Raw genomic sequence first — 72,089 nt, 5'->3', positions numbered from 1 at the left:
AGTGGAAACTTGTGGTTCATTGTTGATCGGAAAAGTTTGGAAAGAAATCAATACAAGCATACAAGAGAAGAACACTCTAAGTTGGATATGATAATCTCAAACTTTAAAGATCAAACAGAAAACACTTCAAGTTGGGACGAAAACTAAGTGGGAGAGAAATTGATTCACAAATTCGAGGACGAATTTATTTTAAGTGGGGGAGAATTGTAACACCCCGATTTTATAATTGGGATTTGGGCCAGTTTGTTTCTTTTTGAAGCCCATTAAGAATCAATTATGTGAAACGGCAAAGGTCATGTCGTTTGTATTTGTGGATCATGTATTTCTTCATTTGCCGTCAAAGAGAAACGAAAACATAAACCCTAAAACCAGACCAGCAGCCACCGAGAGTGGGAGAGACAGCTGAGCCACTATGGTTGTTGTTTTTGCTCTGTCGTGGTGTCGTGTTTGAAAGAATCCGAGAACATTGAGAAGCGTGACAAGATTTTTGCCGTCGACACCATCGCCACCGTAAGTTGCCCCAGAGGTTGCAACCATGAGTCACCGGATGACCACCGCTGTTATCGGAGCAGTCGTGGGCCATCAGAGTCAGAGATGTCGTTAAGGGTAAGGAAACCCTATTTTATTATGTAGCTTGCGGAATAAGTTTCTGCTATTGTCTTGATGGATCTGTTGCTTTGTTGTTGTTTGATTGTTGAGAGATGAGGATGTGACCAACCGTGGGCTTGAAGCTTTGTGGATCGGCGTTGCTGATCCGTCACGAGTTGTTGGGTGTAAACGCCGAGTAAGGTAAACGGCGAAACTCTTTCTCGTGTGTGTCGTTGTGTTGTGTTGCATTAATTATTGAACCGAGAAGCTTAACCAACTAAAACAGATGAGTTAAGTCTAGAACCGAAACTTGTTTATGGGACGTGCATGAGTTGATTTGTGGTGTCATGCATGGTTACGTTACGTACGTTGTCGATAACGTTGGTTAATATAAATATTGGTGAATCGTGTATTGTGGCTGGTTTAGGAATTAGTATTGTGGGAGCATGTGATCGTACGTGGACTAAATTGTGGAGTTATGGATTATTAGATTATTGGTTTGATTTAATTATTAAACTACATCTAATTAATTTATTTGAGAATCACCAGCACGATTAAATCAGTTTGGTTACTAGAATAAATCTTTGATCGTCTAATCTACACTATTGCAGTTTGAGATCGGTATTGAATCGAAGTTTTGTTGTTGCTGTCTTTTATCAAGGATGTGATCCAATGGCTAAGGTGAGGGTGGTATTTGCAGATAACAGTAACCTCTTTCCTTATGTACTCTTCGATAGTTGCAGAGTATAGACTCAAGAATTGTTTGTTATTTGAATGTGTTTGTGTGGATTTGTGTGCATGATAAAGTAGGTTGTTAGTAACATGTTATATGTGAAGCACATTTAGCTACATGATATGATGTTATGAGCTAACTTATATATTATATTATAAATATAATTTTGAACATACAAGAGAATGAGAATGTGAAAGGATAAGAAACTTGAGGATGTGGACTGTAATGAACCGACAGGTTCATTGCAGGTCATAAACCGCTGACGAGCAGGGGAAGAATCGAGCTATGGGCCGTGGTCTTCTAAAGAAAGGGGGTTTGGGAGCCATAAAAAGTGTTAATGGCCAAACGTATAAGTAAAGTAAAACTTATTAAGTAATGTAAAGAAATAGAAATATTTGCATGTGGTAGTTGCCACAGAAGTGCATAAAATAAGATGAAAGTTACTGAGGAGAAATAAGTTGTTTGTTAAGTTGTTTGTTTGATAAACATTCTGAATCTATGCTAAGTAATAGTTGTTGATTATATTTGGAACGTGATTATTGTATGTCCAGTGGGCAGAGTTTGATCTCCTCACTGAGTAAACTTGTTTACTCACCCCCCTTTTCCCTTTTTCCCAGGTTAGTAAGTTTAAGAGTTGCAGTTTGAAGTTTGTTCGTTGGTGAATATTAAAGAAAGAAACGTTTTTGGCCAGACCGGATGGATTACATGTTGTTCCGTCTTTTGCGACGGTACGGGTGTTACATGAAGGATCTGTTCACTGAGAGGTTTTCGGGTGGTACAGATCCTACTGTTGCGGATGCGTGGAGGACGAGTGTGGAACGTAACTTCCATATTCTGAGATGTCATGAGGAGTTTTGGGTGGACAAAGGGGTCTACTATTTGAGTGGTGGAGATCAGTGGCTGCTAGGAGAGTGCAGCGAGAGATGACTTGGGCTGACTTCGTCTTATATCATGGTTAAAAACCACAAAAACCATGATATATCAGTCTCACCCAAGATTCGTCACTTCCTCTGGAAATGTATGGCTAATTGTTTGTCAGTTGCAGGTAATCTCTCCCACAGACACCTAACAACTCATTAGCAACGGTACATGGCGTGTTTTGATAAGTTGATACATAAATATAAAAAAAAATTATTTTCCCATATTCTTCCTTCTATTTTTGTGATCCTCCCTCTCTTTTCTCTCTCGATCCAAAAGGCCGATCAGTCGCTGATGAAAACAGGAAAAATCAATCGATTCACGGCCATCGCATTACCTCGATCTTCGCCCAGCTCCATTCTTCTCTATCTCTATTCAGTTGTTTCTCCCGATAACAACCAGCTGAGGAAGAATACGAAGAAGTAGCCGTCGTGGTGGTGATGATGATGAGTTCACTTGGTGGTGGTGGTGGTGGAGGCGGAGGTGGTGGTGTTACTGGTGGTGGTGGAGAGAGATTCGTTACGTATCTGCCGCCTCTTACTGTGCCTCCGTCTGCTTCTCAGTACCTAACTTTTTTGGTGGTGGTCTCCGATCACAGCCTTCTTTTCTCGTTGAGCAAGATAAGTAATTTTACCCAATCTTTGTTTTTCTTCTTCTTCTTCTTAATTTTGTAGTTGAATTGTTTTCTTTTTTGTTCTATCTCTATTCTACTGATTTGGATCTTAAAGTCTTAGGTGTTGTTTGTTTCATGATCTAGACGCAATATCAGGATATTTGGACGCAGTATTTGGACGCAGTATTTGGACGCAGTATCTGGACGCAACATCCAGATACTGTTCATTTGTGTTTTTGGTTCAATTCATCCAGAAAATGTATCTGGAACAAATTATGTTTGTTTTGTTATCTGATATAGATATCTGGATACAATATATGAAATGACCAGTATACCCTTCATTTTGTGGTTTAGTAGTTTTAATGATTTTGGTTATATTTTTAGTTAAATAATTTTCATATTAAATAAAAATAAAAATCTAATAAATATTTAAAAATGAAATCATCTTTTATAATTTAAAAATATTTTCTAAATTTAAATAAACATCTAATAAACATACAAGCATGTATTTTCTAAAATAGCACATGTATTTTCTAAAATAACACAAAACACATTAAGCATGTATTTTGTTTCTAAAATAACACCAAAAATAACTTTAATAACTTTAATAGGATCCAACAAAACCTTATAGTAAATTTGGTTTAATCAACATCTTGAATCTTATAGTAATCCTTCAAAACAAACAAAATTTTGGTCCATCAATTAATTTCGAACAAAAATAAATGTTCACTTCTCTCAAAGTATGATCCTCCTTAAAAAATAATTATTTTAATGATTAAGCAACCTTGATAAGATTTCTCTATTGGATGGATGATTTTGTTTAAAATAGTTAATGGTTACTTTGATTAATTTAATATTAATTATATGATTAATTTAATTTTGAGCAATTTAGATGGGTTCCTCTAGTGGAGATGGTCTAAGTACTACTAGTCCTATTCGAGGAGATATTTTATCTTTTACTATTATTAGTGTAAACAACAACACCAATACTATGTTTTGCTTATTTACAATCCGTGCATGCACCTATTCCACCCTACCCATATCACAAAATACTGTTTATTTTGTTTTATTTTATCGAAACATATTGGTTGAATGTATTCAAAATTACTCGGTACTCTAACAGAAACAATCGCCAATTTAACCAAAATTGTGATATATTAGTGTCAAAATTGAGGAAACTTTCATTGCACTTTATAAACAGCCAATGATTTTCCATATATATAGAAAAACAAAGAAAAAAATAGATGATAGAGAGCGAAGCCACGTTTTGAACCAAAAAAAAGAAGAGAAAGAATGAATTAGCCACTTTATTCTCCAACTTTAAAACAATAATAAATGTAAACAAATGTTTCACTTTCGTTAAAAACTTGAGCATATTATTATTATTTTTTTTCTTTGATAACTCAGGAGTGATGCTAAAGCTTCCTAAACCCAAATACTAATATTTTGGAACCATGAGAAAGCATGTTAAATACCACGTCATGCCACCCATCTCTCAGATTAGTTTTTATTATTCTTCTTTTGAATTGAAAGCCTCAAAACATTTGTTGTCGCATTGCTTCACTATATAATATTCTCACAAACTTTAGTGGTCAATTCGTCGAGCAGCTATATCATAGAAAGTTTCAGAAAGGACACCAAGTAAAATACAACATGTGATCTTCGAATGTCCCCCAGCTAGACAAGTATGGGCTTTGTGGAATATCCCTTCATCACCTATGTTGTTCCCGTCATCGATGATATACAATAATTTTGATTATATATTTTGGCATGGGAAGGACATGGGAGTAAATGAGGAGAGCTTAAGAGTATTTCCATAGATTATATGGTATGTTTGGAAGGCGAGAAATAAAAAAGTCTTCAAAAAAATTTCAGAACCACCAGAAAAGACTCTTGATATCGCTATTCAAGAGGAAGAAGCGTGGAGGCGAGCAAATAGGAGAGAAGATCCCTTAGCAGGGATAGAGCCCAAAGTGGAGTTCATACCAGATTAAATTTACCAAATTCGGGCTGTTAAGACTCTCATCAAGTGGGAAGTTGACATTACCCATTAGGGAAGCCTCAAATTTCATTGTTTTCGCCATCCTTTTTTCTTTTCTGTTGGTCATCACTTTATTGGCATATTTGCCTATAGAATGGAGGATCTAAGGTTTATGAAAAAGAGTAATATGAAAGAACATACACATATGATTATGTGAAATGTTGTCATTTTGGAACTTTGTTTTCCTGTATTTATATTTCACATGATTGTCATTTTCTTACTTTTCATTCTTGTTTTCTTTTGTAAATCATCTAAAAAAAGGACTGAGTCGCATCGAGTTCCAAATTTGGTTGGCAAGGTATCCATAAATAGTCAAGTTTCCTAGTTTCATGCACTAAGCTTACCCATAAAATCAGATAGATCACATGGTTACATCAATCATAAAAACAAAGATAGAGAGAGAGAAGCATGACTGAAGAGAGCCCAGAAGAGGATCATGGGTCTCCTAATATAGACCCAAAACAACAACAACAACATCAACAACATATATATATATATATATATCCTTTCCGTTTTAATTTAAGGGTCCGAATGGTAACAACGGATTTGGTTGTGCGGGATAAATGATTTGATAGTACAGTATGGTTCAACTGTGGTACGTACAGGATAAATATATTTGCGGGACAAGTGCGATTAATGTGGAATAAGCGGTACAAAAGAATATTTGATTGGTGAAAAACTAGTTTTGGTGCAGATTTCATATTATTTTGTTAATAATTAGTATAATTATATTGTTTTATAATAATAAATAAACATTTTTTATGTATTTACAAACTTTAAAATAGCTACATAATAGCAAAATATATATTATAGACGTAAATATAAACAATTATATTATAAATTTAAATATATTATTATTAATTTAAATGTCAATGAACTAACATTTTGATCTATTATATATGAACTTTAAAACCAAAATTTATTTTGAATTAGCCAGGTAAAATTTATTCAGTTAAATAGTAAAGAAATACATCTGACTTATTTTAAAACATTGTTGTAATGAAAACTATAGTTTATTTATAAATTTGTATTGAAAGTTTTTTTATTTTATGTTTTATAAAATAAAATTTCAATCATAAATATATATATTTATTACTAAAAACTTACCAAAAAGAAAGAAACTAAAAAATAATAGTGAGAGAGAGAAATTTGATTTAGGCCCTGAATGTTTTGTAGTTTTTAAATGGTTTTTAGATTTTAGTTTTTGGCTTTTAGTTTTTGGTTTTTTGAGTTTTTTTATTTTTGGTGTAGATTTTAATTTTTGCAAAACTTGAATGGTAACTTGATTAGTTTTTGGGTTTTATATATAATTATTTTTTAAAACGTTTTCTTGAATTTAATATAGTTTTTATTTTAAGAAAAAACAAAAAAGAAAAAAAAGAAAAGAAAAAGTTACGTAATATTTTTCTAAAAACCTACGAAATGTGGTTTTTTAATTCTATTAAGGAGTTGGTAAAATCTACCAAAATCTGGTTTTTCTGATATTTAGGAAATCGATTTTTTAAAAAATCATAAATGGCTGAAAATCATCTGTTTATGCATGAAAAGATGCAAATGCGATGCAACTAAACTCTAATGCATGATTATTCCTAAAGCTACACAATAATGGTGAAAATGGCTAACAAAAGATGCAAAAGATGTGAATAAACTAAGGGAAAACATGGTAAAATATATGAACATCACGAATCTCGCTCCCAAACTCAACCTAATCGTCCAATACTTTGAACCCCAAGCCTTATACATCCGTAGGAATCTGTAGCAACCAATCCCAGCAAGAAAAACATACAAACAAGCAACAAACAAGCCAGAACAAGGAATCAAAGGCTTAGATAAGCCATGGTCATGCACACACCTCCTAAACTGAAAACCAACCGTTAACTATCAAATATCTCCGGTGAAAAGCTATCCCTAGACGTCACAAAGATTCCCACAAAATTTCAGTACGATCAGATCTCAGATGAAACCGCAATCGATCTCGAAACACCCGCTGGTCTCAATCCGCGTCTGAGAAGAAACGCCCCACCAAACTGCCGATATCTTTTACAATCTTAACTCAAATTCACTTCTGTAAAAAGAAGAGTGTACGAAAATCTCTTAGGTACAATCCTACCAAATATCAATACCTTTCAAAACGATTTGAGCAGTCGGATCCTCCGTCTCCCAAACCCTGACGATTATGTTCCTTTTGCTTTGAAAACTCAAGTTTACTCTCCTTTCTCCTCTTTCTCTTTGTTTCCAGCGGCTAGACAACAACAAAACACGACCTAGGTCGTTCTCCTACTTAAATATCATGGTTTAATGGTTCTCCTTAAACCAAACCGACCAAAATCGACGATTAAAAAAATCTGATCGAACCAGATAACATTGGTGTCGACCGACGCCACCTTGGTGTCGATCGACACCCATCCCAGAAAAACCAATTTTTGGTTTGCGGATGTTACAATTCTCCCCACCTACATAGATTCGTCCTCGAATCTCTAACAACCATCAGCCAAGGACTCATGTGCAACCGTCTCCACGGTCCAGACTCCTCCAACCGATCTACAGAAGCTCACCTCTAGGCGATAGACTCACGCTCTAGGCATTATTTGCTCTCGACTTTTTGGACTTTCCTTTACTCATAGGCCTAAACCTTGAGTTTTTATTGGCTCCTCATCAGACCTAAGTCTGCATGCCAAATATTGGCTACTCATTGGGCCTAGTCCCGCATGCCATAATATATAAATATATATATAAGGAAAAATCCAAAACTCGTCTCTCGGGTTACCACCCTACAGCGTGCCCCCGCATCGTAATCCGAAGTTGATATACCAACCATACTCCCAAGCCACAAAGTCTCTGAATATGGCAGTACTAGGAGAACTTAGGTCCTCCAAGAGCCGCGAGAAAAAAATTCTGAACACGTCTGAGTCCTATCCCTATCCAGGTTTCCTTCCTGTGGCTCGCGTAAAACATCTCAATGTCCTACCAACCACATATCCCCTCACTGGAATACATGCCACAAGGGCCGCCGCTAAGGCCAAACAAAATGTCCTAAAGAGGACCGCCACCAAGGCCAAACAAAATGTCCTAAAGAGGACCGCCACCAAGGCCAAACAAATGTCCTAAAGAGGACCGCCACCAAGGCCAAACAAATGTCCTAAAGAGGACCGTCACAAAGACACTCTGGCTAAACAGCCCGTCACAAAGACCGTCTGTCCCGAAGGACCGTCACAAAGACACTCTGGCTAAAAAGTCCTCGACAAAGGCTATCTATCCCGAAGGACCGTCACGAAGACACTCTGGCTAAACAGCCCGCCACAAAGGCCACGCAATTGGCTAAACAGCCCGCCACAAAGGCCATCTGTCCCGAAGGACCGTCACAAAGACACTCTGGCTAAACAGCCCGCCACAAAGGCCACGCAATTGGCTAAACAGCCCGCCACAAAGGCCACACACGGCTAAACAGCCCGCCACAAAGGCCACACAATGTCTAAAAATACCGCCACACACGGGCACACTGACTCGAAAGTCCGCCACTAAGGCCACACACAAGCCCCTCCTAGGCTCTCCACCGCTAAAATGGACAAATTCTAACTCCCGTAAAACTTTCCATAATTAGCACTTTCCATTTTTGGAAACTTTCCACTTTTGGAAAACTCCTATTCCAGGAAACTTTCCTCCAGAAACCCCGCCTCACGGAAACTTTGTACCCCGAGCACCACCTCATCTTGTTACTGAGTCGCACAACCCACCACCCCGAGCGACCGAGTAACAAGAGAGATGGGCTGGAATACTCCATTCCCGCTCCAGCCACAGACTACATATGGAACCAGGCTAAACAAGCTCAAGTTGCGGCTTGCTTCTCATACCACTTCTTGAACCTCGCTTTCATCTTTGCCTCAGGCTTCCATGTTTGCTCCTCAACACCATCACAGTCCCACAGGACTCTCATCAAAGGAATCTTCTTCTTCAGAAATTCCTTGATCCTCCTCTCGAGAACCCTCACTGGTTTCGCCTCCAAAGTCATGTTAGGCTGAAGATCCTCAGGAATCTTAGCCAACACTCCCTTACCCTCACGGAGACACTTCCGCAACATACCTCGGGTAACTCGAGTCTATATGCCACTGGTCCAACCCGCTCAATCACTCTGAATGGACCCATATACCTCGGACTCAACTTAGTCTCTGACAGTGACCTGTTCGGACCCTGCAACATGGCCATCTTGAGGTACACTCTGTCTCCTACCTGAAACTCAAGATCTCTCCTCCTCCTATCGGCATAACTCCTCTGCATATCTTGAGCTTCCTTCATGTTCAGCTAGAGAACCCGAATCTTCTCTGAGGTTCCAGAACAAAACTAGCACCAAACATGCTCCTCTCCCCCACCTGACTCCAGCATAATGGTGTACGACATGGTCTCCCATACAAAGCCTCATAATACTCACCTGATAACCGTTGTTGTAAGCAAACTCTACCAGGTTCAGGTGATCTGCCCAATGGCCACCTTAATCCAATACACACATCCTCAGCAAATCCTCCAGCGTCTGGATCGTCCTCTCAGGCTGTCCATCTGTCTGGGGATGATAAGTTGTACTCATATGCACCTTAGTGCCCATCTCTTCCAGAAATGCCTTTCAGAACACCGAAGTGAAATTAAAATCAATGTCAGACACAATGCTCGCTGGCGCCCCATGCAATCTGACTATCTCCCTCACATACTTCTTAGCCAAGAACGCTGCTCCATCAGTCTTCTTAATGGCCAGAAAATTTGCTGACTTAGTCAACCGGTCCAAAATAGCCCAAATAGCATCAAAGGTCCGTGACACTGGCAATCCTACCATAAAATCCATTGTGATCATATCCCACTTCCACTCTGGAATGGGTGGACTCTTTAGTAATCTGCCTTCACCAGCTGACACACGTCGCACGGCGCGACCCAACTAGCTACAACCTTCTTCATCCCGACCTAATGATAGTACCTCTTGAGATCACGGTACATCTTAGTCACTCCTAGATGAATAGAAAACATGCTCGCATGAGCCTCCCTCAAGATCTCCTATCTCAAATCCTCATCCTTAGGCACACAAATCCGACCGTGCACCAAGATAGTACCATTAGCTGAGACCTGATACTCTGAATCAACATCCTTAGAGAAATTCACCAGCCCCAAATCCTTCTCCTAAGCCAACCACACCCTGCTCAGAAGATCCGTTCTATCAGCCGCCTCCTAGCCCAATGTTTCTCGAGAAACCGCACACAAGCTCAACGCACTGATCTCTCCTACCAGAGAATTCATCTCATGGTCCTGTAGTAACATGCCAAACCAAGGAAACTCCTGATCTCAGTGACATTCTGTAGTCTAGGCTAATCCTTGATAGCCTGAATCTTCTCAGGGGAAAGCAAAAGTCGATCCGCTCAACGCTTTGCTCTCGAGACTCTTTCGCCAACTTCTTGGATCTATAGAAACTCACTCTGTAGAAACAATGTGACCCAGAGAACCCATCTCACGCTGCCAAAAACTACACTTGCTCAACTTAGCAAACAACTTCTGCTCTCGCAGCTTCTCCAGAACTGCCCTCAAATTCACTGCATGCTCCTCAGGACTCTTAGAAAATACCAGGATATCGTCGACGAAAATGATGACAGACACGTCTAGAAACTCCTGAAATACGCTGTTCATCAACCTTATAAACGCTGTTGGCGCGTTTGTCAAACCGAACGACATCGCCACAAACTCATAAACCCATACCCCGTCTTTCTTCTTGACGAACACTGACGCTCCCCACAGTGAAGTGTTAAGCCAAAAGAGTCCCCTGCTCAACCAATCCTCCAGTTGCGTCTCCAACTCTACTAGACAAATAATCAAGTATGCACACAACAACTAACCACCACTCGAATATCAACATCTCTTGTCCATCGAAGAACCTCTAGTAACGTGTCTCTTAGGGAAACTTCCACAATATAGCTTATTCCAGAAATAGCTTTTTCACTCGGCAATTCTCCACAGTAAATCATAAATACGAGCGTAATAAACAAACAATTATCATACGTTCGCATATTCTGATTCACCGCGTCAAATACTTTGCAGGCCGCTAACTCAAACCACTTGACTTTTTCCCTCCAACAAGCTTACCAAAACCTGTACTGGTCCCCCTCTCGGTAACCGTTCTAACAGCACGCCAATAGATTCGCCAAGCGATCATCTCGACCCAGGGCTCCACCTGCTGCAACCCCACATCTGGGTTCCCAGCACCCCTGGCATTCACACCCCTCCTGATACGCTTGCGACCCTCTGACGTACCTCCTCGTGGAACTGTGGACCACACACTCGCTGGCCTCGGGACCCGCTCGACCATGACCACGACCACGTCCCTGTCCACGACCAACAACTCAAACACCTGTAACCACTGCACTTCCAAGAACATAGGCTAACAAGCAATCTTAACATAACACAAAAACACAAAAACATAAACTCACCGTGGAATCACACAGTCGGCTCGAAGAGGATGTTCTAGGACTCCATGCCACACACAATTGACTAACTCACATAATCATTCAAAGCATGCAATCCCAAACATCTACAACAGAAACCTAGTGAACCCAAACCTAGAACCTGAAACGACCGACTTTTTTTTTTTTAATAAATAATAAATAATAAATAAACTACAGCTAGTGGTCCCATACCCACTAGCCACCTAACCACAAACACATTCAATAGCGAGAATAACATACCAATAAATATCCAATAAACCAATAACCAATAACCAATAAAAATAATATCTAGTACTGATTCCAAACAGCATAAATCAAATAACAAGCAGTCCTAACAATGCTCTAAGACTCAACTCTAGCAACCTAACAATGCGAGGTAAACAATCAATCGAGTCCCTACAACATCCTCCTCTTCATTGCCCGGATTCCACGATCACACTTTGCCTTTACCTGCACCACAAACACAAATTGAGATGCGTAAGTATTATCACAAATACTTAGTGAGGCCGTCCTCCCATCTACTGGGTTATACACACAAGCATTTGAGACCCTCATAATCAAGCAACAGGCAAACACACAACAATGCATCAAACTAGGAAAACGAGTCACGGATATAAGCTAGAGTTGACCGATGCTACATCGGTGCCAATCGATGCACCTTGACCTGGTGCCGATCAATGCCACAATATGGCGCCGATCGATACCTCACAAGAAGGTGCCGACCGATGCCACAAGGTGCCGATCGATGCTCCTTATGCAACCACGAACTGCAGACGCGAAAACATCAATCCCGAGTCTAAAACTCCAATTCCATCCCAAACTCGCCCAGATGACATGCAAACCTGTAGGAAACTCAAGAACAACACACCCCAAGCACACAACAATAACAACAAACAAATAACCCAATTACAAGAGATCTCATGCTTAGATCAACCATGGTCAAGCACTCACCTCTTTCCAGGAAGATTTGGACCGAAAGAAACGAAACCCTCACTCCTAGGAAGCTTCTAACTCTTTCCTAGCTCCAAATCTCTCAAGAACAGCAAGGAATCTCCCAAATCTCTTCCTAAAAGCTCAAGAACACTCTCTCTTTGTTTTTCTCTCAAAAACGGCGACTACTGACCAAAAAAACGACCTTGGGTCATTTCCTTCCTTTAAAAATCGATTGTAGGGATTCCCTAAACCAACCACGCAAACCGGACAATTAAAATTGAACCGACGAAACCGGCTGCAATCAGTGTCGATCGATGCCACCTTCGGTGGTGTCGATCGACGCCCTCGCCAAAATACCAAGAAAAGGTTTGCGGGTGTTACAGAACTATAAGGGCTCTGATAACAAAAATGAAATGACCGACCCTTTTTTAATAATAAATAATAAATATATTAATATAACAATTAAACTACAACTAGTGGTCCAATATCCACTAGCCACCTAACCACATTCACAATCAACAGCTGAATAACAATACCAATAATAATAACCAATAATATCCAATAAATAAACCAATACTATAGCATAAGCAATATCCTATAACAAGATAACCAATAATCCAATAACCAATCATCAGAAAAGATGGAACCAGCAACCTAGCAATGTTTCTAATGACTCAACTCTAGTAACCTAGCAATGCCAGACAACATCCAATCGAGTCCCTAGAATATCCTCCTCTTCATTGCCTTGATTTCACGATCACACTTTGCCTTTACCTGCACCACAAACACAAATTGAGATGCATGAGTATTTGATAAATACTCAGTGAGGCAATCCTCCCATCAATGATTCCAATGTTCCAAACAAGCAACAAACAAAACAAACAAACCAGGAAATCAAACATCGTCTCGCTGGAAGGGAGGTGTCGACCGACACCAGCCAAGTGTCGACCGAAACTGGCCTTGGTGTCGACCGACACTACCCCACAGTGTCGATCGATGCCCAATTTGCTGGTGTCGGTTTGCTGGTGTCGACCGACACCAAATGGTGTCGATCAACACTACCTCTGCAAACGCGATCCGATCGAAGCCGAGAGTCGAATCTCGCTCCCACACTCCACCAAATCGTCCAATACTCGAACCCCAGGCCTTATATATCCATAGGAATCTGTGGCAACCAATCCCAGCAAGAAAAATACACAAACAAGCAACAAACAAGCAAGAACAAGGAATCAAAGGCTTAGATAAGCCATGGTCATGCACTCACATCCTAAAATGAAAACCAACCGTTAACTATCAAATCCCTCCGGTGAAAAGCTATCCCTAGACGTCACAAAGCTTCGCACAAAAGTTCAGGACGATCGGATCTCAGATGAAACCGCAATCGAACCCGAAACACCCGCTGGTTTCAATCCGCGTCTGAGAAGAAATGCCCCACCAAACTGCCGATATCTTTTACAATATTAACTCAAATTCACTTCTGTAAAAAGAAGAGTGTACGAAAATCTCTTAGGTACAATCCTACTAAATATCAATACCTTTCAAAACGATTTGAGCAGTCGGATCCTTCTTCTCCTAAACCCTGACGATTCTGTTCCTTTTGCTTTGAACACTCAAGTTAACTCTCCTTTCTCCTCTTTCTCTTTGTTTCCAGCGGCTAGACAACAACAAAACACGACCTAGGTCGTTCTCCTACTTAAATATCACGGTTTAATGGTTCTTCTTAAACCAAACCGACCAAAATCGACGATTAAAACAATCTGATCGAACCAGATAACATTGGTGTTGACCGACACCACCTTGGTGTCGATCGAAACCCATCCCAGAAAAACTAATTTTTGGTTTGCGGATGTTACAGTTACCCATCCTGAAACTACTCCAGCTCAAGCACTGATGTTCATATGTTTTACCATGTTTTCCCTTAGTTTATTCACATATTTTGCCTCTTTTGCTATCCATTTTGACCATTAGAGTTTAGTTGCATTGCATTTGCATCTTTCCATGCATAATCAGGTTATTTTGGAGCTTAAGGAGCATATAAGCAATGCTGAGGAGAAGTGAAGCAATCATGAAGGAAAAGCAAGAGAGTTAAGGCGTAGGAACCAAGGTCCAGAGTCAAACTCGACCCCACACTCGACCAGACACTCGAACGTGTGCAGAAGAGCAGTCGACCAAGTGGAGCAAGCAGAAGAAAATCCAACTCGACCAGCCACTCGACCGAGCACAGGATCGAGTTGACCGAGCTGTTGAATATTTTGTCTTTTAGTATTTTTAGGGCTTCCACCTCCTCTCCTATAAAAAGCCTTGTACTTGCAGCCACCAAAGAGTCCAGCTTTTTAGAATAGTTAGAAACCTAGTTTTTACCCTTTTGGGAATTATTCTTTTTGCACTTTTATTTTTCTTAGATCTTGTACTCTTTTAAGAGAGAAAACATAAGATTCTTGAATTTTGTTGGTTTCATAACTTTCAAGATATTAAGAATTCGTGTTTGATTCCTTCTTGAATGTTATAGATCTTTGTTTTATCTTTCTTTTGATGCAAGTTTCAGTATTTTCTGGGTTTATGACTTTGATGTTCATCATGTGTTCTTGTGAGTAGTAGCTTAGGATCTTGAGGATGGGTTAGGCTAGGCTGTGTTTGAGGTTTGTTTGCTTTGGTCAAGCTTGATTGTGATAGAATCTCTTCTAGGGTAGATGTTCTTAATGCTAATCCTGAACTGAGAAGTTAGGGTTTGATTTCAAGCATCTTAGCATCACACCAATGTTTAAGGAGCATAGATAAGGCTAGATCTAGAGTTTACCATTAGGCTTGCTAAGAGATTAGAGGTCTTGTTTTGTATGAGACATATTGCTTAATGTCTGCTTGTGTAGATTCTTTTCTTTGTGAGAACAAGTCTAGAGATGCATGAGTTTGATTGTTTCTTGCCATGAGAGTGGATTAAACTTGTCTTAGATTTATATGTCTAGAGATTAGCTCAAAGTTTGCTTGAGATTTGTTGACCAAGATAGATAACCTCAATCATTAGTCCAGCCCATGAATCCCTCCGCAAGACCTTCCTTGTTTATTGATTTTTAATTCTTAATCCTGCTGTTTGATTGTTGTTTGATTCGTTCTTGTGTTGCTCTGTTTTTCTTGTATTGCTCTGTTTCACGGAATTGTCCAGCTCGACCCTGCACTCGATCTACACTCGTTCGAGTGCTTGCTCGAGTTCATCCCCATAACTCTTGTTTATGATTTGTAGTTGTCATGTCTTATCTCTAGTCTCAATCTATTTGCATTTCTGTTGCATTTACTTATTTTCCTGTTCATTATTGTTTTGCATTAGTTCATTAGTATAGTTTCTATTTCTGTTCTAGCTTCATTTTAGTGATAATCATTCTGTTCCATTTACATTCAGCATCTAGTTCTAGTAGTTATACTTTCTGCTCTTTACATTTTATTAACAGGATTGTTAGTGACAAACATCCTTTGCATATTTGGCTTAACTTAGGCTCATATACACATCCTGATTGTTCACAACCCTGAGATTGGATTGACACCTCTTGTACTACAGTTGCATAAGGTGAATTGAAACACCCTGCCATCCATTCATTTCATATCTCACCATTTCATACATCCATCAATCCATACCACCAATATATTGTGTTTCAATTTCGCGTCGTTGCCCATTTGAGAGTGTTTTTATGACATTTAGGATCATTATTAGTCTAAGATTAAGTTCGTTTATACACTTGTGAAGTTGCTGAACTCGAATCTTCTTTTGCTTGGCTGTCTTGAGTTTCAGGTACCACTCGACCACCCACTCGAGCACCACTCGACCGAGTAGTGATCGAGCACTTGATCGAGTCAGACAGCGTATCTAAATAGACACCAGTTCCCAGTCGACTCGACCACTCACTCAAGCCTGCGCTCGACCGTGCACCTGTTCGAGTCCGTATCTCAGTCTGTTGATGCTCACAAGGTCCAAGGGGAAAGACAATCTTCAAAGGCCTCTAGACAACATCCACTGGCTGCAAAAGGGTTTGGGAAATCAGAGAAGAAGAGTAGTCCAACAACGGCAAGCAGTTCCAATCATAATGGAGCAACAAGATCTAGTTCAAAGACCAGGGAACATTGGTGCTGGAGATGCACCCAACACACACAACCAGAGAGCTGGCATTGTGCCTCCCACAGTGCCAAACAACAACTTTGAGATCAAGAGTGGATTGATCTCCATGATTCAAGCCAACAAGTTCCATGGATTGCCAATGGAGGATCCTCTAGACCACCTTGATGAATTTGATAGAATCTGTGGTCTTACCAAGATTAATGGAGTGAGTGAGGATGGATTCAAGTTGAGGCTCTTCCCATTTTCACTTGGAGATAAGGCTCACCTTTGCGAGCTGTAACACCCGCAAACCAATTTGAGTGTTTTGGGTGAGGGTGTCGATCGACACCAAGGGGGTGTCGTTCGACACCACTGATTTTCTGGTTCGACCAGATTGAGTTTTTAATCGATTTGGACCGGTTTAGTTTAGGGAAAACCATTAAACCGTGATATTTAAGTGGGAGAACGACCTAGGTCGTGTTTTGTTGTTGCCTAGCCGCTGAAAGCAAAGAGAAAGAGGGGAAGGAAGAGTAAACTTGATTTTGGTGTTCAAGCAAAAAGGAACAGAATCGTCAGGGTTTGGGAGAAGGTGGATCTGTATACTTAAATCGTTTTGAAAGGTATTGAGTTTTGGTAGGGTTGTAGCTAAGAGATTTTCGTACGCTCTCCTTTTTACAGAAGTGAATTTGGGTTAATATTCTAGGAGATATCGACAGTTTCGTGGAGCGTTTCTTCTCAGTCGCGGATTGAGACCAGCGGGAGTTTCGGGATCGATTGCGGTTTCATCTGAGATCTGATCGTGCTGAAATTTTGTGGGAAGCTTCGTGACGCCTAGGAATAGCTTTTCACCGGAGGGATTTGATAGTTAACGGTTCATTTTCATTTTAGAAGGTGAGTGCATGACCATGGCTAATCTAAGCCTTTGATTCCCTTGTTCTTGCTTGTTGTTGCTTGTTTGTGTGTTTTTCTTGATGGGATTGGTTGATACAGGTTCCTAAGGAGGTATAAGGCTTGGGTATTGAGTATTGGGTGTTTTGGAGGAGATTTGGGAGCGAGATTCGACTCTCGACTTCGCGCGGATCGCAGTTGCAGAGGGAGTGTCGATCGATACCGCTTGGTGTCGGTCGACACCAGCAATTTGGCATCGATCGACACTGTAGGGTAGTGTCGGTCGACACCATTGAGCCAGTGTCGGTCGACACTAGGCTGGTGTCGGTCGACACATCCCTTCCAGCGAGACGATGATTGATTTCCTGGTTTGTGTGTTTGTTTGTTGCTTGTTTTGGAACTTTGGAATCATTGTTGCTTGTGTGTATAGCCCAGTAGATGGGAGGATTGCCTCACTGAGTGTTTATCAAATACTCATGCATCTCAATTTGTGTTTGTGGTGCAGGTAAAGGCAAAGTGTGATCGTGGAATCAAGGCAATGAAGAGGAGGATGTTCTTGGGACTCGATTGGATGTTGTCTGGCATTGCTAGGTTGCTAGAGTTGAGTCATTAGAAACATTGCTAGGTTGCTGGTTTCATGTTTCTTGTTGTTTGGTATTGGAATATTGCCTTTGCTATAATATCAGATTGTTATTGGTTATTATTGGTTTATTATTGAATATTGATTTATGTTATTGCGCTGTTGATTGTGAATATGGTTAGGTGGCTAGTGGATATGGGACCACTAGTTGTAGTTTATTTATATATATATATATATATATTATTTATTATTTATTAAAAAAAAAAAGGTCGGTCATTTCATTTTGGTATCAGAGCCCTTACGGTTCTAGGTTTGGGTTCACTAGGTTTCTGTTGTGATGTTTGGGATTGCATGTCTTGATTGATTATGTGAGTTAGTCAATTGTGTGTGGCATGGAGTCCTAGAACATCCTCTTCGAGCCTTCAATGAGATTCCACGGTGAGTTATTGTTATGTTTCTTTGTGTGGTATTGATTTGTTTTCTGCTTGTTAGCCTCTGTTCTTGGAAGATCAGTGGTTAAGGTGTTTGAGTTGTTGGTCGTGGACGGGGACGTGGTCGTGGTCATTGTCGGGCGGGTCCCGAGGCCAGCGAGTGTGTAGTCCAGAGTTCCATGAGGAGGTACGTCAGAGGGTCGCAAGCGTATCAGGAGGGACCAGAGGGGATTAGCCGGTGAGCGTGCCGGGGGTGCTGGGAACCCAGGTGTGGGGTTGCAGCAGGTGGAGCCCAGGGTCGAGATGATCGCTTGGCGGATCTGTTGGCGTGCTGTTGGAGCGGTTACCGAGAGGGGTACCAGTGTAGGCTCCAGTTGTGCCACATGTGGCGGGGTGCAGTCGAGGGCTGCGGATGTTGAGGACTTTCCAACTTACGTTAAGAGGATGGAGCGGTTGTAGATGACCGGTATGAGATTAGTCTCAAGAGGTATCGGGCCTAGAGAGGCGGATATGTGGACATATGCAGTTGGAGCAGATATTTCTCTGCTTGGTGGTTAATACAGTTGGATATTATAAGTTGAGTGGGCAGGTGTAACATTGCAATGTTATACTCGGATCACAGGAGGTAGTTGTGTCGAGAGATGTTTATAGTCGTTAAGGATTGTTGCTCCTGAGGGGATGGTGATTCCCCTGAATACCGATAGCTCGAGGGGCTGAGGGCTCCGAGAGTGGCAGAGGGGATGTTGTTCTCCTGAGGGGATGAGTAGTTCCCCTGATACCGAGATCTTGAGGATTGTGGTCCAAGAGTGAGACGGTATAACTCGAAGACGCTGGTCTGAGAGTGAGATCGGTATGACTCGAAGGTTTCGACCTAAGAGTGGAAGAGTTGGGAGCAAGCAATTCCTAGGACGTGAGTATAAACATAACGATTGAATGTAGACCTCGAGAGATTTACGGTGGTTTAATCTTGGATTTTAGGATTATGTTGGCCGTTGGGCTAGGGTTTTATGAACCAGAGCGGTTATGAATGTGTGGCTGTTTTGCCAGGATTGTGAGGCCAGTGGTGCCGGAGTCCCGGGAAGAGGAGTTACAGCAGGATTGATTCAGGAGAGGCATGTTTGCCAGATACATAAGTTCACGGAAAGCCTTCATGGCAGGATAAACTAATCGTTGCAACGATGTTGGATGAAGTTCATTGGAGATGGACAGGGTTGCTAGATTCAAAGTTTTGGTAAGCTTGTTGGAGGGAATAAGTCAAGTGGCTTGAGTTAGCGGCCTGCAAAGTATTTGAAGCGGTGAATCAGAATATGCGAGCGTATGGTACTTGTTTGTTTTATTACGTTCGTATTGATGATTTGCTGTGGAGAATTGCCAAGCGGAAAGCTATCTTTGGAATAAGCTAACTTGTGGAAGATTCCCTAACTGGCAAGTTACTAGAGGTTTTTGGAGGAACAAGAGGGTTGATATTCAGGTGGGGGCGAGTTGATGTCGGCATACTTGAGTGTTGGTTTAGTTGAGCTGAAGAAGTAACTAGAGGATTTATGGAGCAAGAGATTCATACGTTCTAGTGTATCACCGTGGGGAGCGCCGGTGTTGTTTGTGAAGAAGAAGGATGGGAGTTTCCGGTTGTGTATTGATTATCGGGGTTTGAACCGGGTCACTGTGAAGAACAAGTATCCTCTTCCTAGGATCGATGAGTTGTTGGATCAGTTGAGGGGTGCTACTTGGTTCTCCAAGGTAGATCTGGCGTCGGGTTATCATCAGATACCGATAGATGAGGCAGATGTGAGGAAGACTGCTTTCAGGACGAGATATGGGCACTATGAGTTTGTGGTGATGGCCTTCGGATTGACTAACGCGCCAGCAGCGTTTATGAGATTGATGAACAGTGTGTTTCAGGAGTTTCTGGATGTATCTGTCATCATTTTCATCGACGATATCCTGATCTATTCTAAGAGTCCTGAGGAGCATGCAGTGCATTTGAGGGCAGTTATGGAGAAGCTGCGGGAGCAGAAGTTGTTTGCCAAGTTGAGCAAGTGTAGTTTTTGGCAGCGTGAGATGGGCTTTCTGGGTCACATTGTTTCTGCAGAGGGGGTTTCTGTAGATCCAGAGAAGATTCAGGCTATCAGAGATTGGCCTAGACCGCAGAATGCCACAGAGATCAGGAGCTTCCTTGGATTGGCAGGGTACTACAGGAGATTTGTGCAGGGGTTTGCAAGCAGAGCACGTCCTATGACTAAGTTGACAGGGAAGGATGTTCCTTTTGTCTGGTCAGAAGAGTGTGAGGAAGGCTTTGCAAGCCTGAAGGAGATGTTGACTACTGCGCCAGTGTTGGCTTTGCCTAAGCAGGGAGAACCCTATGTGGTTTATACAGATGCATCTAGAGTTGGGTTGGGTTGTGTTCTGATGCAGCATGGGAAGGTGATTGCTTATGCTTCGCGGCAGTTGCGGGTGCATGAAGGCAACTATCCTACTCATGATTTGGAGATGGGTGCGGTAGTTTTTGCCCTGAAGATTTGGATGTCTTATCTTTATGGTGCAAAGGTACAGGTGTTTACAGATTATAAGAGCCTGAAGTATATATTCACTCCGCCTGAGCTGAATTTGAGACAGAGGCGGTGGATGCAGCTTGTGGCAGATTATGATTTGGAGATAGCCTATCATCCTGGAAAGGCTAACACTGTTGCAGATGCTCTGAGTCGGAAGAGGGTAGCTTCGGCTCAGGAGCAGGAGATGGAGTCTCTGGTAGGGGAGATCAGTGCGTTGAGCTTATGTGCTGTTTCACAGGAACCGTTGGGTTTGGAAGCAGTAGATAGAGCAGATCTTCTGAGTAGAGTGCGGTTGGCTCAGGAGAAGGATTTGGGGCTGGTGAATGCCTCTAAGGATGTGGATTCAGAGTATCAGGTCTCAGATAATGGTACTATCTTGGTGCACGGTCGGGTTTGTGTGCCCAAGGATGAGGAGTTGAGACAGGAGATTCTGAGAGAGGCTCATGCGAGCAAGTTGTCCATTCATCCAGGAGCGACTAAGATGTACCGTGATCTCAAGAGGTACTATCATTGGGTCGAGATGAAGAAGGATGTAGCTAGTTGGGTTTCGAGGTGTGATGTGTGTCAGCTAGTGAAGGCTGAGCATCAGGTTCCTGGCGGGTTACTGAAGAGTTTACCCATTCCTGAGTGGAAGTGGGATATGATCACTATGGATTTTGTGGTGGGATTGCCAGTGTCACGGACCTTTGATGCTATTTGGGTCATTGTGGACCGGTTGACCAAGTCAGCACATTTTCTGGCCATTAAGAAGACTGATGGAGCAGCGGTCTTGGCTAAGAAGTATGTGAGGGAGATAGTCAGGTTGCATGGGTTGCTAGCGAGCATTGTGTCTGATAGGGATTCCAAGTTCACTTCGGTGTTCTGGAAGGCGTTTCAGGCAGAGATGGGCACTAAGGTGCATATGAGTACAGCTTATCATCCCCAGACTGATGGACAGTCAGAGAGGACGATCCAGACGCTGGAGGATTTGCTGAGGATGTGTGTGTTGGATTGGGGTGGCCATTGGGCAGATCACCTGAACCTGGTAGAGTTTGCTTACAACAACAGCTATCAGGCGAGTATTAAGATGACTCCTTATGAGGCTTTGTATGGGAGGCCATGTCGTACACCATTATGCTGGACTCAGGTGGGGGAGAGGAGCATGTTTGGTGCTAGTTTTGTTCAGGAGACCTCAGAGAAGATTCGGGTTTTCAAGCTGAACATGAAGGAGGCTCAGGATAGGCAGAGGAGTTATGCAGATAGGAGGAGGAGAGATCTTGAGTTTCAGGTGGGAGACAGAGTATACCTCAAGATGGCCATGTTGCGGGGTCCGAACAGGTCATTGTCAGAGACTAAGTTGAGTCCGAGGTATATGGGTCCATTCAGGGTGATTGAGCGGGTTGGACCAGTGGCATATAGATTGGAGTTACCTGAGGTGATGCGTGCATTCCATAAGGTTTTCCATGTGTCTATGTTGCGGAAGTGTCTCCGTGAGGGAGAGGAGGTGTTGGCTAAGATTCGTGAGGATCTTCAGCCTAACATGACTTTGGAGGCGAGACCAGTGAGGGTTCTCGAGAGGAGGATCAAGGAACTTCGGAAGAAGAAGATTCCTTTGATGAGAGTCCTGTGGGACTGTGATGGTGTTGAGGAACAGACTTGGGAGCCTGAGGCAAAGATGAAGGCAAGGTTCAAGAAGTGGTATGAGAAGCAAGCCGCGACTTGAGCTTGTTTAGCCTGGTCCCATCTGTAATCCGTGGCTGGAGCGGGAATGGAGTATTCCAGCCCATCTCTCTTGTTACTCGGTCGCTTGGGGTGGTTGGTTGTGCGACTCAGTAACAAGATGAGGTGGTGTTTGGGGTACAAAGTTTCCGTGAGGCAGGGTTGTGAAGAGGAGTTTCCAAAAATGGAAAGTGTTAAATATGGAAAGTTTTGCGGGAGTCAGAATTTTGTCCATTTTAGCGGTGGGAAGCCTTGGGAGGGGCTTTTGTGCCTTTGTGGCGGACTTTTGAGTCAGAGTGCCTGTGTGTGGCGGTATTGTTAGACATTGTATGGCCTTTGTGGCGGGCTTTTAGCCAATTGTGTGGCCTTTGTGGCGGGCTTTTAGCCATTTGTTGGCCTTTGTGGCGGGCTGTTTAGCCAGAGTGTCTTTGTGACGGTCCTTCGGGACAGATGGTCTTTGTGACGGTCCTTCGGGACAGATGGTCTGTGTGACGGTCCTTCGGGACAGATAGTCTTTGTGACGGTCCTTCGGGACAGATGGTCTTTGTGACGGTCCTTCGGGACAGATGGTCTTTGTGACGGTCCTTCGGGACAGATGGTCTTTGTGACGGTCCTTCGGGACAGACGGTCTTTGTGACGGTCCTTTGGGGACGAGTGGCCTTGGTGGCGGTCCTTTTTAGGACATTTTGTTTGGCCTTGGTGGCGGTCCTCGTGAGGACATTTTTGTTGGCCTTTGTGGCGGCCCTTGTGGCGTATATATGATCCTTGTGTGGTCATGAGGTATCCCAGTGAGGGGATATGTGGTTGGTAGGACATTGAGATGTTTTTACGCGAGCCACGGGAAGGAAACCTGGATAGGGATAGGACTCAGACGTGTTCAGAATTGTTTGCTCGCGACTCTTGGGGGACTTAGGTTCTCCTAGTACTGCCATATTCAGAGACTTTGTGGCTCGGGAGTAAGGTTGGTATATCGACTCCGGATGACGATCCGGGGGCGCGCTGTAGGGTGGCAACCCGAGAGACGAGTTGGATTTTCCTTATATCATTTGGCATGCAGACTTAGGTCTGATGAGGAGCCAATAAAAACTCAAGGTTTAGGCCTATGAGTAAAGAAAAGTCCAAAAAGTCAAGAGCAAATGACGCCTGGAGCGTGAGTCTATCGCCTAGAGGTGACCTTCTGTAGATCAGTCGGAGGAGTGCGGGCGGTGGAGACGGTTGCACGGGAGTCCTTGGCTGATGGTTGTTCGAGATTCGTGGACGAATCCAGTTTGGTGGGGGAGAATTGTAACACCCGCAAACCAATTTGAGTGTTTTGGGTGAGGGTGTCGATCGACACCAAGGGGGTGTCGTTCGACACCACTGATTTTCTGGTTCGACCAGATTGAGTTTTTAATCGATTTGGACCGGTTTAGTTTAGGGAAAACCATTAAACCGTGATATTTAAGTGGGAGAACGACCTAGGTCGTGTTTTGTTGTTGCCTAGCCGCTGAAAGCAAAGAGAAAGAGGGGAAGGAAGAGTAAACTTGATTTTGGTGTTCAAGCAAAAAGGAACAGAATCGTCAGGGTTTGGGAGAAGGTGGATCTGTATACTTAAATCGTTTTGAAAGGTATTGAGTTTTGGTAGGGTTGTAGCTAAGAGATTTTCGTACACTCTCCTTTTTACAGAAGTTAATTTGGGTTAATATTCTAGGAGATATCGACAGTTTCGTGGGGCGTTTCTTCTCAGTCGCGGATTGAGACCAGCGGGAGTTTCGGGATCGATTGCGGTTTCATCTGAGATCTGATCGTGCTGAAATTTTGTGGGAAGCTTCGTGACGCCTAGGAATAGCTTTTCACCGGAGGGATTTGATAGTTAACGGTTCATTTTCATTTTAGAAGGTGAGTGCATGACCATGGCTAATCTAAGCCTTTGATTCCCTTGTTCTTGCTTGTTGTTGCTTGTTTGTGTGTTTTTCTTGATGGGATTGGTTGATACAGGTTCCTAAGGAGGTATAAGGCTTGGGTATTGAGTATTGGGTGTTTTGGAGGAGATTTGGGAGCGAGATTCGACTCTCGACTTCGCGCGGATCGTAGTTGCAGAGGGAGTGTCGATCGATACCGCTTGGTGTCGGTCGACACCAGCAATTTGGCATCGATCGACACTGTAGGGTAGTGTCGGTCGACACCATTGAGCCAGTGTCGGTCGACACTAGGCTGGTGTCGGTCGACACATCCCTTCCAGCGAGACGATGATTGATTTCCTGGTTTGTGTGTTTGTTTGTTGCTTGTTTTGGAACTTTGGAATCATTGTTGCTTGTGTGTATAGCCCAGTAGATGGGAGGATTGCCTCACTGAGTGTTTATCAAATACTCATGCATCTCAATTTGTGTTTGTGGTGCAGGTAAAGGCAAAGTGTGATCGTGGAATCAAGGCAATGAAGAGGAGGATGTTCTTGGGACTCGATTGGATGTTGTCTGGCATTGCTAGGTTGCTAGAGTTGAGTCATTAGAAACATTGCTAGGTTGCTGGTTTCATGTTTCTTGTTGTTTGGTATTGGAATATTGCCTTTGCTATAATATCAGATTGTTATTGGTTATTATTGGTTTATTATTGAATATTGATTTATGTTATTGCGCTGTTGATTGTGAATATGGTTAGGTGGCTAGTGGATATGGGACCACTAGTTGTAGTTTATTTATATATATATATATATATATTATTTATTATTTATTAAAAAAAAAAGGTCGGTCATTTCACGAGCAGACTCTTCCAACTGGAGCAATAACAACATGGGATGCTTGCAAGAAGGCTTTCTTGGCAAAATTCTTCTCAAATGCAAGGACTGCTAGATTGAGGAATGAAATTTCTGGGTTTGCTCAAAGAAACAATGAAAGCTTTTGTGAAGCTTAGGAGAGGTTCAAAGGATTTCAGACTCAGTGTCCTCATCATGGCTTCAGCAATGAGTCACTCCTAAGCACCTTATATAGAGGAGTGCTTCCCAAGATCAGGATGCTTCTTGACATAGCCTCTAATGGCAACTTCCTCAACAAGAATGTGGAAGAAAGATGGGAATTAGTTGAGAACCTTGTTCAGTCAGATGGCAACTATAATGAGGACTATGACAGAACCATAAGGTCCACCTCCACTGACCAAGAGCACAAATACAAGAAGGATTTGAAGATGGTCAATGAGAAGCTTGATAAGATCCTCCTTAGCCAACAAAAGTCCATTCACTTCATTGGTGAAGAAGAGGTTCAAGTTCAAGAAGGGGAGAATGAGTATGCTGAGCTCTGTTATGTGCAAAACCAAGGTGGATTCAAAGGCTACAACCAAGGAGGGTTCAAGAACAACAACCTCTCCTATAGAAGCACCAATGTGGCCAATCCACAAGACCAAGTGTATCCACCTCAACAGCCTCAACAGCAACAAAACTATGTCCCCAAACAACAGTGTCAAGTGTTCCAGCCTCAGTTGTGTCCACCACCAGGGTTTCAGACTAACCAAGGCCAAGAACAAGACTTAAGAGCTATGATGCAACAGTTGTTTATTGGGCAAACACAAGGAAAGATTGAGGAAGCCAAACAGTTTGTTGAGTTGAATCAAAGGCTCACATCCAAGTATAATGACCTGAACATGAAGTTTGAAGGTCTCAACTCTAGAGTGAAGTATATGGAGAGCAACATTGCCTCTACTTCTGCTCCTAAACCTAACCAGCTCCCTGGAAAAGCTGTTCAAAATCCAAGGGAGTTCACTGCCAAAACCATCCATATATCTGATGAAGAATTCACTGGGGACAGTGATATTCAAGATGGGGAGGATTGGTCAGTTATTGAAGCTTTGAGTAAAGTTTGTGCAGAGTAATCTGAATCCGCCATGGCACTCGACTAGGTACTCGAGCCAGCACTCGACCGAGTGCCTGATCGAGTGGTCGATCGAGCTGAAGGATCAGGAGCTGTTAAACCTGCTAAGTACATTCCTCCTGCTTACAAACCACCTCTACCATTCCCAGGTCATTTCAAAGCACAGAAAATTAAAGAATTAAGGGAAATCATTGAGAAAAAGGAGATGTTGGCTAAGCAACAAGAGGATGACAAAGCTTTGCATGAAGAAGTTGTGGTTGAGAAACAAGAGGAAGTGATGGCCATACAAGAGATCATAATTGCTTACCAAGAAGAGGAGAGAGGACCTGCCTTGGAACAGTATGAACCATATCCTCTCAATAGAAATTTTTGCTTGATTTGTCAAAGAAGAAGGCTCAAGCTCAAGATGAGAATGATCTTGAGGACCTTGGAGGAGTGATCATCCCAATTAAGCTTAAGGATCCAGGGCCATTCTATCTGCCTTTCACACTTAGCTATCTCCACTACAACCAGTGCCTATGTGACTTGGGAGCATCAATCAGTGTGATGCCATACTCCATAGAACAAAAGCTTGGGCACATTGATTTCAAATCCACCAACCTTCATGTATGCCTAGCTGATGGGTCAAATAGAGATGTGGTTGGCAAGTTGGAGAACATTCCGGTGAAGATAGGGAGAGCTAGGGTTCACACTGATTTTGTGGTTCTAGAGATGGACAAGGAGCCTGAAGATCCTATCATTCTTGGGAGGCCATTCTTAGCCACTGTTGGAGCAGTCATTGATGTCAAGGAAGGTCTTGTGACCTTGAACATTGATGAGGGTATAGCTATGAAGTTCAACATCTATAACCCAACCAACCTTCCTACCATTGATGGTCAGCCTTTTACTATCAAGGACAAAGGTGGTCAAGAAGGTTTAAGTGACAAGGCTATTCCAAAGGCTGAGCCCTCTCTTCAAGAAGATTCTGTGGAAAAGCTTAAGAGGTCAGTTCAAGAGTTGACTGATATGGTTGAGGATCTCCAAGTCAAGCTAAACAAGAGGTCTTTGAGGAAAGCAAGACCAAGGCTCAAAATCAAGAAGAATTATGGTTTGTGTGTTAAGGGTGAGGTGATCAAGGATCAACTTCACAGTGATCAAGAGGTTCCAGGGAGGATTTCATCACCTCCTTGGTATGTAGACCAAGTCTAAGGAAACCAAAGTCAAGCTTAGTGACTTTAAACAAGCTCACTAGGGAGGAAATCCCTAAGGTATCTTTTGTAAATATGGTTTAATTTCCTTGTAGTTTTGATGTGTTTTGTTTTATATTTGTGTTGGACAGGCCTTTTAATAAAAGTGTAGATGGGTAAGGAGAGATTTGTACTTGGAGAAGGAGAAACGCAAGCCCACTCGACCAGCCCACGAGAGGCACTCGACCGAGTTGGCAAAGAAGTAAGGCCCATTTGATCATCATTTCTCTAGCACGATCGAGTGGAGGGATGAACAAGAAGAAAATTTTGAATTTTCAAAATTTGGTCAATGAGCTCGACCGTGTACAGTCGAGTGTGGGGTCGAGTGGCAGCAAAAAGCAGGTCAAAGAATCCCATTTCAAATTTGAATGGTATGGATGCTCCACCCTTGTCTTCTTGTCCCCTTAGCTTCTTTAAATAGGACTTGCATGATCCTATACCTCTCACACTCTCTCATTTGCTCAAAACAACTAAATTCAAGTTTTAAAATCTCTCTCAAAGTTCATCTTTTGCTCAAGCTTAGTTCTTTCAAGTTTTTGGGTCACTAACCTATTAACTTTGAGCTTTGAGTCTATTCCCTTCAGTTCTGTTCGAAAATATCTTCAAGAATGACCAGGAAATCTCAACAAGCGGCTGCAACCTCCATGGAACGTCGTGATGATGACCTTGAATCAAGAGGAAAATCTGGGAGAACCACTCGACACACCACTCGAGCTAGCACTCGACCGAGTGGTGGTCGAGCTGACCGATCGAGCCAGATGCCGTATCCAAGGAGTGATTCAGTTGAGGAAGATCCTGAGAGGAATGAAAGTGAGGAAGAAAGGGAGCCAACCCTTAATGAGTTCATGAGGAGATACAAGGCCAAAGGGAAGAGGCCAGCAGTTGAGGTTGAACAAGAGGAGTTTGAAAGTGAAAGTGAGGAAGAAGATGTGGAACAAGAGCTAGAAGATGATGGAGAAGCAGAATCTTGTGGGTTGACAAAGAGGCAGCTGTATGAAGCCTTCATGAGAATGGATTTCTTGGGGACTAGATATCCTCACAAGGAAACCATGGAGAAGCTTGCCATTTATGAAGATGTGGAGTTTCTTTTTGAAAAGAGTAACTTAACCAAGTTCATGGGGCTTTGCATGGAGGGCTACAAAGAAGAAAGTTGTGAGTTTCTAGCCACTGTCAAGCTGCATACATATGCAAGGAAGGATGCTGAGGCTGGAGCTGGTCACATTTCCTTCACAATCAAGGGGAAGAAGCATGAGCTTTCAATGAGGAAGATAGCCAATGTGTTTGGTTTTGAAGTTGGGAGTAATACAAGCTTGATGATACCAAGAGAGGAGCTTTATTCTGTTTAGGAAACCATTGGGGACAACAAACTCTACTCATCCTCCAATTCCAAGAGTTCAAGGATAAGGAGCCCAGTCCTAAGATACTTCCACAAAGCTCTTGCGAACACCTTCTTTGCAAGGAAGGAAACTGGGAACATCAATGAGGGAGAGCTTAAGATGATTGACATGGCTCTCAATGGGATCATCCTCAAGGCAAGAGATGGAACCATCATCCTTGGGAGCACTGTGGAGACTGATCTTGCAATGGTGCTCATAGACCACATGGTATACTTGAGAAGTTGGGTAGGCAAGTTAGAGAACAAAGGCTCAAGAGGAGCACTAACCATTGTAGGCATCATTACTCAAATTATACAATCTGCCAAGGTCCCACTTAGAGGAGAAAGGGTCTCACCAAGTTGGATTGACTCAAGCTACCTCACCTCTACTCTCATCCTAGCCAAGGAGATGCATCAAGGGAATCATATCTTCAACTTTGAACTCCCAACAGTTGGAAAGAAGCAGCTCATCTTGCCCAACCAAGAGCTCACCACCATTCAAGAAGGAGCCAACATTGACTTTTGGCCAGCTGAAGAGTACTTGTTTGATGGGACCGTTCAAACTAGAGTTGAAGAAGCTGGAAATGCACAAATGGCTGATGGGGAGGAGCATATCTACTTTGAGGATTATGAGCCCAACCCAAGGGATAGTAGAGGAGTGAGGGAGAATAGCAAGAGGTTGACAGTTTTGCAAAAGTGGAGCAAGTGGCATGGGAAGAGGTTTGATAAGCTGAAGAAGAAGGTGACCAACATGGCTAAGTCTATCAAGGGCTTAAAGAAGGAGATTGCTGAGTTGAAGAGTGGGAATTCTTCACCTACACCATCAAGTCCTTTAAGGAGAAGTAGCTCAACTAGAGCACTTTCAAGAGTTGCAAACCCTTTGGAACCAGCTAGAGCTTTAATGTATGAGCCAAATCAGAGGAAGAGGAGCTCAAGTACCCGAGAACAACAGTTTTTGAGGCACTCGAGCGCCCACTCGACCGAGCACCCCCAACGTACTCGACCGAGTTCCAGCCCAGATCACCTTATGGCTTCCCACCTCCAGCTGCTTATCCAGGCTATCCAGGTTACCTTCCCATCCCACCACAGTACTTCATGGATCTAGCTCTCTACCAGCAGTTCTACCAGCAGCAGGCTCAGAATTTTGGAATACGCGGTCCAGCTCGACCCCCCCACTCGAGCACGCACTCGACCGAGTGCCGGTCAATCGCCGTCGTCGAGCTGCCCCAATCTCCATCTCCAAGTGATCAACAAGACCCCAACTACACCTTTGAGAGCATGCAAGAGGATGTCGACAACTTCTTCTCCAATCCTTGAGGTACCACTATCACCTTCCCTTGTAAATACCATAGGATTTGACATTGTGTTTTGTTTTTGGTCATGAATCCTCTTACAAATTTCTTTCACACAGAGGACTGTGTGATTTAAGTTTGGGGGAGGGTTTGAAATAGCATTTGACATTGTGTTTTGCGTTCTTATTTCAAATTTTTAGCATCCTCATATTAGTTTTTGCATAGTATCTAAGGCATAGAAAAACCCTAAAAATTTGAAAATTTTTTGCAGAAATCTTTATAAAAAAGAGTGTTCATGTAGTTTGCATATATTAGGATCTTTTTTAGCATGTTTCATTTAGGATTGTATAATATTTGCATTAGGGATCTATGATGAGTATTTCCTTGTTAGCTTGCTTATTCACTAGACTAGGATCAACGCCCCAGTTAATAGTACTTTGATGCTAGTTGAGTAGTTAGAAGCATAAGATTGAACCAAGCCTTGAATTCATGCATTGTATTTGGTCTATATTGAAGCATGTTGTGATTTGAAGCCATTTCCTATCTATAAGAACCTAATATTGAATTTCAATTATTAATGTGTGCATTGCTTTAAACTCATGGATACCATATACATATTTGGATCATCTTTCTCCTTTTAACCACCCTTGTTGATCCAAGTAGCTGATTAAACCATTGAAATCAGTTCCCCTACCCCTTAACCAACCCTTCTTTCAAGCCATGTTTATTCTTGTGTGTGTGAGGCCTATTTTTTGGGATTGAACTTGGTAGAAAGTGTTAGGTTTGAACTGACAAGAGTAAAGCCTTGTGTAGTTCTAGTTTGCATTCTTCAAACTAGATAGGACTAGGTGGTTCACTTGTTGGGTTTGGGACTTGGCTGTTTTGAAAAGAAAAGAGGAAAAAGAGAAAGAAAAAGGTTAGAGTCTTTAAGAGGAGAATGTGTTTAAGAAAAGTCTAGTGAAAGGATGGGAAGTAAAAATTGTTGAAGATGGTTCTAGTTAAAGAAAAGAAAAGAAAGAAAAGAAAGGTCTAGCAAAAATCTTTTATGTCTTAAGAATAAGAAGAAAAAAGAACCATAGCAAATAAGTAATAATCCCCCATCCCACTAGAAAGATCAAATAAGAAACCTCTCCTAAGACTTGAAAACCAAAAGAGAAAAGGGTGAAAGAGAAAAGAAGAAGTGGGTAGCACTAGGATCATTTTGGTTTAGATTGATAGGATAAACACTTTGGGTGCCTTTGGGTGGACAAGGTTTTGTTCTTCTATGTGTCTAAGTGTTCTTACCTTTAGCATTCTTCTAAAGCTCAATCCATTTTTTATGAGAGAACCTTGATATTGATAAGCCCCACTCTAAAAAGAGACCATCATTGTCTCTAAACCTTTACCTCCAAGCCAAATGAGTTTAAGCATTGCATAGAATTGATTCATGTTCTTGATTAATGAATGTTAAAGGAAATGGTTGATTTGAATGCATGTGGATATCTAAGGCTCAAATCAGTAAAGGTTGTGATATGCTTGTCTAAAATCTTTAAGTACAGCTCATTCAACTTGCATCAAAGTATTAGTAACTTGGACATTGATTCTAGATGGTCTATTTGCAAGCTTTAGGAGCTAAGATCCCACTTTCAAACCTCACCTACCTTCTTATGTCTTGATTATTTGCTTGAGGGCAAGCAAAGACTATGTTTGGGGGTGTTGATGTTCATATATTTTAGCATGTTTTCCCTTAGTTTATTCACATATTTTGCATCTTTTGCTATCCATTTTGACCATTATTACATAGCTTTAGCACTAATCATACACTAGAGTTTAGTTTCATTGCATTTGCATCTTTCCATGCATAATCAGGTGATTTTGGAGGTTAAGCAGCATAGAAGCAATGCTGAGGAGAAGTGAACCAATCATGAAGGCTGAAGAACCAAGGTCCAGAGTCCAACTCGACCCCACACTCGACCAGACAGTCGACCGTGTGCAGAGGAGGATTTGACCGAGTGGAGGAAGCAGAAGAAAAGCCAACTCGACCAGCCACTCGACCGAGCACATGGTCGAGTTGACCGAGCCGTTGACTATTTTGTCTTTTAGTATTTTTAGGGCTTCCACCTCCACTCCTATAAAAAGCCTTGTACCTGCAGTCACCAAAGAGTCCAGCTTTTTAGAATAGTCAGAAACCTAGTTTTTACCCTTCTGGGAATTATTCTTTTTGTACTTTTATTTTTCTTAGATCTTGTACTCTTTAAAGAGAGAAAACATAAGATTCTTGGATTTTGTTGGTTTCATAACTTTCAAGATATTAAGAATTCGTGTTTGATTCCTTCTTGAATGTTATAGATCTTTGTTTTATCTTTCATTTGATGCAAGTTTCAGTATTTTCTGGGTTTATGACTTTGATGTTCATCATGTGTTCTTGTGAGTAGTAGCTTAGGATCTTGAGGATGGGTTAGGCTGGGCTGTGTTTGAGGTTTGTTTGCTTTGGTCAAGCTTGATTGTGGTAGAATCTCTTCTAGGGTAGATGTTCTTAATGCTAATCCTAAACTGAGAAGTTAGGGTTTGATTTCAAGCATCTTAGCATCACACCAATGTTTAAGGAGCATAGATAAGGCTAGATCTAGAGCTTACCATTAGGCTTGCTAAGCGATTAGAGGTCTTGTTTGGTATGAGACATATTGCTTAATGCCTGCTTGTGTAGATTCTTTTCTTTGTGAGAACAAGTCTAGAGATGAATGAGTTTGATTGTTTCTTGCCATGAGAGTGGATTAAACTTGTCTTAGATTTATATGTCTAGAGATTAGCTCAAAGTTTGCTTGAGATTTGCTGACCAAGTTAGATAACTTCAATCATTAGTCCAGCCCATGAATCCCTCCTCAAGGCCTACCTTGTTTATTGATTTCTAAGTCTTAATCCTGTTGTTTGATTGTTGTTTGATTCGTTCTTGTGTTGCTCTGTTTTTCTTGTATTGCTCTGTTTCACGGATTTGTCCAACTCGACCCTGCACTCGATCTACACTCGATCGAGTGCTTGCTCGAGTTCATTCCCAGAACTCTTGTTTATGATTTGTAGTTGTCCTGTCTTATCTCTAGTCTCATTCTATTTGCATTTCTGTTGCATTTTTTTTATTTTCCTGTTCATTATTGTTTTGCATTAGTTCATTAGTATAGTTTCTATTTCTGTTCTAGCTTCATTTTAGTGATAATCATTCTGTTCCATTTACATTTAGCATCTAGTTCTAGTAATTTTACTTTCTGCTCTTTACATTTCATTAATAGGATTGTTAGTGACAAACTTCTTTTGCATATTTGGCTTAACTTAGGCTCATATACACATCCTGATTGTTCACAAGCCTCAGATTGGATTGACACCTCTTGTACTATAATTGCATAAGGGGAATTAAAACACCCTGCCATCCATTCATTTCATATCTCACCATTGCATACATCCATCAATCCATACCACCAACATATTGTGTTTCGACTTATCGCAACTCTGGAGTTCTCTCAGGACCATTGATCGAAAAGATAAGTCCACTTTGGTGACATAGGTGGCCAAAACAATTATTTTAAACCTATCCGCAAACCAGGATGTCACAGTCTCCGAACTCCTATGAATATATCAACAACAATTTATGTTTTTCCAATCTATCTATCTATGTTTGTTGTAAGCTTGTGTTTGATTAACCTACTTGACACATGTCAAAATCTTATTAATGGCTAACTTTCAAAACCCTACTTTATAATATATATATGTATATATATTTGAATAAAATGTAAAAAATTTTCAAAAAAATGTTTTACATCACCATTTGTTCAAACTGTAATTGAAGTTTTAGGGAAACATTAATACATTAAAGTTACAAAACGGAGAAGAATCTTGATGCTAGCCATGTTGCCATTGCAGCTGCGTATTTTCCTTTGCTTTGATTGTAGATATATATATATATATATATATATATATATATACAATCAAAGCAAAGGAAAATACATATATATAATTATAATTATATATATATATAATTATAAACGCTTTCTTTAGCTTCTAAGCTAAGCGATCGATCCTGCCTCCGCTCTTCTTCTTTTTTATCTTCTTCCTCTCCTTTCCATCACTCTTGCCAAATCTCTTATCCTTTTTTTTTTTTTTCCTGGAAATACCGTTTTAATTAACATGGAAGAAAACGATACAACTGAGTTTTTTAGAAAGGTACAAGGTTGGAAGACCCTGAGAGAACTAACTCACAAACAAATAGACAACTCAAGTGACTCGAAAATTTTGAAACCTGATGTCACTATATTTTACCATATTTAAGGCCTTGTTTAGTTCATGTTTTGCATCATATAGAAGTGATTCCTTAGGTTTTATAGCCATTTATGTCCAAATATGCACTTAGGATGTTTAGAAGCATGGATTGCATACATTTGTACATTTGGAGTATTATTAGGTGTTATGGAGCTCTAAAAGGGTAAGGAAAGACTTGGTGTTATTTCTGGAGCTAAACAGGAGGATTGGAAGTATCAGGAAGGGAAAATAAGGCACTCGACCATACCACTCGAGCAGGTACACGGTCGAGTACATGGTCGGATTCATAATGAGCTTCTCAAAGATCGATCCGAATGTAGATTTTCCGTTACGATTCAGCCTCGGCGTCCTTCATGTGAGTTGTAGAAAAATGAGTTAAATTTACAATGCCGGTGGTTGCAAGGCAATCGGAGCTTTCGTTCGAGAATTATACCTGTTTTACTGAACCGATATCATTTCTGATCGAAGACTGGAGTTACTTGACGGACCAACCACTCGACCATGCACTCGACCGAGCATGGTCGAGCACTTGCAGCCAACTCTCTATTTTGTCCTCTAGCTAACTAGGGCTTCCCCCTCTTTACTATATATATGTGCTGGCACTTGTGGCCGAAAGGGGAGACCCTGTAGACACCTCATAACCTAGTTTTTCCCATTTTTAGCTATTTTTACATTATTGCATCATCTCTTATCTTTTCTCTAGATTTTCATAGATTTGTAACATTCATAACTTTGAATCTATTGAGTATTTTCTTTCACTTCTTTGTATTAAACTGTTCATCTCATCATTATCTATCCATCCATGTCTATATCATCATTTTCTAGGTTTGTGTTCTTCATGATGATTTTTAGATCTTATTAGTGGCTTAGGATCTTAGGGATGGATTAGGCTGGGTAATAGTTATGGTTGCTTAAACTGATCAAGCTTGATTTTTTAAATATCTCTTCTAGATTAGATATGCTCTATGCTATTCTTATACTGAGAGGGTAAGAATAGATCTTAAGCTTCTTAGCATCACACCAGTGTTTAAGTTGCTAGATATGGCTAATGCTAGAGATTATCATGAAGCATGCTAAGAGATTAGATGATTTGTTGATTTTTGACTATAATGATTTGAGTTTAATGCCTGCTTTTATATGATATTTGCTAGTGAGAGCTAGATTGAGAGTATCTTAGCTTGATTGTTATTGCTAAGAGATTGGATTAACTTGTATTAGGAGATCATTGTCTAGAGATAGCTCATGTTTGATTGAGGTTTGTTGGCTAGTTTAGATAATCATAGCTTGAGTCCAGCCCATGAATCCATCCTTAGGACCCTATTTATCTATTGATTTACCTGTTTGAATCCTATTTAATCGCTTGCTGTTTGTTTACTTTCGTTCTGCTCTGTTTTGTTTGATGCTTTGTTTCAGTTCAGTTCATTTGCTTGTCAACTCGACCACCCACTCGACCATGCACTCGACCGAGTGCTAGGTCGAGCTCCAGTTTACTTTCTTGTTTATGCATTGTTCTGTTCTTGTTTTCTTCTACTTCTAAGTCAATTCTGCTTAGTATTGTTTATTGCACTTGTTCTACAATTTAATTCAGCATTACTATTGTCTTAATTAGTTGCCTTAGTTCATTGCATTTCATTATTGTCATTAGGTTGTTAGAAACAAATCAAATTGATATTTGGCTTAACTTGAATGCATTGATCACATCTTGACTGCTTACGTATCACACTCTTTATGGTTTGACATCCTTTATGCTACAACATCATAAGGGTAATGAAACACCTTGCATACCATTCATCATCATCTCTGCTTATGTCTATGTTTGCATGTTCTCATACATTCATTGCATAAGTAGACCTTGAAAAAGATCTTGTTTCAATTGGCGCCGTTGCCATTAGGGTGTTTATATGTTCCAGTCGAGATTTCATTGTTTCAAGATTTAGCTATGTTACTTTTTATTCTATTACTCACCTCTTTCTTGTTCTGGTGTTCTGTTTTGATTCTCAGGTACCACTTGACCAGGAACTCGGCCGAGTACCTCAAAGCAAACGGTCGAGTGCTTGTTCGAGCACCTGGTCGAGCACCTGCTCAGAGTCTCAAAAACACGGAAGAAGAGGTGGCAATGGAACTCCCACATGATCAGACTGAACCTCACGGCAGAAGGAAGATTGGTGATAGTGATACTCCCACTACTCATACTCAAAGATTTGGGATTGTGCCTCCTCCTATCCACAACACAACCTTCACAATCAAGACTAGTCTGATCTCAATGGTTTAGAGCAGCAGATTTCATGGCCTGCCTACTGAAGACCCCCTTGCACATCTTGTTGAGTTTGACAGGCTCTGTAGCCTCACCAATATAAATGGAGTTAGTGAGGATGCATTGAAGCTGAGATTGTTTCCTTTTCTTTAGGAGATAAAGCCCATCAATGGGAGAAGACTCTACCTCCTAGAAGAATCACCTCTTGGGTTGAATGTAAGAAGGTATTCCTTGCAAAGTTCATCACTAGCTCAAGGACTTCACATTTGAAGAATGAAATTTCAGGATTTGTCCAAAAGAATGGTGAATCTTTTAGTGAAGCATGGGAGAGGTTCAAAGGCTACCAGAGACAATGCCCTCATCATGGATTCAGCAATGAATATTTGTTGTGTACTTTGTATAGAGGTGTTCTTCCCAAGATCAAGATGCTCCTAGACACAGCCTCTAATGGAAACTTCATGAATAGAGATGTAGATGAAGGTTTGGAGTTAGTGGAGAACCTTGCTCAGTCCAATGGAAATTATTGTGAGGAATATGATAAAAGCTTAAGGAGAGGTGTTTATTCTGAAGAAGGGGATAGAAAGGAACTAAAAGCCTTGAATGAGAAGCTTGAGAAGATAGATAAGCTTTTTCTACACAAAAGAGGTGATTCCCAGCAAAAAAAGGTACATGTTGTTTGTGAAGATGCGCATTTATGGTCCCAGTCTATCCTCAACAACAACCCCAACAAGCTCCTGCTCTAGATCAAGAGATGAAGAGTATGCTTCAGCAAGCCCTACAAGTCCAAGCTAGTGGAGATATGGAAAAAAGTAAGAAGCTCAAAGAGATGAAAAACAAGATGGACTCCACATATGGTGCCCTTAATATCAAGATTGAAGCTTTAACTTGCAGACTGCTTCACCTAGAGAGCAAGAGTGAATCTTCTTCTTCTAGACAACTCCATGGGACATCAATTAACAATCTAAAGGATTTTGCCACTGCCAAAGCTATCTCTCTCAATGAACTACCTTCAAAGCTCCCTGAGGACAGTGACAACCAAGATGGGGAGGATTTTCTTCAACCAGAGGTGCAGAATGAGAAGAAAATTGAGTTTGAGACCCAACTTGACCATACACTCGACCATGCACACGGTCGAGTGCCTGGTCGAGTGCCTGGTCGAGTGCTTGAGCGAGTCATTGCTCAAGAATCTAGCAAGCAGGTTCAGTTCATTCCTCCTCCCTATCAGCCATCTTTGCCATTTCCAGGACGGTTTAAAGAGCAAATGCTGAAAAAGTACAAGGCTTCTATTGATAAGCAAGCATTGATGGTATTGAGTCATGAACCTTTGTTACAAGATGTTGAAATGAATGAGAAGCCACAAGTTAAAGAGCTTGAGCAGAAGAAGCCAACTATTGATGGGCAGACCTTCAGGATTGAAGAGAAAGGTCATGAAACTGAGTCTGGAATCTTTAAGGGTGTGAATGGGGTAGAAACAGAGATTTTAGGTCACTCGGCCTTCCACTCGACCTACCACTCGACCGAGCACCTTAAGTCACTCGACCGAGTGGTACCAAGTCACCCAAAATGTCCAGACTTCATCCCCAAGCTTCACCAACAACAAGAGCCAAGAAACCCCTTCTTTGATGGTTTGTCTGAGCTTCAAACTATCAACATTCTACATGATTCAGTGAGGGAATTAACAACTAAGGATGAGGAGATAAGTGGGCAAATCAAGAAGCTTCATGGAAAAGTTAGATGTTCTTCTCCAAAGAAAGCAAGGCAAGGTCTGAGTATTATCAGCACACACAACTCTTTTAGCATTGACCCAGGAATAAGAGGAGTACTACAATCTTTGGGAACAAAGGGGACTTAAGCACCTCTATATCACCCTTCCAAAGCATAATAAGAATGCAAAGTCAAGCTTAAAGACTTTAAACAAGCTCACTTGGGAGGAAGTCCCAAAGGTATCCATGTACATATTGGTTTAAGTTTCTTGTTATTTTGATCTTGTTTTCTTTTGTGTTATGGTTGATCATGTAGCATGAAGGTCCTTTAGGCACTTGGTGATATTCCAAAAATGAATCCCACCCTCAGCCCATCCCAAGTAATACTCCAACTCTATCTTTGTATATACCATTGCATTTCTTGATTTTGTGTTGCTTCTTGATTCTTGAATCCTCTTTCAAATTTCTCTTACACAGGGGACTGTGTAATTTAAGTTTGGGTGAGGGTTTGAGATAGCATATGACATTGTTTTCTGTTTTCTTATTTCAAATTTTTAGCATAATCATGTTAATACTTGCATTGCATCTTAGGCATAGAAAAACCCTAAAAATTTGAAATTTTTTTGCAAAAATCTTTATAAAAAAAAGAGTGTTCATGTAGTTTGCATTGCATATTAGGATCTTGTTTAGCATGTTTCATATAGGACTGTTTAATATTTGCATTAGGGATCTATGATGAGTTTTGCCTTGTTAGCTTGTTTAAATTCACTAAACTAGGATCAATGCCCAAGTTAATAGTACATTGATGCTAGTTGAGTAGTTAGAAGCATAAGATTGAACCAAGCCTTGAATTCCTGCATTGCATTTGGTCTAAATTGAAGCATGTTGTGATTTGAAGTCATTTCCTACTTATAAGAACCTAATATTGACTTTCAATTATCAATGTGTGCATTGGTTTAAACTCATGGATATCATATACATATTTGGATCATCTTTCTCCTTTTTACCACTCTTTTTGATCCAAGTAGCTGATTTCCTCATTAAGAATCAGTTTCCCTACCCTTAACCAACCTTTTTTTCAAGCCATGTTTATTCTTATGTGTGTGAGGCCTATTTTTGGGATTGAGCTTGGTAGAATGTGTTAGGTTTTAATTGACAAGAGTAAAGCCTTGTGTAGTTCTAGTTTGCATTTTTCAAACTAGATAGGACTAGGTGGTTCACTTGTTGGGTTTGGGACTTGGCTGTTATGAAAAGAAAAGAGGAAAAAGAGAAAGAAAAAGGGTAGAGTCTTTAAGAGGAGAATGTGTTTAAGCAAAGTCTAGTGAAAGGATGGGAAGTAAAAATTTTATTAAAGATGGTTCTAGTTAAAGAAAAGAAAAGAAAGATAAGAAAAGTCTAGCAAAAAGCTTGTATGTCTTAAGAATAAGAAGAAAAGAGAACCATAGCAATAAAAAAGAATCCCCCATTCCACTAGAAAGATCAAATAAGAAACCTCTCCTAAGACTTCAAAATCAAAAGAGAAAAGGGTGAAAGAGAAGTGAAGAAGAAAAAGGGTAGAACTAGGACAATTTGGGTTTAGATTGATAGGATAAATACTTTGGGTGCCTTTGGGTAGACAAGGTCTTGTACTTGTATGTGTCTAAGTGTTCTTACCTTTAGCATTCTTCTAAAGCTCAATCCGTTACGATTCAGCCTCGGCGTCCTTCATGATAGTTGTAGAAAATTGAGTTATATTTCCAATGCCGGTGGTTGCAAGGCAATCGGAGCTTTCGTTCAAGAGTTATACCTGTTTTACTGAACCTATATCATTCCTGATCGAAGACTGGAGTTACTTGACGGACCAACCACTCGACCATGCACCCGACCGAGCATGGTCGAGCACTTGCAGCCAACTCTGTATTTTGTCCTCTAGCTAACTAGGGCTTCCCCCTCTTTACTATATATATGTGCTGGCACTTGTGGCCGAAAGGGGAGACCCTGTAGACACCTCATAACCTAGTTTAATGTTTAAGTTGCTAGATATGGCTAATGCTAGAGATTATCATGAAGCATGCTAAGAGATTAGATGTTTTGTTGATTTTTGACTATAATGATTTGAGTTTAATGCCTGCTTTTATATGATCTTTGCTAGTGAGAGCTAGATTGAGAGTATCTTAGCTTGATTGTTATTGCTAAGAGATTGGATTAACTTGTATTAGGAGATCATTGTCAAGAGATATCTCATGTTTGATTGAGGTTTGTTGGCTAGTTTAGATAATCATAGCTTGAGTCCAGCCCATGAATCCATCCTTAGGACCCTATTTATCTATTGATTTACCTGTTTGAATCCTATTTAATCGCTTGCTGTTTGTTTACTTTCGTTCTGCTCTATTTTGTTTGATGCTTTGTTTCAGTTCAGTTCATTCGCTTGTCAACTCGACCACCCACTCGACCATGCACTCGACCGAGTGCTAGGTCGAGCTCCAGTTTACTTTCTTGTTTATGCATTGTTCTGTTCTTGTTTTCTTCTACTTATTAGTCAATTCTGCTTAGTATTGTTTATTGCACTTGTTCTACAGTTTATTTAATTCAGCATTACTATTGTCTTAATTAGTTGCCTTAGTTCATTGCATTTCATTATTGTCATTAGGTTGTTAGAAACAAATCAAATTGATATTTGGCTTAACTTGAATGCATTGATCACATCTTGACTACTTACATATCACACTCTTTATGGTTTGACATCCTTTATGCTACCTAATGGTATTGAAACACCTTGCATACCATTCATCATCATCTCTGCTTATGTCTATGTTTGCATGTTCTCATACATTCATTGCATAATTAGACCTTGAAAAAGATCTTGTTTCAAAACCATAGGTACAGGAAGGTGTCATGTAGTGTAATTTGAGTGACTGAAGAAGTGTCCAAGTTATCGAGACCAATGAGCCGCCGTCTGAGCAGTAACTGAATATCCTTTTTGATCTTGTCAACAGAAGAAAAAGTTGGAGTGTGGATCCTCGCATTGCGCTCAGTCCATATTGCAAAGAGGAGAGCTTGAAATATCAAATTGCAAATGACATTGAGCTTCCTGCTTTTGGTAGGGGATTTAATCCAATGGAGATATCCTGTAAAAGTCAGAGGTTGCAGTGGAGGATGAAGAGATGCAATGAAATCAAGCCATAGCACCTTCAAGAAAGAGCACTGGAAGAAGAGGTGATCTCGAGACTCCTCCCCTGATAGACAAAGAAGACAATTCGAGGGCACCTGCAAGTTCCAACTTCTCAAACGGTCCCTAGTCGTGAGTCTGTTTAGCATTGTCAACCATGTCATGAAAGCCATTTTCGGGATTCTTTCTTTAAACCAAACCTGGGAGTGCCATGGTACCAAGGGGCCATGCGGATGCAAGTGATTCCAAACTTTTAGAGAGGAGAAGGAACCTTGGTCATGATCTGGGGAGAGTTTCCAAAAGAACCGGTGTTTCCCTACTGTAACTGATGGAGGTGGATGATTATGATATTCTTGATATACCTTAAAAAAATAAAAAATAAAAAGTACTCTTGAGATAAAATAATTTGTGGTACTCAATACAATATTATAATTATTTCTATTTTATTTTATTTTATTTTTTTTCTTAAAATGATCCACACAATCGTACCTTGTTAGTTAAACACATCAGTAAAGTTATGTTTTAATTGTTTACGAGCCATGACTCATGGCCGTCGCTAACTTTTCGAAGGCTACAATCAAAGAAAAATAACGGGCTGAATTTTGTGACTGCATGCAATAATATATATATATATATATTTAAATGTTTATTATTGTAACAGCCGCTTTCTAAAATTGGGATGTAGGGAAAACCGAAGGAAATTGATTTTTGGTTTAATTAAATTATGGTTTAATTTAATTAAACCAAAAAGCCTTATTTCTCCTTCTTTTTGTCGACACTTCCTCCTCTTTTGTGCTTTGGTCGACATTGTCATCAGAGAGAGGGAGATAAAGAGAGTTAAGTGTTGGTTATTTGGTGTAAAGGAGAAAAAGAAGGAGATCAAGCTTTTTCCTTAGAGTTAAGAGAGAAACAGAACTGTCAGGATTTGGGAGAAGGAGAATTCGACTGGTCAAATCGTTTTGAAAGGTACTGATTTTTAGTATGGTTGTAGCTAAGAGTTTTTCGTACACTCTCCTTTTTACAGAAGTGAATTTGGGTTAATATTCTAGGAGATATTGGCAATTTCATGGACCGTTTCTTCTCATTCGCGGATTGAGACCAGCGGATGTTACGGGATCGATTGTGGTTTCATCTGAGATCCGATCGTGCTGAAATTTTGGGCTAAGCTTCTGGACGTATAGACTTTGCATTTCACCAGAGGGATTAGAAAGTTAACTTGTGAGGTTGTTCTTTTCTGTTTTGATTTCGTGGTTTGACTTGTGAGGTTGTTCTTTTCTGTTTTTTTCTGGCAGTTTGTTTTCAATATTTGTTTGTTATTGTGATTGGTTGTAGGAACAAGTTTGGTTGTTCTTGGATATTGGAAAGCATCTCATTTTGTTGTATTTAGTTTTGTGAATCACTTGTTAAGGTAAGTGCAGGACCATGGCTTATCTAAGCTGGAGATTTCTCTAATCTGCTTGTTTATGTGTTGTTTGGCTTGTTTATTGTTGATTGTTTATTGTAGATTGTTGGTTGATGGTTAGAGATGTCCCTATTGCTTGTGTGTATAGCCCAGTAGATGGGAGGATTGCCTTACTGAGTGTTTATTAAATACTCATGCATTGCAATATGTGTTTGTGGTGCAGATAAAGACAAAGTGTGACCGTGGAATCAGGGCAATGAAGAGGAGGATGTTCTAGTGGTTCGTTTGGTTGTCTGGCTTCTGTTAGGTTGCTAGAATGGAGTCCTAGAATGTTGTTTAGGATTGCTGGTTCTTTGGATGTTGTTTGGATCATTAGTTTATGATTGGAATTAATATTGGCTATTTATATTTATTGGATATTGGTAATGTTTTCCGCTGATCATTGTGATTGTGGTTAGGTGGCTAGTGGGTATGGGACCACTAGTTGTAGTTTATTATTATATTATATTATATATTTATTATTTATTATTAAAAAAAAGGTCGGTCTTTTCATTTTGGTATCAGAGCCCTTACGGTTCTAGGTTTGGGTTCACTAGGTTTATGTTCTGATGTTTGGGATTGCATGTCTAGATTGATTATGTGAGTTAGTCAATTGTGTGTGGCATGGAGTCCTAGAACATCCTCTTTGAGCCTTCAATGAGATTCCACGGTGAGCTATTGTTATGTTTCTATGTGTGGTATTGATTTGTTTTCTGCTTCTTAGCCTCTGTTCTTGGAAGATCAGTGGTTAAGGTGTTTGAGTTGTTGGTCGTGGACGGGGACGTGGTCGTGGTAATTGTCAGGCGGGTCCCGAGGCCAGCGAGTGTGTGGTCCAGAGTTCCACGAGGAGGTACGTCAGAGGGTCGCAAGCGTATCAGGAGGGACCAGAGGGGGTTAGCCGGTGAGCATGCCGGGGGTGCTGGGAACCCAGGTGTGGGGTTGCAGCAGGTGGAGCCCAGGGTCGAGATGATCGCTTGGCGGATCTGTTGGCGTGCTGTTGGAGCGGTTACCGAGAGGGGTACCAGTGTAGGCTCTAGTTGTGCCGCATGTGGCGGGGTGCAGCCGAGGGCTATTGATGTTGAGGACTTTCCACCTTATGTTAAGAGGATGGAGCGGTTGTAGATGACCGATATGAGATTATTCTCAAGAGGTATCAGACCTAGAGAGGCGGATAGGTGGACATATGCATGTTTTCAAAACAGATAGAGAGGCGGATAGGTGGACATATGCAGACCGAAATATGCGAACGTATGGTACTTGTTTGTTTTATTACGCTCGTATTGATTATTTGTTGTGGAGAATAGCTATGCGGAAAGCTAATTTTGGATTAATCTATCTTGTGGAAGTTTTCCCTAAGAGACAAGTTACTAGAGGTTCTTGGACGAACAAGAGGGTTGACATTCAGGTGGCTTCGAGTTGATGTCGGCATACTTGAGTGTTTGTTTGGCAGAGCTGAAGAAGCAGCTAGAGGATTTGTTGAGTAAGGGATTCATCCGTCCTAGTGTATCATTGTGGGGAGTTTCCGGTTGTGCATTGATTATCGGGGTTTGAACCGGGTCAGAGTCCTAAGGAGTATGCAGTGAATTTGAGGGCAGTTCTGGAGAAGCTGCGGGAGCAGAAGTTGTTTGCTAAGTTGAGCAAGTGTAGTTTTTGGCAGCGTGAGATGGATTCTTTGGGTCACATTGTTTCTGCAGAGTGAGTTTCTATAGATCTGGAGATGATTCAGGCTATCAGGATTTGCCTAGACTACAGAATGTCACTGAGATCAGAAGTTTCCTTGGTTTGACAGGTTACTACAGGACCAGGAGATGAAGTCTCTGGTAGGAGAGATCAGTGCGTTGAGCTTGTGTGCGGTTTCTCGAGAACCATTGGGTTAGGAGGCGGCTTATGGAGCGGATCTTCTGAGCAGGGTGTGGTTGGCTCAGGGGAAGGATTTGGGGCTGGTGAATGTCTCTAAGGATATTGATTCAGAGTATCAGGTCTCAGCGAATGGTACTATCTTGGGGCGCGGTTGGATTTCTGTGCCCAAGGATGAGGATTTGAGATAGGAGATCTTGAGGGAGGCTCATGTGAGCATGTTTTCTATTCATCCAGGAGCGACTAAGATGTACCGTGATCTCAAGAGGTACTATCATTAGGCCGGGATGAAGAAGGTTGTAGCTAGTTGGGTCGCGAGGTGCGACATGTGTTAGCTGGTGAAGGCTGAGCATCAGGTTCCAAGCAGATTACTAAACAGTCTATCCATTCCAGAGTAGAAGTGGGATATGATCGCATTGGATTTTGTAGTAGGATTGCCAGTGTCACGGACCTTTGATGCTATCTGGGTCATTGTGGACCTGTTGACTAAGTCAGCACATTTTCTGGCCATTAAGAAGACTGATGGAGCAGCGGTCTTGGCTAAGAAGTATGTGAGGGAGATAGTCAGATTGCATGGGGTGCCGGCGAACATTGTGTCTAATAGGGATTCTAAGTTCACTTCGGTGTTCTAGAAGGCATTTCAGGCAGAGATGGGCACTAAGGTGCATATGAGTACAACTTATCATCCCCAGACAGATGGACAGTCTGAGAGGACAATCCAGACGCTGGAGGATTTGCTGAGGATGTGTGTGTTGGATTGGGTGGCCATTGGGCGGATCACCTGAACCTGGTAGAGTTTGCTTACAACAACAGTTATCAGGCGAGTATTAAGATGGCTCCTTATGAGGCTTTGTATGGGAGACCATGTCATACACCATTATGCTGGACTCAGGTGGGGGAGAGGAGCATGTTTGGTGCTAGTTTTGTTCAGGAGACCTCAAAGAAGATTCGGGTTCTCAAGCTGAACATGAAGGAGGCTCAGGATAGGCAGAGAAGTTATGCTGATAGGCGGAGGAGAGATCTTGAGTTTCAGGCAGGAGACAGAGTGTACCTCAAGATGGCCATGTTGCAGGGTCCGAACAAGTCATTCTCAGAGACTAAGTTGAGTCCGAGGTATATGGGCCCATTCAGAGTGATTGAGCGGGTTGGACTAGTGGCATATAGACTGGAGTTACCCGAGGTTATGCGTGCATTCCATAAGGTTTTCCATGTGTCTATGTTGCGGAAGTGTCTCCGTGAGAGTGAGCAGGTGTTGGCTAAGATTCCTGAGGATCTTCAGCCTAACATGACATTGGAGGCGAGACCAGTGAGGGTTCTCGAGAGGAGGAACAAGGAACTTTGGAAGAAGAAGATTCCTTTGATGAGAGTCTTGTGGGACTGTGATGGTGTTGAGGAGCAGACTTGGGAGCCTGAGGCGAAGATGAAGGCAAGGTATAAGATGTGGTATGAGAAGCAAGCCCCGACTTGAACTTGTCTAGCTAGGTCCCATCTGTAATCCATGGCTGGAGCGGGAATGGAGTATTCCAGCCTATCTCTATTATTACTCGGTCGCTTGGGGTGGTTGGTTGTGCGACTCAGTAACAAGATGGGGTGGTGCTCGGGGTACAAAGTTTCTGTGAGGCGGGGTTTTGGAGGAAAGTTTTCCTGGAATAGAAGTTTCCAAAAGTGGAAAGCTTCCAAAAATGGAAAGTGCTAAATATGGAAGGGCTTGTGTGGCCTTGGTGGCGGACTTTTGAGTCAGTGTGCCCATGTGTGGCGGTCTTTTTATACATTGTGTGGCCTATGTGGCGGGCTGTTTAGCCGTGTGTGGCCTTTGTGGCGGGCTGTTTAGCCAATTATTTGGCCTTTGTGGCGGGCTGTTTAGCCAGAGTGTCTTTGTGACGGTCCTTCGGGACCGATGGTCTTTGTGACGGTCCTTTGGGACAGATGGTCTTTGTGACGGTCCTTCGGGACGAGTGGCCTTGGTGGCGGTCCTGTTTAGGACATTTGTTTGGCCTTGGTGGTGGTCCTCTTTAGGACATTTGTTTGGCCTTTGTGGCGGCCCTTGTGGCATGTATATGATCCTTGTGTGGTCATGAGGTATTCCAGTGAATTGATATGTGGTTGGTAGGACATTGAGATGTTTTACGCGAGCAACGGGAAGGAAACCTGGATAGGGATAGGACTCAGACATGTTTAGAATTGTTTGCTCGCGGCTCTTGGAGGACTTAGGTTCTCCTAGTACTGCCATATTCAGAGACTTTGTGGCTTGGGAATATGGTTGGTATATCGACTTCGGATGAAGATCCGGGGGCGCACTATAGGGTGGCAACCGGAGAGACGAGTCTTGGATTTTCCATATATATTATGGCATGCGGGCTTAGGTCCGATGAGGAGCCAACATTATGGCATACAGACTTAGGTCTGATGAGGAGCCAATAAAAACTCAAGGTTTAGGCCTATGTGTAAAGGAAAGTCCAAAAGTCGGGAGCAAATGACGCCTGGAGCGTGAGTCTATCGCCTAGAGGTGACCTTCTGTAGATCGGTCAGAGGAGTGCGGGCCGTGGAGACGGTTGCACGAGAGTCCTTGGCTGATGATCATTCGAGATTCGAGGACGAATCTATGTTGGTGGTGGGGGGAATTGTAACAGCCTCTTTCTAAAATTGGGATGTAGGAAAAACCGAAGGATATTGATTTTTGGTTTAATTAAATTCTGGTTTAATTTAATTAAACCAAAAACCCTTATTTCTCCTTCTTTTTGTCGACACTTCCTCCTCTTTTGTGCTTTGGTCGACATTGTCATCAGAGAGAGGGAGATAAAGAGAGTTAAGTGTTGGTTATTTGGTGTAAAGGAGAAAAAGAAGGAGATCAAGCTTTTTCCTTAGAGTTAAGAGAGAAACAGAACTGTCAGGGTTTGGGAGAAGGAGAATTCGACTGGTCAAATCGTTTTGAAAGGTACTGAGTTTTGGTAGGGTTGTAGCTAAGAGATTTTCGTACAATCTCCTTTTTAAAGAAGTGAATTTGGGTTAATATTCTAGGAGATATTGACAGTTTCGTGGGGCGATTCTTCTCATTCGCGGATTGAGACCACCGGGTGTTACGGGAATGATTGTGGTTTCATCTGAGATCCGATCGTGCTGAAATTTTAGGTGAAGCTTCTGGACGTATAGACCTTGCTTTTTTACTGGAGGGATTAGAAAGTTAACGGTTCGTTTTGATTTCGTGGTTTGACTTGTGAGGTTGTTCTTTTCTGTTTTTTCTGGCAGTTTGTTTTCAATATTTGTTTGTTGTTGTGATTGGTTGTAGGAACAAGTTTGGTTGTTCTTGGATATTGGAAAGCCTCTCATTTGGTTGTAATTAGTTTTGTGAATCACTTGTTAAGGTAAGTGCAGGACCATGGCTTATCTAAGCTGGAGATTTCTCTAATCGGCTTGTTTATGTGTTGTTTGGCTTGTTTATTGTTGATTGTTGATTGTTGATTGTTGATTGTTGGTTGATGGTTAGAGATGTCCCTATTGCTTGTGTGTATAGCCCAGTAGATGGGAGGATTGCCTTACTTAGTGTTTATTAAATACTCATGCATTGCAATATGTGTTTGTGGTGCAGGTAAAGGCAAAGTGTGACCGTGGAATCAGGGCAATGAAGAGGAGGATGTTCTAGTGGTTCGTTTGGTTGTCTGGCTTCTGTTAGGCTGCTAGAGTGGAGTCCTTGAATGTTGTTTACGATTGCTGGTTCTTTGGATGTTGTATGGATCATTAGTTTATGAATGGAATTAATATTGGTTATTTATATATATTGGATATTGGTAATGTTTTCCGCTGATGATTGTGATTGTGGTTAGGTGGCTAGTGGTTGTGGAACCACTAGTTGTAGTTTATTATTATATTATATTATATATTTATTATTTATTATTAAAAAAAAGGTCGGTCTTTTCAATTATAACAAAGACGAAAAATTTATTAAAATGAGCCATAGGTTGTTCAAACTCCCGATGAGTGAGTCTCCACTAACACTCCTAACACTACTAGACCAGAGAATTTTTTGATAAATCTGGGCTGAATTTTGTATATAGTATATACGGCCGCAAGTTGATGCTTCATTGGCTTAGCCTATGGACCGGCTCTCGCCATGAGTACTATTAGTACTATTTGAGGAGATGCTCTTTTTTTATTCATGAATATGATATTTTTCTCTATTTTTCATTTTCAAATATTTGATTCCACATCAACAAAAGAAAATATTTTATAATTTTTGACAATGGTTAAGAGATTATAATTAATAACATTCATTCCGAAATATATTTTTTCGTTTTTTATGGAAAAAAAATTATGTTTTTGTTTCTTAAACATTTCGGCTAAGTATTTGGTTGGTCTTTATATCCTCTAGTGGAGAAATCATGTAAACACTCATATAATATATATTACCAATATATTATTATTATTATTATTATTATTATTATTATTATTATGATTACTGTTATTATTATTATTATTATTATTATTATTATTATTATTATTATTATTATTATTATTATTATTATTATTATTATTATATAGAGTGTTATAGAATGACTTTGCAACATAAAATTATATAAGTTTTTAGTTTTGACTTTATACGACTTTTCATATTTCTTTTCTATATTTATTTTTCATATTTGGTGGAATAGGGTTGGACATGGGAAGAATTAATACTCTTGAATTTTGAGATACCTTATTCCGACCTTTACGTAAAAAATTACAATTAAAAAGAATACCCGGTAAAAATAGATAAATGAGAAACATATGCAAGATATAGTTCTAAAAATGTAAATTTACAAACTTCAAAATTAAAAACTTATATTTTTATGTTGCAAAGTCATTCCAAAACATTTTATTTAATAAACATTAAAAAGCGGGTATTAAGGGGTTGAGTAATGAATCTAATAATATAGCCCTGGGCAATCGGCAAAAACCGATTAAACCGAACCGATCAAACCGAAACATTCGGTTTTTGGCAATAAATGAGAGAGGAGGAGTAAACCGATCGTTAGGGTTATTTTATGAGTTCGGAAATCGGTTTTCTCGGTTTGGTATCCGATTACCGATCGGTTTATTCGGCTTAAAGGAACATGGTATAAAAACAGAAAACCCTAGATATAATCCATTACAACGATCCTAGGAAAAAAAAAAAGATCTCTGCCTCCTTCTTCACTCTCTTCTCCTTTACGATCTTCCTTCTTCTTCTTTCTCCATTCTCTTTTTCTAGACTCTACTACTTCTTTCTCTTCTTCGTTCTCGTCTTTCTCTTCACATTCCCATCATTGTTTTTTCTTTTAAATCTGAAGCTTTAATCCATGGCAGCTGGCTGAAAAAAAAATCCATGGCAGCTATGACTGAAAATCTCCATCAACTTAATCCGCCTTTAATGAGTTTACAGCGTGAGGTTCGTGTTCAGATTTGATTATTGGTCTTGCATGTTGTTTCATTGTATAGATCTTAGATTTCGTGATTATTTTGACTGATATAGTTATTTCCTTTTTTGTTTTAGTGAAAATGTTAGAAACGGATTCATCACCCTCAGGGAATATGACGGGCGGAGAACGTCGTTGCTGTCACGGTTCCATCACAGTCGCAGCCGCAGCCGCTCAACCAGCGGCTCATATTTTTGCGAAAACCCTAATATTTTATTGGGTTGGGCTATATTAATTGTATGTTTGGGTTTTTGTTAACTGTATTTTGGGCCTCTTATTGTATTTGTAATGGTTTTTAGTCAGATTTTGATTTTGTGATAGAGTAAATTTTCATATTTTTAATATGTGAACCGAAATAGAAACCGAATAAACCGAAGAAAAAGAATATCGGTTCAATTTTGGAATATAAATTTTAGCCGATTGACTCGAACAAACCGACATCCAAACCGATCCGAACTGAATTTTAATTCGGGTCTATTCGGTGGAATTTTTAAGAAACCGAATTTCCCTTAAACCGAACAACCCGACCTAAATAATCCGATTAAACCGAACACTCAGGTCTATTCGGTCGGGTAACGAGATAGATCTATAAAATAAATACTTGAAGTTTTTGAAAGGACCGACTTTTTTTTAAATAATAAATAATAAATATAATAAATAATTAAACTACAGTTATTGGTCCCATATCCACTAGCCACCTAACCACAATCACAACCAACAGCAGAATAACCAATACCAACAAATATTCATTAATAATTCAATAATAACCAATATCATAACATAAACCATATCCAATAACCAATCATCAGAAAACATGAAACCAGCAACCTAGCAATGTTTCTAATGACTCAATTCTAGCAACATTGCAATGCCAGACAACATCCAATCGAGTCCCTAAAACATCCTCCTCTTCATTGCCTTGATTTCACGATCACACTTTGCCTTTACCTGCACCACAAACACATATTGCAATGCATGAGTATTTTATAAACTTTTAGTAAGGCAATCCTCCCAACTACTGGGCTATACACACAAGCAATAGAATCATCTCTAACCATCAAACAACAATCAACAATCAACAATAACAAACCAGGACTTTGCATCGACCGACACCAACATGCATCGACCGATACCAAATGGAGGTTGCGTCGACCGACGCAAGATCTGCGTCGACCGATGCAAGGTTAACTTGCATCAACCGATGCTCCCAATGCATCGACCGACACATGCTTGACATAACACGAAAATCCTAGAGTTTACGCGCCGTCCTCGCATCTGCATCGACCGACGCACAAAATGCATCGACCGATGCAATGCCGAGCATCGTTTTCCTCCAAAGCTTCTCGCCGGATCTTCGTTCCTACAACCACAAAACTCGATCCCAAGCCACAAGAAAGCTTCCTAACATCCATAGCAACAATCTAACAAGTCTAACATCACACAACAAGCAGATTAAAGAGTTCTCTAGCTTAGATAAGCCATGGTCCTGCACTTACCTTTGCCAAGACAAATCTGAACCTAAACACAAGGAGGAAACGCCTCTAGGAAGCTCCTACAACGTTCTAAGCCTCAGATCTCACCAAGAAATGCCACCAATCACCCAAAATCTCCAAAACTTCTCAGGAACTTTTTCTCTCTTTCGTTCTCCCTAAAAAACGGCCACAACCCACGAATGAGACAAAAAATCGTGTTAAGGGTTTTCCTTCACCCAAAACGCAGCGTTTGCCTTAAATCAAAACGCAGGAACTTGAACTTGCATCGACCGATGCAACAACTGCATCGACCGATGCAATTCCCAAACTGGGATTCTGGTTCACGGATGTTACAATTCTCCCCCACCAATCTAGATTCGTCCTCAAATCTTGAACAACCATCAGCCAAGGACTCCCGTGCAACCGTCTCCACCGCCCGCACTCCTCCGACCGATCTACAGAAGGTCACCTTTAGGCGATAGACTCACGCTCGAGACGTTATTTGCTCTTGACTTTTTGGACTTTCCTTTACTCATAGGCCTAAACCTTGAGTTTTCATTGGCTCCTCATCAGACCTAAGTCTGCATGCCAATGTTGGCTCCTCATCGGGCCTAAACCCGCATGCCATAAAATATATAAGGAAAAATCCAAAACTAGTCTCTCGGGTTGCCACCATACAGCGCGCCCCCGGATTGTCATCCGAAGTCGATATACCAACCATATTCCCAAGCCACAAAGTCTCTGAATATGGCAGTACTAGGAGAACCTAAGTCCTCCAAGAGAAGCAAGCAAACAATTCTGAACACGTCTGAGTCCTACCAACCACATATCCCCTCACTGGAATACCTCATGACCACACAAGGATCATATACATGCCCCAAGGGCCACCACTAAGGCCAAACAAGATGTCCTAAAGAGAAATGCCACCAAGGCCAAACAAAATATCCTAAAGAGGACCGCCACCAAGGCAAAACAAATGTCCTAAAATGGACCGCCACCAAGGCTACTCGTCCCGAAGGACCGTCACAAAGACCATCTGTCCCGAAGAACTGTCCCAAAGACACTCTGGCTAAACTGCCCGCCACAAAAGCCGCGCAAGTGGCTAAACATCCCACCACAAAGGCCACACAATGGCTAAACAGCCCACCACAAAGGCCACACACGGCTAAACAGCCTGCCACAAAGGCCACACTCGGCTAAACAGCCCGCCACAAAGGCCACACAATGTCTAAAAAGACCGCCACACATGGGCACACTGACTCGAAAGTCTGTCACTAAGGCCACACAAGCCCTCCAAGGCTCTCCACCGCTAACATGGACAAACTCTAACTCCCGTAAAACTTTCCATATTTAGCACTTTCCATTTTTGGAAACTCCTATTTCAGGAAACTTTCCTCTAAAAACCCCGTCTCACGGAAACTTGTACCCCGAGCACCACCTTATCTTGTTACTGAGTCGCACAACCAACAACCCCAAGCGACCGAGTAAACAAGAGAGATGGACTGGAATATTCCATTCCCGCTCCAACCACGGATTACAGATGGGACCAGGCTAAACAAGCTCAAGTCGCGGCTTGCTTCTCATACCACTTCTTGAACCTTGCCTTCATCTTCGCCTCAGGCTCCCAAGTCTGCTCCTCAACACCATCACAGTCCCAAAGGACTCTCATCAAAGGAATCTTCTTCTTCTGAAGTTCCTTGATCCTCCTCCCGAGAACCCTCACTGGTCTCGCCTCCAAAGTCATGTTAGGCTGAAGATCCTCCGGAATCTTAGCCAACACCTGCTCACCCTCACGAAGACACTTCCGCAACATAGACACATGGAAAACCTTATGGAATGCACGCATAACCTTAGGTAACTCCAGTCTATATGCCACTGGTCCAACCCGCTCAATCACTCTGAATGGAGCCATATACCTCAGACTCAACTTAGTCTCTGACAATGACCTGTTCGGACCCGCAACATGGCCATCTTGAGGTACACTCTGTCTCCTACCTGAAACTCAAGATCTCTTGATGTTCATATATTTTACCATGTTTTCCCTTAGTTTATTCACATCTTTTGCATTTTTTGTTAGCCATTTTCACCATTATTGTGTAGCTTTAGGACTAGTCATGCATTAGAGTTTAGTTGCATTGCATTTGCATCTTTACATGCTTAAACAGGTGATTTTGGAGCTTAAGGAGTATGGAAGCAATGCTTAGGAGAAGTGAAGCAATCATGAAGGGAAAGCAAGGGAGTTAAGGCTGAAGAACCAAGGTCCGGAGTCCAGCTCGACCAAGCACTCGACCGAGTGGGGAGATGGACTTGACTGAGTGGAGAGTGCACGAGAGAAGCCAGCTCGACCTGCCACTCGACCGAGCACAGGTCGAGTTGACCGAGCCGTTGACTACTTTGACTTTTTCCATTTTTAGGGCTTCCACTTCTCTTCCTATATAAAGCCTTGTACCTGCAGCCACCAAAGGAGTCCAGCTTTTTAGATATTCTCTAAACCTAGTTTTTACCCTTTTGGGATTTATTCCTTTTTGCACTTTTGTTTTTCCTAGATTTTGTACTTGAAAAAGACTAAATTCTTCAATATTGTTAGTTTCATAACTTTCTTAATATTGAGAATTTGAGTTTGATCCTATCATCAATATTAAAGATCTCTGTTTTATCTTTCTAATAATGCAAGTTTCAATAATTTCTGGGTTTTTGACTTGTTTAATCATGTATTGTTGTGAGTCGTTTGCTTAGGATCTTTAGGATGGTTAGGATGGACTGATCTTGTGGTTTGTGTGATTTGGTCAAGCTTGATTGTTGTAGATCTCTTCTAGGGTAGATGATCTTAATGCTGATTCTATATCTGAGAGGGTAGAATCTGATTTCAAGCTTCTTAGCATCACACCAATGTTTAGGAAGCATAGATAAGGCTAGATCTAGAGCTTACCATTAGGCTTGCTAAGAGATTAGAGGTCTTGTTTGGTTTGAGATGTATTGCTTAATGCCTGCTTGTGTAGATTCTTTACTTTGTGAGAACAAGTCTAGAAGATGCTCAGGCTTGATTGTTTCTTGACCATGAGAGTGGGAGAAACTTGTCTTAGATTCATATGTCTAGAGATTAGCTCATAGCTTGCTTGAGATTTGTTGACCAAGTTAGATAGCCACAATGATCAGTTCATCCCATGATCCATCCTCAGGACCTTCTTTGTTTATTGATTTTAAAGTCTTAATCATGTTGCTTGCTTGTTGTTTGATTTGGTTTAGCATTACTCTGTTTTTATTGCATTGCTCTGTTTCTGCGTCTAGTCTAGCTCGACCACCCACTCGACCTACACTCTGTCGAGTGCTGCTCGAGTTCATCCCCAGAATTTTGTGTTTATGAATTGTGATTGTCCTGTTTCATTCCTGTTTCATTCCTATTGCATACATTTAGCTTTCAGTTCATTAATTGTCTTACATTAGTTCATTAGTAGTAGTTTCTATTTCTGTTCTTGCATCATTACTGTTATTTTCATCCTGTTTTATTTGCATTTAGTTCTTAGTTCTTGTAGTTTACTTTCTGCACTTTACATTTTCATTTTAGGATTGTTAGTGACAAACAATCTTTACACTTGGCTTGAATTAGATTCATATGCACATCTTAATTGTTCACAAACACTCATTTAGGATTGACACCTCTTATACTGCAACTGCATAAGGGGAATTGAAACACCCATCCATTCCATATCTCATCATTGCATACACATTCATCTTTCACCACCACAAAATATCTTGTTTCATCTCTCCTCCTCCTATCATCATAACTCCTCTGCCTATCCTGAGCCTCCTTCATGTTCATCTTGAGAACCCGAATCTTTTTTGAGGTCTCCTGAACAAAACTAGCACCAAACATGCTCCTCTCCCCCACCTGAGTCCAGCATAATGGTGTACGACATGGTCTTCCATACAAAGCCTCATAAGGAGCCATCTTAATACTCGCCTGATAACTGTTTGTGTAAGCAAACTCTACCAGGTTCATGTGATCTGCCAAATGGCCACCCCAATCCAACACACACATCCTCAGCAAATCCTCCATCGTCTGGATCGTCCTCTCAGACAGTCCATCTGTCTGGGGATGATAAGTTGTACTCATATGCACCTTAGTGCCCAGCTCTGCCTGAAATGCCTTCCAGAACACCAAAGTGAACTTAGAATCCCTGTCAGACACAATGCTCGCTGGCACCCTATGCAATCTGACTATCTCTCTCACATACTTTTTACCCAAGACCGCTGCTCCATCAGTCTTCTTAATGGCCAGAAAATGTGCTGACACTGGCAATCCTACCACAAAATCCATGGTGATCATATCCCACTTCCACTCAGGAATGGGTAAACTCTTCAGTAACTCGCCAGGAACCTGATGCTCAGCCTTCACTAGCTGACACACATTGCACCTCGAAACCCAACTAGCCACATCCTTCTTCATCCCGACCCAATGATAGTACCTCTTGAGATTACGGTACATCTTAGTCGCTCCTGGATGAATAGAAAACCTGCTCGCATGAGCCTCTCTCAGTATCTCCTGTCTCAACTCGTCATCCTTGGGCACATAAACCCGACCGTGCACCAAGATAGTACCATTATCTGAGACCTGATACTCCGAATCCACATCTTTAGAGGCATTCACCAGCCCCAAATCCTTCTCCTGAGCCAACCGCACCCTACTCAAAAAATCTGCTCTATCCACTGCTTCCAAACCCAACGGTTCCTGTGAAACAGCACACAAGCTCAAGGCACTGATCTCTCCTACTAGAGACTCCATCTCCTGCTCCTGAGCCGAAGCTACCATCTTCTGACTCAGAGCATCTGCAACCATGTTAGCCTTACCAGGTGATAGGCTATCTCCAAATCATAATCCGCCACAAGCTCCATCCACCGCCTCTGTCTCAAATTCAGCTCAGGCTGAGTGAATATATACTTCAGGCTCTTATGATCTGTAAACACCTGTACCTTTGCACCATAAAGATATGATCTCCAAATCTTCAGGGCAAAAACTACAGCAGCCATCTTCAAATCATGAGTAGGATAGTTGCCCTCATGCTTCCGCAACTGCCGTGTAGCATAGGCAATCACCTTCCCATGCTGCATCGCAACAATACACACCCCAAACCAACTCTATATGCATCAGTATAAACAACATAGGGTTCTCCTTGCTCAGGCAAAGCCAACACTGGCGTAGTAGTCAACCTCTCCTTAAGGCTCTCAAAGCCCTCCTCACACTCATGTGACCACACAAAAGAGACATCCTTCCCTGTCAACTTAGTCATAGGGCGTGCTCTACTTGCAAAACCCTGCACAAACCTCCTGTAGTAACTAGCCAACCACAGGAAACTCCTGATCTCTGTGGCATTCTACGGTCTAGGCCAATCTCTGATAGCCTGAATTTCTCTGGATCTACAGAAACCCCCTCTGCAGAAACAATGTGACCCATCTCATGCTGCCAGAAACTACACTTGCTCAACTTTGGAAACAACTTCTCCTTCCGCAGCCTCTCTAGAACTGCCCTCAAATGCACTCCATGCTTCTCAGGACTCTTAGAATAAACCAGGATATCGTCGTCGAAAATGATGACAGACACATCCAGAAACTCCTGAAACATGCTGTTCATCAATCTCATAAACGATGTCGGCGCGTTAGTCAACCCAAAAGGCATCACCACAAACTCGTAATGCCCATACCTCGTCCTGAAGGCCGTCTTCCTCACGTCTGCCTCATCTATCGGTATCTTATGATAACCTAACGCCAGATCTACCCCGATAATCAATCTATCGGTATCTTATGATCCAACAACTCATCGATCCTAGGAAGAGGATACTTGTTCTTCACAGTGACCCGGTTCAAACCCCGATAATCAATGCACAACCTGAAACTCCCATCCTTCTTCTTCACAAACAACACCGGCGCTCCCCACGTTTATACACTAGGACGGATGAATCCCTTACTCAACAAATCCTCTAGCTTCTTCTTCAGCTCTACCATCTCTGTTGGAGCCATCCTGTAAGGAGCCTTGGATAACAGGCATCATTCCCGGTTACAGTTCAATGGTAAAAGGATCCGACCGAGATGGTGGTAATCCCTGCAAAGATTGAAACACATCCTCAAACTCCTCCACTACTGTATTACCGCTAAACGTAGACTTCCCCACTGACTCTGGCATAGATATAATAACCAAATAAGCCTCACAGCCCTTCTCGATCATCTTCCCAGCCTGAATGGCCGAGATCACGAGACTCCCCGAAGTCAGTCTAATACCCTAAAACACCAACTTCCCTCCTGGACGCTCAAACTCCACTCTACCCCGAAGGCAATCCAAATGCACCCTATGCCGATGCAACCAATCAATCCCGAGAATAACATCATATAGCTCAGCTGGACTGATAAGCAAATCCGCTGGCCATGACTCTCCTGCGATCTGAATATCAATTCCTCTAGCTCGTCCAATAACTCTCAGGAACTTGCCTCCCGCAACACTAAAACTCCTGTACACTCCCCGGAATCCCCTCTGATTCCCGCACTCTCTGCACACTCTGGACTAATGAAGCTATGCAAAGCTCCAGAATCAAACATAACATGGGACTGTGCTAGCATAGCCGCAATGTCAGTACCAGGGACTCCACCCGCTGGGACTCCCACACCCGGGACCCTAGCATCACCGGTCACTGGAGCATCAACACCGCCCCCTCCTGCGACACTCTGGTCCTCTGCCTCACTAACCTCTAGGACTCTGCCCCTACCACGACCATGTCCGCGTCCACGACCACGTCCACGTCCACGACCACAACCAGCAACAGTATCCTCTCTAGCCATCTGCACTACCATGAACAGAAGACTAAGCAAACAATTTATATTATAACACAGAAACATAAACTCACCGTGGAATCACACAGTCGGCTCGAAGAGGATGTTCTAGGACTCCATGCCACACACAATTGACTAACTCACATAATCAATCAAGACATGCAATCCCAAACATCACAACAGAAACCTAGTGAACCCAAACTTAGAACCGTAAGGGCTTTGATACCAAAATGAAAGGACCGACCTTTTTTATTTAAATAATAAATAATAAATATAATAAATAATTAAACTACAGCTAGTGGTCCCATACCCACTAGCCACCTAACCACAATCACAACCAACAGCGGAATAACCAATACCAACAAATATCCATTAATAATCCAATATTAACCAATATCATAACATAAACCATATCCAATAACCAATCATCAGTAAACATGAAACCAGCAAACTAGCAATGTTTCTAATGACTCAACTCTAGCAACCTAGCAATGCCAGACAACATCCAATCGAGTCCCTAGAACATCCTCCTCTTCATTGCCTTGATTCCACGATCACACTTTGCCTTTACCTGCACCACAAACACATATTGCAATGCATGAGTATTTTATTAACACTCAGTAAGGCAATCCTCCCATCTACTGGGCTATACACATAAGCAATAGAGTCATCTCTAACCATCAAACAACAATCAACAATCAACAATAACAAACCAGGACTCTGCATCGACCGACACCAACATGCATCGACCGATACCAAATGGAGGTTGCGTCGACCGACGCAAGATCTGCGTCGACCGATGCAAGGTTAACTTGCATCGATCGATGCTCCCAATGCATCGACCGACGCATGCTCGACATAACACGAAAACCCTAGAGTTTATGCGCCGTCCTCGCATCTGCATCGACCGACACACAAAGTGCATCGACCGATGCAATGCCGAGCATCGTTTTCCTCTGAAGCTTCTCGCCGGATCTTCGTTCCTACAACCACAAAACTCGATCCCAAGCCACAAGAAAGCTTCCTAACACCCATAGCAACAATCTAACAAGTCTAACATCACACAACGAGCAGATTAAAGAGTTCTCTAGCTTAGATAAGCCATGGTCCTATACTTACCTTTGCCAAGACGAATCTGAACCTAAACACAAGGAGGAAACGCCTCTAGGAAGCTCCTACAACGTTCTAAGCCTCAGATCTCACCAAGAAATGCCACCAATCACCCAAAATCTCCAAAACTTCTCATGAACTTTTTCTCTCTTTCGTTCTGTCTCAAAAACGGCCACAAACCATGAATGAGACAAAAATGGTATTAAGGGTTTTTCTTCACCCAAAACGCAGCGTTTGCCTTAAGTCAAAACGCAGGAACTTAACCTTGCATCGACCGATGCAACTCCCAAACCGAGATTCTGGTTCACAGATGTTACAAGTTTACAAGACGGAATGGGACGGGATGAGATGGGACGTCTATCCGTTCTATAATAAATTCGTCTAGGTTGTATAAGTGCAATAATCTAAGTAATTCAATAGAAATATGATATTTGGAGTTAGCACCATAAACAAAAAAATATATTTTAATTAGTTTTAAAATATAAATGTATATCGTTTAGTATTTGAAAAAAAAAACAGGAGTTGTATTTGGTTTTTATGGATGAATTACAAAGTATCATAAATTTTTCAACTGATGAAAAAATATTCTGTCCTTGTATGGATACTATAGTATTTGTGCTCATTGAATTGTCTTAGACGAAAGAAGCATGTATGCTTTTAGAATAAAAATAAAACTTATGCTTTCTTCTTTCTATTACTATAGTATTTGTGCTCATTGAATGGTCTTAGACAAGAGAAGCATGTATGCTTTTAGAATAAAAATAAAACATATGTTTTCTTCTTTCTATTTCCGACGACTGAAGTACACTTTATTTCCTTTGTTGTCAGACTCAATAAGTCTCGCAAAAGGCAGAACACATAGGGTCCGAGTGGTAACAGCGGATTTGATTGTGCGAGACAAACGATTTGATAGTATTATTTAATGTTAAAGAATAAAAAATTTAGAAAAGAAAAGAAATATTAAATATAGATAAATATGTTAGAAAAGAAATATTAAATAACTAGTAGAAATGTAAAATTATTATTATTTAATGTTAAAGAATAAAAAATTTCATATATTTATGAGTTTTAAATACCCCAATTGACATTAAATCATTTTTTATAAACCAATTTAATATATGTAATAAAACTCTCTTATAGATTATTTTCCAAAAGATAGTATGTGTAGAATATTATGATTTGTTAAATAATTTTATCTCTACCAATTTTAAGCTTTAGATAGTATTTGGTTTGTGAATATTTATGTCTGGTGCAAAAAATATATATAAAAAGCTCAATTTATATAGGTGGATATTTAAGTTTAAGAAAAATGATATTAAAAACATTTCATGGACAAAAAATATAAAAAATGTAAAAGGTGAGAATAATTCTTTTTTTATAACATATTTTTAACAAAAATTAGAACACCACATCACATATAATAGTAAATACAATATTATTTGAGAGGAGAGAGAAGAAAGATAAGCTAGATAATATATTTGATGGAAAAAATAATAACACATCTATAATATATTTTAATTATATAAAAATGATGTGTATAGATTGTTGCGTATTTGATCAGACCGCTAGTTAAAGACAGTTACATTCAAAGAAAGCGGTCCAGGGCATTTTTCTCCTTTCAAAACTGCAATTGATCACTTTTAAATTTTCTATAAAACCACAATTTGTTAAACAAAAATATTGATTGGTGTCTAAGTGCATTTTTCAAGAAGAAAAAAATGAATTCCGCAAAAACCTGGTTTCCAGTCACACCCATAAACTCGTAAAAGCAGAAGATGCTTTAAAAATTAAAGCTCTTATACGAAAGATAAATCCATCAAATACTTTAAATAATAATAAAAGTATTCAGAACCCCAATTATTAGATAGCTTGATTGTTTTTGTAACACTAAGGCCTTGTACGGCATCAGATTTTATATCAGATTTTTGCTTTTGATTATGCAAAATCTAATTTTTCAGCCATTCATGATTTTTAGAAAAATCAATTTCCTAAATATCAGGGAAACAAGATTTTAATAGATTTCACCAACTCCTTAATAGAATTCAAAAAACCACATTTTGTAGGTTTTTATAAAAATATTACTCAACTTTTTTTTTTTCCTAAAATAAAAACTATAATAAATTCAAGAAAACATTTTAAAAAAATAATTATATATAAAACCCAAAACTAATCAAGTTACCATTAAAGTTTGCAAAAATTAAAATCTTCACCAAAAATAAAAAAACTCAAAAAACCAAAAACTAAAAGCCAAAAACTAAAAACTAAAAACCATTTAAAAACTACAAAACATTCAGGGCCTAAATCAAATTTCTCTCTCTCACTATTATTTTTTAGTTTCTTTCTTTTTGGTAAGTTTTCTATACAAAAAAAATTATTTATAATTCAGATATTGATTTTTTAAAAACCATTATATAATTTATAAAATTATTTGGTAGTTAACCAATTTGGAATTAAAGATTTACTTTATGAGTGGATTTGTAAATCAAAGAGTTTTATAATAGATTTTTCTTATTATCTTGTACTTTTTTATGAGTACACTTATTAATTGATTTAGTAATAAATATATATGTATGATCGAAATTTTATTTTATATAACACAAAATAAAAAACTTTCAATACAAATTTATAAATAAACTATAGTTTTCATTACAACAATGATTTTAAAAAAGTGTAACACCCGGGAACCGGAATCCCGGTTTAAGGTGTGCATCGATCGATGCAGTTGGAGCATCGGTCGATGCTGACTCAATTCTCTGCGTTTTGACTTAAGTCAAACGCTGCGTTTTGAGCAAAAGGGAAAAGGGAAAATCCTTAAGTCGTTTTTGTCTCATTATTCGTGGGTGGTGGCCTTTTTTGAGAGAAACGAAAGGAGAGAAAAGTTATTGAGAGTTCTTGGTGATTTCTGGAGATTTGTGGCGTTTCTTGGTGAAATCTGTAGCTGGGATCGTTGTAGGAGCTTCTTAGAGGCATGTTCTTGTTTGTTAGAGGTTCAGATTCTTCTGTGGCATGACCATGGCTTATCTAAGCTAGAGGACTCTTTAATCTGTTTGTTATGTGATGTTAGACTTGTTAGATCGTTGCTATGGAGGTTAGGAAGCTTTCTTGTGGCTTGGGATCGAGTTTTGTGGTTGTAGGAACGAAGATCCGGCGAGAAGCTTCGGGGAAAACACGGTGCTCGACGTGCGTCGATCGATGCATATCTTGCGTCGGTCGATGCAAGTGCAAGGACAGCCCGTAAAACTCTAGGGTTTTCGCGTTACGTCGAGCATGCGTCGGTCGATGCGGACTAGGTATTGGTAGATGCAGCTTCTGTGTCGATAGATGCTTCCCCATTTGGCATCGGTCGATGCATGTTGGCGTCGGTCGATGCTAAGTCCTGGTTTGTTATTTGTCGTTTGTTGATTGTTGTGTGATGGTTATTGATAATCTATTGCTTGTGTGTATAGCCCAGTAGATGAAAGGATTGCCTTACTGAGTGTTTATAAAATACTCATGCATTGCAATATGTGTTTGTGGTGCAGGTAAAGGCAAAGTGTGATCGTGGAATCAAGGCAATGAAGAGGAGGATGTTCTAGTGGTTCGCTTTGTTGTCTAGCTTCTGTTAGGTTGCTAGAGTTGAGTCCTAGAACATTGTTTAGGATTGCTGGTTATTTGATTTATGTTGTTGAATCTTTAGTTTGTGACTGGAATTAATATTGGATATTGTTTTATTGGTTATTGGTTATTGGATATTTATTGGTTTGTTATTCCGCTGTTGATTGTGAATGTGGTTAGGTGGCTAGTGGGTATGGGACCACTAGTTGTAGTTTATGTATTATATTATATTACTATAATTATTTATTATTAAAAAAAAAAAGGTCGGTCGTTTCATTTTTGGTATCAGAGCCCTTACGGTTCTAGGTTTTGGTTCACTAGGTTTCTGTTGTAGATGTTTGGGATTGCATGTTTTGATTGATTATGTGGGTTAGCCAATTGTGTGTGGCATGGAGTCTTAGAACATCCTCTGCGAGCCGACTGTGTGATTCCACGGTGAGATTATGTTTTTGTGTTTTAATAGAAATTGTATGCTTCGCCTTCTGTTCATGTTAGTGCAGATGGTTAGAGGTGAGGCTGTGGCTGGTCGTGGTCTTGGACGCGGACGTGGTCGTGGACGCGGACGTGGTCGTGGTAGGGGCAGAGTTCCAGTGGTTAGTGAGACCGAGGACCAGAGTGTGACAGCTGAGGGTGTTGGCGAGTCGCAGGGTGTTCCGGGGGATTCCTTGAGTGTGGCAGGAGGGGTCGGTGTTGATGCTCCAGTGGCCGGTGATGCTAGGGTCCCGGGTGTGGGAGTCCCAGCGGGTGGAGTCCCTGGTACTGACTTTGTGGCTATGCTAGCAGAGGTGTTAGCGCGGTTACCACCATTGGTACCGGCGCAGGCTCAGGTAGTGCCACTAGTGGTGGCGGAGGAGCGGCAGCCAGTGGCTGCGGATGTGGGAGTCCATTCTCGTTATCTCAGCATGCTGACAGAGATGGGCCTGATGTTCATATATTTTACCATGTTTTCCCTTAGTTTATTCACATCTTTTGCATCTTTTGTTAGCCATTTTCACCATTATTGTGTAGCTTTAGGACTAATCATGAATTAGAGTTTAGTTGCATTGCATTTGCATCTTTTCATGCATAAAAAGGTGATTTTGGAGCTTAAGGAGCATGGAAGCAATGCTGAGGAGAAGTGAAGCAATCATGAAGGGAAAGCAAGGGAGTTAAGGCTGAAGAACCAAGGTCCGGAGTCCAGCTCGACCAAGCACTCGACCGAGTGTGGAGATGGACTCGACCGAGTGGAGAGTGCACGAGAGAAGCCAGCTCGACCTGCCACTCGACCGAGCACAGGTCGAGTTGACCGAGCCGTTGACTACTTTGACTTTTTCCATTTTTAGGGCTTCCACTCCCCTTCCTATATTAAGCCTTGTACCTCCAGCCACCAAGAGAGTCCAGCTTTTGAGATATTCTCTAAACCTAGTTTTTACCTTTTTTTGATCTTGTACTTTCTTAAGGAAGAAGACTAGATTCTTATATTTTGTTGGTTCTATAATGTTGTACCCACGATCTGTCATCTCGGGCAGTAGGCAAAAGGGCCTAAGCCGGGTTTGACTAATGGGCCAAGAGCGTATTGTTGATCGGCCCATCAGGCCCAAAGAAAGGAAGAGAGCACGGAAATGCTTCGTGCTGCTCAGCTCGAAGCTCGGGCCCGGTCAAAGATTCTCGCATTAAAGAGGATTAATTAGACCGCACAAATCGCATCCTATTAATTATGCATTAATTGGGTAATAAATTGGTCGGTATAAATATGTAAGGGGGGGATCACTCGTAAGGGATCGGACATTTTTTCCAAAAAGGCAATAGTAAAAACTCAAATTCTCAGACTCTTTTTAATTCAGTTCGGAACAATTTTACGGTGATAAGCTCCTCCACATTCAAACTACTTCGGAAGGAGAAGCTCAATCTCAGTTCTCACATTTGGCGCTAGAGAGAAGGGAAATTATCGCCTGACTCTCGCTAGTTCCGATTTGATACATCAGTACACTCCACACAACCACCATGGCAGCCAGCTCTCCCAATCAGGCATCCTTGGAGGTGATCCAGAAGCTTCTGCAGGACTTGTCCGAGAAGTCCGACCGTCAGCCAGCCGCCTCCGCCGCCCTTACTGAACGTTTCGACAGCTTGGAGGGCCAGATCTCCGTTCGTTTGGAGGAAGTCACGACGTCCGTAGCTGACCTCTCAGCCTCCCACCGCGCGTACGCCGATCAGGTCGACCTCCTGTCCTCCGACCAAAACCCACGTCGACGTGCTTTAGATTTCTCCGGTGTGACTCCACCTTCTACCTCGCAGGTGGCAGCAACAAATGTCAGTCCGGGAGACTCGTTCCCACCTCAGACCAACTTGCAAGCAGTGCCACCACTGGCTGGCGATGGTCACATCCCGGTTCAGCCTAGTGCCGTCCGATCTTCTGAGGTCCCAGTTCGTCTTCCTCTCCCTGTGGATGGAAGTATTTCGACTCCGGGGCATGTAATCAATCCCGAGATCTTCCGCATGCAGAGCGAAATCCAGGACATGCGGTCTGTGATGCATAGTGCAACCACTTCGGCTCCGGATATCTTTCGAGTGATCGAGGAATCGAGATGAACTCCTTTCTCAGATCAAATAGCTCGAGTCCGCATCAAAGATATTGGCAAAATTAAGTTCTCGAGCTACGAAGGAAAAGGGGATACGACCAATCATCTCACGACCTTCTTGCTAACAGCTAGCCGGGTGGACCTCGAGCCCCACGAAGCAGACGCTGGGTACTGCAAGCTGTTCGCAGAAACGTTTAGTGGACCAGTACTGCTTTAGTTCGCATCTCTAACAGCTGGCTCCATAACAAACTTTACCGAGCTGTCGACCTCGTTCGTCAAGCAGTATTCTAGCCTAATCGAAACTGCGGTGACGGATGCTCAGCTTTGGAACCTAAGTCAATAGGCTGGAGAGTTTCTCCGGTCTTACATAACAAAGTTCAAGAAGATCCAGGTCAAGATCCCTGGACTCTCGGACTCCACGGCCCTGGCCGCACTTAAAAATGGCCTCTGGCATGAATCTCGCTTCCGCGAAGAGCTGTCCGTGAATCGGTTCCCAACCATTCAGAGCACATTACACCGGGCTTCGAACTGGATAGTCGCGGAGGAAGAAAAAATCGCCGCTGCAAAAAAACAAAATGCCCCGCCTGCAGGAAAACCACGGTTCGAGTCGCCCGCCAAAAAAACTCCGCCTACGACACCGAAGTCCGGGCCGAGCACATTCGCAGTCACTCAATCTCCCAAAAAGAATTCTCCAAAGAATTCACCGTCCAAACCGCCATTCTCACCATGTTCCAAGAGTGGCGTACTCCCAAGTAACAAGTGGGTCCGAGACGATGACACGTACTGCAAGCTCCATAAAACCAACAGTCATTCCACTCATGACTGTAAGAAGCTGATGCACCTCCTCGCAGAAAAGTATGTGGCGGGAGAAATGCCAAACGTAACAATCGAGGAGTTAGAGCAGAAACCAACTCCCGAGGTGGACGAAGATGTCCCACCTTCGAAAAAGCTGAAGCAGTCCGATGGTAATGAAGCCCCCAAGAAAAGAATCGACGTGATAATGTGGAGATCGCGTCTCTTTCGGAAATCCATTACTGCGATCAAAGACCACCAGCGGAAGCTCACTAGCCCACAGCCGAAGCGAGCTAAGGTAGTAGCAAGCGATCTACCTGAAATTTCTTTCTCCGAGAAGGAAACTGAAGGGCTGGACACTCCGCACGATGACGCACTCGTCATCTCGCTTGACGTGGCAAACCACGAAGTCTGCCGAATCCTAATTGATACTGGGAGTTCGGTAGACTTGATTTTCCTCGAAACGCTCGCTAGAATGGGTATCGGGAGAGAACACATTCTCGGACCGCCTTCACCGTTGGTCTCGTTCACCAGCGAGACATCAATGTCTTTGGGCATGATCACATTACCAGTGTCCACCCAAGGCGTGGTTAAAATGGTAGAGTTCACGGTCTTCGACCGACCTGCGGCCTATAATATTATTTTGGGAACTCCCTGGCTCTACCAGATGAAGGCGGTGGCGTCAACTTACCATCAGTGCGTCAAATCTCCGACCCCGCAAGGAGTTCGGGAGGTTCTCGGAAGTCAAAGGACGGCAAGGAGCTGTTACCTCGCAAGTCACAAGCTCCTGATCCAATAGCAACCACAGCTCGAGGTCCCGAAGAACCCAGTTCGGAAGCAGTTAAAAGGTGACCTCACTGAGTCCATTTTCATCAATGACAAGTTTCCGGATCAGGAAATCAAGATCGGAGTGGGGTTGGATAGCGAGCTCCGTGCTAGTCTGATAACATTTCTCAAAGAAAGAACAGCCACCTTCGCGTGGTCCGTAGACGAGATGCCTGGCATCAGTCCTGAAGTTATCTCACACAAGCTGAATGTGGACCCCACTTTCAGGCCCGTGAAGTAGAAGCGAAGAAAGCTGGGTCCTGAGCAAGCTGAAGTCGTTAACAAAGAAGTTGAACGTCTGCTGAAGGCAGGACAGATACGCGAAGTGATGTACCCTGAATGGCTCGCAAACACAGTGGTAGTCAAAAAGAAGAATGGAAAGTCACGAGTCTGCGTTGATTTCACCGACCTAAATAAGGCGTGCCCCAAAGACAGCTTTCCACTTCCGCATATTGACCGCCTAGTTGAGTCCACTTCGGGCCACGAGCTGATGTCTTTCATGGATGCTTTCTCTGGCTACAACCAAATCCTTATGAACCCGGATGATCAGGAGAAGACTGCATTCATTACCGACCGCGGGATTTTCTGCTACAAAGTGATGCCTTTTGGGTTAAAGAATGCGGGAGCAACTTACCAGAGATTGCTGAATCGAATGTTCGAGCATCAACTCGGGAAGACCATGGAAGTCTACATCGATGACATGCTTGTAAAATCAATGGAAGCTGGCTCGCACCTCGCTGATCTGAAGGTCTGCTTCAACATCCTGGATCAGTTTGGGATGAAGCTTAACCCCACGAAATGCACCTTTGCCGTCCCATCATGGGAATTTCTGGGGTACATAGTCACGGAAAGAGGAATTGAAGCAAACCCGAGGCAGATTAATGCTTTCCTTTCTATGAGTTCTCCTAGAACCTTGCGCGAAGTACAACGCCTTAACGGACGGATCGCAGCTCTCAACCGCTTCATTTCTCGATCTACGGACAAATGCCTCCCTTTCTACCAGCTGTTACAAAAAGGAGGCAAAAACTTCTTGTGGGACGCGAAGTGCGAGGAGGCGTTCGCTCAGCTCAAAGCCTATCTTTCCGAACTGCCGGTCTTGGCTAAACCTGAGTTCGGTGAGCCGCTCTTTCTTTACGTAGCCGTATCGGACAGTGCGGTCAGCGGAGTCTTGGTTCGTGAGGAAAGGGGGGAGCAGCGGCCAATTTTCTATATCAGCAAGTCATTTACTGGGGCAGAGTCTAGGTACCCTATGATGGAGAAATTGGCCCTAGCAGTGGTCACTTCGGCAAGAAAGCTACGGCCCTACTTTCAGTCCCATACAATCGTCGTGCTGACAACGCAACCACTTCGAACGGTACTACATAGTCCGAGCCAATCCGGAAGGCTTGCCAAGTGGTCTGTCGAGTTGAGTGAATACGACATCGAGTTTCGGACTCGAACATGTGCTAAGGCGCAAGTGCTGGCAGATTTTTTGATCGAACTCCCACTAGCCTCTTCGGTTAGCGACAATGTCGCGACCCCATGGACTTTGTACGTTGATGGCGCCTCTTCCAAGTCGGGGGCAGGAATCGGGGTCCGCCTTACTTCTCCTACCGGCGAAGTGATCGAACAGTCATTCCGCCTGGCTTTCAGCGCGTCCAACAATGAGGCCGAATACAAATCTTTTCTTGCTGGTTTACGTCTCGCAGTGGGGATTGGTGTCCGAAAACTCCGATCTTTTTGCGATTCCCAGCTAGTCACTAACCAGTTTTTGGGGGAGTACGAGACCAAAGATGGTCGTATGGAGGCTTATTTGTCCACCGCTCGGGAGTTGGCCGCTAAGTTCGAAGAGTTCGAAATCACTAAAATCCCACGGAGTGAAAACTCCGACGCCGACGCTCTAGCATCTCTGGCATCCACTTCGGATCCCACGATGACAAGGATTATCCCCGTCGAAGTCATCCACTTTCCCAGCATCTGGTTAGAGAACTCAAGCGTCGTTACCCGGGCAATGAAGACACGGTTGGCTGCTGAGGAAGCAGCTCGCAAGACGACTGCAGAATCTTTACTTTCGGAGGATCCAGCCCCCGTTATGCCTACTCCGATGGAAGTTCACCCACCTCTAGCCGAGTTCGACACAAGCCCAACTCCGGAATCATCAAGCTCATCAGTTGACAATCAAGCTGTTATACCGAATGCTACTTTGAGCGACACGAATTCTAACAGCTAGGGGGCGGATGACTGGCGGAGCCCGATCTGGGCTTACTTGGAAAAAGGGGAACTCCCAGCTGACAAATGGACAGCCAGGAAACTCAAAGTCGTCAGTGCACGGTACTGTATTCACAACGGAATACTTCTACGCCGGAGCGTAGCTGGTCCTTATCTAACATGCGTGGCGGGTAGAGAGCCCGCAATGCTAATGCGAGCTGTTCACGATGGTCCCAATGGCAATCACTCTGGAGGTCGGACTCTGGCTTTCAAAATCAAAAGGCAAGGTTACTTCTGGCCTACTATGGTCACGGACTGCGAAAAATATTCTCAAACTTGTGAGAAGTGTCAGAAGCACGCCCCGTCGATTCATCAACCTACCGAGCTTCTGTCTTCGGTGTCCACACCTTACCCATTTATGAGATGGTCTATGGATATCATCGGTCCATTGCATCGAGGACCAGGAGGAGTTCAGTACGTGCTCGCTCTTACCGATTATTTTTCTAAGTAGGTAGAAGCGGCAGCCTACACGAAAGTGACGAGCGACGAAGTGGAACAGTTCGTGCTCAAGAGCATAATTTATCGCTACGGTGTCCCATGTGAAATCATCACGGACAACGGTCCACAGTTCATCTCCTCGAAGTTCAAAGAGTTCTGTGCGAGGTGGAAAATTCGACTCAACAAGTCAACTCCTCGTTACCCGCAGGGTAATGGGCAAGCCGAGGCAATGAATAAGGTTATACTCGCCAACCTGAATAAACGGCTTGATGCTCGTAAGGGGCGCTGGCCGGACGAACTGCAAGGCGTTCTTTGGGCAATTCGAACTACACCTCGCCGGGCCACTAGTGAAACACCTTTCTCCTTGGTCTACGGAGTCGATGCCGTAGTCCCAGCTGACATAGAGGTCCCTGGAGTCCGTACCTCACTGAACCCACTCCGAGCTGAGGAAAATGAGGAGTTCCTACAGGATACTCTCGATACAATCAACGAGCGTCGAGACCAGGCGCTAGTTCGGATCCAGAATTACCAGAACGCAGTAGCTCGATACTATAACTCCAGAATCCGAGGCAGACCTTTGGCAGTGGGCGACCTTGTCCTCCGGAAAGTTTATGAGAATACCGAGGAGCTCAATGCAGGAAAGCTGGGAGTTAACTGGGAAGGACCATACAAAATTACTCGCAAAGTCCGAAATGGAGTCTATCAGCTCGAGTATTTAGAGGGAAATCCAGTCCCGAGGTCTTGGAATTCTTTACACCTTAAACTCTTTTACAGTTAATCTTTTTGTATCAAACTACGGTTTAGCTTGATCCCGATAAGGGTACGTAGGCAGCCCACTTCGGGTCCAGCTATCCATATTAATAAAATTGAAAGTTTTCTTAAACTTTATTGTTAATAATGGTAAAACAAAAAAAAGCCGAAGTCTGACTTCGCATCTATCATTTTAAGCCAAGGTCCATCCTTGCAAAAACTAAACCGAAGTTCTCACTTCGTACCCCTCTTTACTTATTAAAGCCGAAACCTAGTTTCGCGAAGCTCCTTATCTAACTACCGAGGTATTCACCTCGCACTTATTAGGGGTGTTAAGTTTTCGAACTATTTGACCGAATTTAGTTCGTGCTTATTTCTGCTCATCATCTTTTCAAAGCAAAAGATTGTGGAAATTAAAGTTCGCAAATCAAAATATTTTCGGAAGTGGTCACCACGACCAAAACACTTCCAAATAAGTTTTAAAATAAATACTATAAACACGGGGGGCAAAGCATGCCAAGACAACCCCGGACTAAAACCAAAAACCTACTGAGTAGGGAGAGGGGGATCTGACGCCGCTTCGGAGAGAGCCAAACCCATCTCTGCGAGCTCCTCTTCCGACCTGGTGTTTGCTAGATAGTCGTCTATCCCCTGATTCGAGATTTGCCCGAAGTTATTACCAGACTCGTCGATTGTGACACTAAGCGGGCGCTCGTTACACAAGAGATCGGGAGTGTCCGCCAAAAGATCTGAGAATGCAGCGAGGTCTTGATCACGGGGAGTTACCTTTGAAACCCTTTCATCGGCTTCCTCCTCGTCAGCTTTCAGGATTCCGAGCTCGGCCTCCATGTCTTGGATCTCGCCCCTGGAGATCTCCTCTACTAGCATCCGGTTAGCCCGGATCTCGGCAGCTGGGATCTGGAGCGGGGCTAGCTTTTCCCTCTCTTCGAAGGTGACCTTCACCTCCTCAACTAAGGGGCGGAGAGTTCGCCTCATTGCCTGCCTTTCCTCCCTCCGTACTCTTTCAATCTCGCAGCTGTTGCCAGCTTCGAGTAATTGATTGCGGAGCTCGATCTCGTGCAGTCTGGTTTTTGCTGCCTTGGC

At 41.9% G+C, this 72,089-nt stretch overlaps 2 protein-coding genes, 2 long non-coding RNA genes and 2 other non-coding genes across 6 annotated transcripts in view; 2 read left to right on the top strand and 4 right to left on the bottom strand.

Moving 5' to 3' along the window:
• The first annotated feature begins 23,796 nt into the window (after positions 1-23,796).
• LOC147927007 (uncharacterized) lies at positions 23,797-25,135 on the top strand. The gene is made up of 3 exons (XR_015582965.1): positions 23,797-24,136; positions 24,220-24,407; positions 24,910-25,135. It is a non-coding gene; the product is annotated as an uncharacterized LOC147927007 (long non-coding RNA).
• Positions 25,136-25,355: 220 nt separating this feature from the next.
• Positions 25,356-25,462, bottom strand: LOC147927006 (small nucleolar RNA R71). Its single transcript, XR_015583128.1, has one exon. It is a non-coding gene; the product is annotated as a small nucleolar RNA R71 (small nucleolar RNA).
• An 11,604-nt stretch (positions 25,463-37,066) lies between these two features.
• On the bottom strand, positions 37,067-37,172 carry LOC147927005 (small nucleolar RNA R71). Its single transcript, XR_015583101.1, has one exon. It is a non-coding gene; the product is annotated as a small nucleolar RNA R71 (small nucleolar RNA).
• Positions 37,173-41,352: 4,180 nt separating this feature from the next.
• Positions 41,353-41,826, bottom strand: LOC147927004 (uncharacterized). The gene has a single exon (XM_087487266.1). The coding sequence runs from the start codon at positions 41,824-41,826 to the stop codon at positions 41,353-41,355; it is 474 nt and encodes a 157-aa protein (XP_087343392.1).
• Positions 41,827-50,061: 8,235 nt separating this feature from the next.
• On the top strand, positions 50,062-50,700 carry LOC104747324 (uncharacterized). The gene is made up of 2 exons (XR_761127.3): positions 50,062-50,352; positions 50,458-50,700. It is a non-coding gene; the product is annotated as an uncharacterized LOC104747324 (long non-coding RNA).
• Positions 50,701-71,531: 20,831 nt separating this feature from the next.
• LOC109129146 (uncharacterized) overlaps positions 71,532-72,089 on the bottom strand; it is a 1,010-nt gene continuing 452 nt past the window's right edge. Inside the window, exon 2 of the mRNA XM_019236791.2 lies at positions 71,532-72,089. This exon is cut by the window's right edge and continues 291 nt beyond it. Within this exon, the coding sequence (XP_019092336.2) occupies positions 71,532-72,089 (558 nt within the window).

This window comes from Camelina sativa, chromosome 15 (assembly GCF_030686135.1).
Source record: "Camelina sativa cultivar CO46 ecotype springtype chromosome 15, ASM3068613v1".
Classification (NCBI taxonomy): domain Eukaryota; kingdom Viridiplantae; phylum Streptophyta; class Magnoliopsida; order Brassicales; family Brassicaceae; genus Camelina; species Camelina sativa.
Note: the sequence above shows the minus strand (reverse complement) of the source record. Positions and strands in the feature narration are given on the sequence as shown.

Excerpts from the sequence above, each read along its gene's own strand:
- LOC147927004 (XM_087487266.1), bottom strand. The coding sequence starts at position 41,826 with ATGGCTTTCATGACATGGTTGACAATGCTAAACAGACTCACGACTAGG.